Source organism: Triticum aestivum, chromosome 5A (genome assembly GCF_018294505.1).
Source record: "Triticum aestivum cultivar Chinese Spring chromosome 5A, IWGSC CS RefSeq v2.1, whole genome shotgun sequence".
Classification (NCBI taxonomy): domain Eukaryota; kingdom Viridiplantae; phylum Streptophyta; class Magnoliopsida; order Poales; family Poaceae; genus Triticum; species Triticum aestivum.
Genome location: NC_057806.1, coordinates 269,938,357 through 270,010,445, shown reverse-complemented (window position 1 = coordinate 270,010,445; position 72,089 = coordinate 269,938,357).

Below are 72,089 nucleotides of genomic sequence, written 5' to 3'. Positions count from 1 at the left end.
TATTATTATGTTTCTTTGTTCATGATAATTGTCTTTATTCATGCTATAACTGTATTATCCGGAAATCGTAATACACGTGTGAATAATAGACACCAACATGTCCCTAGTAAGCCTCTAGTTGACTAGCTCGTTGATCAACAGATAGTCATGGTTTCCTGACTATGGACATTGGATGTCATTGATAACGAGATCACATCATTAGGAGAATGATGTGATGGACAAGACCCAATCCTAAACATAGCACAAGATCGTATAGTTCGTTTGCTAGAGTTTTCCAATGTCAAGTATCTTTTCCTTTGACCATGAGATCATTTAACTCCCGGATACCGTAGGAGTGCTTTGGGTGTACCAGACGTCACAACGTAACTGGGTGACTATAAAGGTGCACTACAGGTATCTCCGAAAGTGTCTGTTGGGTTGACACGGATCAAGACTGGGATTTGTCACTCCGTGAGACGGAGAGGTATCACTGGGCCCACTCGGTAATGCATCATCATAATGAGCTCAAAGTGACCAAGTGTCTGGTCACGGGATCATGCATTACGGTACGAGTAAAGTGACTTGCCGGTAACGAGATTGAACGAGGTATTGGGATACCGACGATCGAATCTCGGGCAAGTAACATACCGATTGACAAAGGGAATTGCATACGGGGTTGCTTGAATCCTTGACATCATGGTTCATCCGATGAGATCATCATGGAGCATGTGGGAGCCAACATGGGTATCCAGATCCCGCTGTTGGTTATTGACCGGAGAGTCGTCTCGGTCATGTCTGCATGTCTCCCGAACTCGTAGGGTCTACACACTTAAGGTTCGGTGATGCTAGGGTTGTAAAGATATGTATATGCAGTAACCCGAATGTTGTTCGGAGTCCCGGATGAGATCCTGGACGTCACGAGGAGTTTCGGAATGGTCCGGAGGTAAAGATTTATATATGGGAAGTCCTGTTTCGGCCATCAGGACAAGTTTCGGGGTCATCGGTATTGTACCGGGACCACCGGAAGGGTCCCGGGGGTCCACCGGGTGGGCCACCCATCCCGGGGGGCCACATGGGCTGTAGGGCGTGCGCCTTGGCCTACATGGCCAAGGGCACCAGCCCCAAGAGGCCCATGCGCCTAGGGTTTCAAAGGGGAAGAGTCCTAGGAGGGGAAGGCACCTCCTAGGTGCCTTGGGGGGGGAGGGAAACCTCCCTTGGCCGCTGTCCCACCCTAGGAGATTGGATCTCCTAGGGCCGGCGCCCCCCCTTGGCCCTCCTATATATAGTGGGGGAAGGAGGGCTTTTGATCCACGCCTTTGGTTGCCTCCTTCTCCCTCTCCAACACCTCCTCTTCCTCCATAGCGCTTGGCGAAGCCCTGACGGAGTACTGCAGCTCCATCACCGCCACGCCGTCGTGCTACTGCCGGAGCCATCTTCCTCAACCTCTCCTTCCCTCTTGCTGGATCAAGAAGAAGGAGACGTTACGCCAACCGTACGTGTGTTGAACGCGGAGGTGCCGTCCGTTCGGTGCTAGGATCTTTGGTGATTCGAATCACGTCGAGTACGACTTCCTCATCCCCGTTCTTTGAACGCTTCCGCTCACGATCTACAAGGTACGTAGATGCATCTAATCACTCGTTGCTGGATGAACTCCTAGATGGATCTTGGTGAAACCGTAGGAAAATTTTTGTTTTCTGCTACGTTCCCCAACAGAGATCCCTCCAAAGGATGGATCGAAAGACCAGAAGATCTAAAAACCTCATCGGGAAAAGCCACACCACGAGAAAAATCCAGATCCAGAGTTGCACCACCATCAGAACCCATAGAGGATGGGATCCCAAGAGAGAGGAGATAAATCCAAATCCAAAGCGCAGAAGAGATCCAGATGTTACCGGAGGAAACGGGGAGATCACCAGGGAGAGTCGCCGGTGGGTGGGTGGGTCAGTGGGAGCGCCATCTATATAATGAATTTTTACCGACCAAAATACGTAACGCGCAAGAACACAAAGTCCGAAAAGCACACGAGGTGCTCACGAGGTAGGGGGGCGCGCCCATGGGGGTAGGGCGCACCCACCACCATCGTGGGGCCCTTGTGTCCTTCCCGGACTGCTGCTTATTTTTCTATTTTTCTAAATATTCCAAAATGGAGAAATATTGCCTTAAAAATTGTTTTGGAGTCGGTTTACTTACTGTACCACATACCTATTCCTTTTCGGAGTCTGAAACGTTCCGGAAAGTGTCCCTTATGTATTTCTCCGGGGTTACGGTTTCAATAATATTGGTTTCAACATTTATGGGATTACCTGAGATATAATGTTTAATTCTTTGACCATTTACCACCTTCGGATTTGTGCCTTCGAAGTTGTTGATTTTTATGGCACCGGAATGATAGACCTCCTCGATAACGTAAGGGCCTTCCCATTTAGAGAGAAGTTTTCCTGCAAAAAATCTTAAACGAGAGTTGTATAGAAATACATAATCACCTACATTAAACTCACGCTTTTGTATCCTTTTGTCATGCCATCTTTTAACTTTTTCTTTAAACAACTTGGCATTTTCATAAGCTTGGGTTCTCCATTCGTCAAGTGAGCTAATATCAAATAACCTCTTCTCACCGGCAAGTTTAAAATCATAGTTGAGTTCTTTAATAGCCCAATATGCCTTATGTTCTAGTTCGAGAGGTAAGTGACATGCTTTTCCATAAACCATTTTACACGGAGACATTCCCATAGGATTTTTATATGCAGTTCTATATGCCCATAATGCATCACCAAGTTTCTTAGACCAATTCTTTCTAGACCTATTAACAGTCTTTTGCAAAATTAATTTGAGCTCTCTATTGCTCAACTCTACTTGACCACTAGACTGTGGGTGATAAGGAGATGCAATTCTATGATTAACATCATATTTAGCAAGCATTTTACGGAAGGCACCATGAATAAAGTGTGAACCACCATCAGTCATTAAATATCTAGGGACTCCAAACCTCGGAAAAATAACTTCTTTAAGCATTTTAATAGAAGTGTTATGATCATCACTACTAGTTGGAATAGCTTCTACCCACTTAGTAACATAATCAACAGCAACTAGAATATGTGTGTATCCATTAGAGGCAGGAAAAGGTCCCATATAATCAAAGCCCCAAACATCAAATGGTTCAATAACAAGTGAATAATTCATAGGCATTTCTTGACGTCTACTAATATTACCAATTCTTTGACATTCATCACAAGACAAGACAAACTTACGGGTATCCTTGAAGAGAGTAGGCCAATAAAAACCAGATTGCAGTACCTTATGTGCAGTTCTATCTCCAGCGTGGTGTCCTCCATAAGACTCGGAATGACACTTGCGTAGGATCTGTTCGTGTTCATGCTCAGGTACACAACGTCTAATAACACCATCTACTCCTTCTTTATAAAGATGTGGGTCATCCCAAAAGTAATGTCTCAAATCATAGAAGAACTTTTTCTTTTGCTGGCATGTGAAGCTAGGTGGTATAAACTTGGCAACAATATAATTAGCATAATCAGCATACCATGGAGTACTACGAGAAGTACTTATAACATTTAATTGTTCATCAGGAAAGTCATCATTAATAGGTAGTGGGTCATCAAGAATATTTTCTAACCTAGACAAGTTGTCTGCAACGGGGTTCTCAGCTCCCTTTCTATCAACAATATGCAAATCAAATTCTTGTAGCAAGAGAACCCATTTAATTAGTCTAGGTTTAGCATCTTTCTTTTCCATAAGGTATTTAACAGCAGCATGATCAGTGTGAATAGTTACTTTAGAATCAACAATATAAGGTCTGAACTTATCACAAGCAAATACAACTGCTAAAAGCTCTTTTTCAGTTGTAGCATAATTTCTTTGAGCATTGTCTAGAGTCTTACTAGCATAATGAATAACATTTAATTTCTTATTAACTCTTTGCCCTAGAACAGCACCTATAGCATAATCACTAGCATCACACATAATTTCAAAGGGTAAATTCCAATCAGGTGGCTGAACAATAGGTGCAGAGACTAATGCTTTCTTAAGTATTTCAAATGCTTCTACACAATCATCATCAAAGACAAATGGTATATCTTTTTGCAATAAATTAGTCAGAGGCCGAGAAATTTTTGAGAAGTCCTTAATGAACCTCCTATAAAATCCAGCGTGACCAAGGAAACTTCTTATACCTTTGATGTCCTTGGGACATGGCATCTTTTCAATAGCATCAACCTTGGCTTTATCAACTTCAATACCTCTTTCAGAAACTTTGTGCCCTAAGACAATACCTTCATTAACCATAAAGTGGCACTTTTCCCAATTCAAGACAAGATTAGTTTCTTCACATCTCTGGAAAACTCGATCAAGATTGCTCAAGCAATCATCAAAAGAGGAACCATAGACGGAAAAGTCGTCCATGAAAACCTCACAAATCTTTTCACAAAAGTCAGAGAATATAGCCATCATGCATCTTTGAAAGGTAGCAGGTGCATTACATAAACCAAAAGGCATATGTCTATAAGCAAAAGTACCAAAAGGGCATGTAAAATTAGTCTTTGATTGATCTCTAGCCGACACAGGTATTTGAGAGAAACCAGAATAACCATCTAGAAAGCAATAGTGTGTGTGTTTACATAATCTTTCTAGCATTTGATCAATAGAAGGTAAGGGGTAATGATCTTTCTTAGTAGCTTTATTTAATTTGGGGAAATCAATTACCATCCTATAACCTGTGATAATTCTTTGTGGAATCAATTCATCTTTATCATTAGGAACAACAATAATACCTCCCTTCTTAGGGACACAATGGACATGACTTACCCACTCACTATCAGCAACGGGATAGATTATACCTGCCTCCAGAAGCTTTAGTATTTCTTTTCTTACCACTTCTTTGATTTTAGGATTCAAATGTCGTTGAGGATCACGAACTGGTTTGGCATTTGCTTCCAAATTTATTCTATGTTGACATAGAGTGGGACTAATGCCCTTAAGATCATCAAGAGTATATCCAATAGCAGCACGATGCTTCTTCAGAGTTTTCAATAATCTTTCTTCTTCATGCTCTGAAAGGTTAGCACTAATAATAACAGGATATATCTTCTTTTCATCAAGATAAGCATATTTAAGATTATCAGGCAGAGGTTTAAGCTCAAACACGGGATCACCCTTGGGTGGAGGAGGATCCCCTAAAATTTCAGCAGGCAAATTGTGATGCAGAATAGGTTCCTGTTTAAAGAATACTTCATCTATTTCCCTTCTTTCATTCATGAACATATCATTTTCATGGTCTAGCAAATAGTGTTCTAAAGGATCACTAGGAGGTACGGCAATAGAAGCAAGACCAATAATTTCATCCTTACTAGGTAATTCTTCCTCACGATGTTGTTTACTAAATTTAGAGAAATTAAACTCATGAACCATATCATCCAAGCCAATAGTAACAACATTCTTTTCGCAGTCTATCTTAGCATTAACAGTGTTCAAGAAGGGTCTACCAAATATAATGGGACAAAAGCTATCTTGCGGAGAAGTAAGAACAAGAAAATCAGCAGGATATTTAGTTTTCCCACACAAGACTTCAACATCTCTAACAATTCCAATTGGTGAAATAGTATCTCTATTAGCAAGTTTAATTGTGACATCAATATCTTCTAACTCAACAGGTGCAATATCATGCATAATTTCTTTGTATAAGTCATGAGGTATAACACTAGCACTGGCACCCATATCACATAAGCCATGATAACAATGATCTCCTATTTTAATGGAAATAACAGGCACGCCTACCACAGGTCTATGTTTATCTTTATCACAAGGTTTAGCAACTCTAGCAGTTTCACCTTCGAACTGAATAACATGCCCATCAATATTATCAGACAAGAGATCTTTAACAATAGCAATTTTAGGTTCTACTTTAACTTGCTCAGGAGGTGTATAAGTTCTAATATTGATTTTACGAACAACAGTTGAAGCTTTAGCATGATCCTTTACTCTAACAGGGAAAGGTGGTTTCTCAACATAAGAAGTAGGAATAATAGGATCATTATAAGTGGCAGTCTTTTATTCAACTTTAATAGGTGCAGCTACTTTTACTTCTATGGGAGGATGATATTTAAACCACTTCTCCTTAGGGAGATCAACATAAGTAGCAAAGGATTCACAAAAAGAAGGTACTATCTCAGAATCAAGTCCATATTTAGTGCTAAACTTACGGAAAATATCGGTATCCATAAAAGATTTAACACAATCAAACTTAGGTGTCATACCTGACTCTTTACCTTCGTCGAAGTCCCAATCTTCAGAGTTACGTTTAATTCTATCCAATAAATTCCATCTGAATTCAATAGTTTTCATCATAAAAGAGCCAGCACAAGAAGTATCGAGCATGGTGCGATTGTTTTCAGAAAGCCGAGCATAAAAACTTTGCATAATTATTTTTCTCGGGAGCTCATGATTGGGCATGAATATAACATTGATTTAAGCCTCCCCCAAGCTTGAGCGATGCTTTCTCCTTCGCGAGGCCAAAAATTATATATATAATTGCGATCACGATGAACAAGATGCATAGGGTAATACTTTTGATGAAATTCCAACTTCAATCTTTTATAGTCCCATGATCTCATATCATCACATAGCCTATACCATACCAATGCGTCTCCCTTCAAAGATAAAGGGAAGACCTTCTTCTTAGCAACATCATCGGGTATACCTGCAAGCTTAAATAATCCACAAACTTCATCCACATATATTAAGTGCTCATCAGGATGCTTTGTTCCATATCCTGTAAAAGGGTTAGCTAGCAGTTTTTCCATCATAGCCGAAGGAAATTCAAAAGGAGTTTCATTTTCAATAGGTTTAGTAGGTTGAGGAGCAACTCTTTGCTCTACTGGACGGGGTGAAGATACCCCGAACAAGCCCCTCAGAGAATTACTTTCCATAGTAACAAGTGACAGTAAATTTTAGCACACTATATAAATTTTTCCTTACCAAATTCCACCTACCAAAGGCGCTACACTCCCCAGCAACGGCGCCAGAAAAGAGTCTTGATGACCCACAAGTATAGGGGATCTATCGTAGTCCTTTCGATAAGTAAGAGTGTCGAACCCAACGAGGAGCAGAAGGAAATGATAAGCGGTTTTCAGCAAGGTATTCTCTGCAAGTACTGAAATAAGTGGTAACAGATAGTTTTGTGTTAGGATAAATTGTAACGAGCAACAAGTAACAAAAGTAAATAAAGTGCAGCAGGGTGGCCCAATCCTTTTGTAGCAAAGGACAAGCCGGAACAAACTCTTATAATAGGAAAAGCGCCCCCGAGGACACATGGGAATATCGTCAAGCTAGTTTTCATCATGTTCATATGATTCGCGTTCGATACTTTGATAATTTGATATGTGAGTGGACCGGTGCTTGGGTGCTGTTCTTACTTGAACAAGCATCCCGCTTATGATTAACCTCTATTGCAAGCATCCGCAACTACAATAAAAGTATTAAGGTAAACCTAACCATAGCATGAAACATATGGATCCAAATCAGCCCCTTACGAAGCAACGCATAAACTAGGGTTTAAGCTTCTGTCACTCTAGCAACCCATCATCTACTTATTACTTCCCAATGCCTTCCTCTAGGCCCAAATAATGGTGAAGTGTTATGTAGTCGACGTTCACATAACACCACTAGAGGCTAGACAACATACATCTTATCAAAATATCAAACGAATACCAAATTCACATGACTACTCATAGCAAGACTTCTCCCTTGTCCTCAGGAACGAACGTAATTACTCACAAAGCATATTCATGTTCATAATCAGAGGGGTAATAATATGCATATAGGATCTGAACATATGATCTTCCACCAATTAAACCAACTAGCATCAACTACAAGGAGTAATCAACACTACTAGCAACCTACTAGCACCAATTCCGGACTTTGAGACAAGAATTGGATACAAGAGATGAACTAGGGTTTGGAGATGAGATGGTGCTGGTGAAGATGTTGATGGAGATTGCCCTCTCCCGATGAGAGGAGCGTTGGTGATGACGATGGTGATGATTTCCCCCTCCGGGAGGGAAGTTTCCCCGGCAGAACAGCTCTGCCGGAGCTCTAGATTGGATCCACCAAGGTTCCGCTTCGTGGCGGCGGAGTCTCGTCCCGAAAAGTTCCTTCCTATTTTTTTCTCATTGAAAGACCTCATATAGGAGAAGATGGACGTTGGAGAGCCACCAGGGGGCCCACGAGGTAGGGGGCGCGCCCTAGGGGGGCGCCCCCACCCTCATGAGAAGGGTGTGGGCCCCCTGGCCTTCATCTTTTGCGAGGATTTTTCTTTATTTATTTTAAGATGTTCCGTGGAGTTTCAGGACTTTTGGAGTTGCACAGAATAGGTCTCTAATATTTGCTCCTTTTCCAACCCAGAATTCCAGCTGCCGGCATTCTCCCTCTTTATGTAAACCTTGTAAAATAAGAGAGAATAGCCATAAGTATTGTGACATAAAGTGAAATAACAGTCCATAATGCAATAAATATCGATATAAAAGCATGATGCAAAATGGACGTATCACGAAGCACAAACAGTGAGGTGTCCGAAAGAGCCGAAGTGAACCCAAGGCGCCGAAGAAAATCACCGATGTGCGTGTACCAAGCGCGAGGAGCCTGTTTGAGCCGATAAAGTGATTTGGACAGTAGGCAAACATGCTTAGGGTTGGCGGCATTAATGAGCCCCATAGGTTGAGCATGGTAGACACACTCATGTAGAACTCCATGAAGAAAAGCATAGGATTCGTCCAACTGATGTACCGACCAGTGGCGAGAAGCGGCAATATGCAAGACTGAGCGAACTATATCAGGTTTAACAACGGGACTAAAAGTCTCACCGGGGTCTATGACAGCACGCTGTGTGAATCATTGAACAACCCAACGTGCTTTGTAGCGATACAGGGAGCCATCGGGTTTGAGTTTATGCGAAAATACCCATTTGTAGATGAAGATGTTAACACCACGAGGTCGAGGCACAAGAGTCCAGGTGCGGTTGGCCTGCAAAGCATCATACTCGTCTTGCATGGCAGAATGCCATGCAGGATCACGGAGAGATGCACGAGTCGATGTGGGAAGCGACGATGGCACGACAGTGGCGGCATGAGCATCCTCAAGGCGACGACTAGGCTATAGTAGACCATGACGGGCACGAGTGGTTGTTGTCAGTGTCAAAACCGGCGGATCTTGGGTAGGGGGTTCCAAACTATGGACCTTGGATCGATGGGGAACAATAGATGTAGGACACGATGTTTACCCAGGTTCGCCCCCTCTCTAAGAGGCAAAACCCTACGTCCTGCTTGATTATATTGCTTGTGTATGAGGGGGTTACATAGTAGATCCACCACGAGATCAGACGAACTAAAACCTAACTAGTAGGATGGTGATTGTTCCTCTAGCCTCTACGAACTAAGCCCCCTAGTTTATATAGACACCAGGGGTGCTAGGGTTTACAGGTAGTCGGTTATATCAAGGAAACTCCGGGTCTTCTATCTTAACTTGGGGGCACACCAGGGCACAAAAGGCCTTCGGTCCGGATACGGTGCGGCCCAAATGTCCGGCCCACGTGAGATGAGCCGGCACCCCGAGGACCCCCGTAATTCAGGACTCCCTTAGTAGCCCCAGAACTAGCCTTCAATATCGGCTTCTCGTGACTTCCAAGACCATAGGCTCTGGCTTGTAGGTGAGTTCATTTTTCTTCGAATGGTACTTGATTCAGTTCGTCCATACACCGAACCGCATCCGGACTCCAAACTATCTGCTTTACTTAGCCTTGAAGGCTAATCGTCTGAATGCGAATAGTGTCTTTGACCGATAACTTTAGGTGAAGGGTCGCGTCTAGTCATAAACACGAAGACTCGATAGGCGCCTCGAGGCCACCCTTTTGATGACATGTCCCTTCAAGGCGGAGATCGTGCCCCCATTTTAAGGGATTTGATCAATGAGTCACAATATCCCACTCACGCATAATGCTAGGAGTATATCGAGAAGAGGCGAGGTGGGTGGCCCATTTACAGGACTCCTGATATTACAACTGCTTATAAAGAGGGGCAGCCACGGCTATCCCCGCATGCCTTCTTCCCCTTCTTGCCACAACTTTCCCAATCTATAGAGCTCAAGCACTCCCATCCATCTTTCTGCCAAATCGAGTTCGGCAATGGCTGGATCTGGAGCGAAGGGCAGGTGGGAGGCCTCATGCGTCACCGACAGCGACCGGGCTTCCTTTCCCCCAATGTTGCCCATCGAGCCCCGGAAGAAGGCCAGATCATGCCAACGCCTCGCGCAGGTGAACGGGTAGTGTTCGTCCGCCACTTTATCCGGGAACTAGGTTTCCCCCTCCATCCTTTCGTTCGACGGTTGATGTTCTACTATGGCCTTGACTTCCATGACATGTCTCCGAATTCATTCCTCCATATTTCGGCCTTCGTCATCATTTGTGAGGCCTTCCTTTGGGTCCAGCCGCACTTTGGCCTATGGCTCAAGGTTTATAACGTTAAGCCAAAAATCATTGACGGCCAGCACCCAGATTGTGGGGGCACCATGGTCAGCAGGCTTTCCCAACTCGGCTAGCCGGAGGGTGTGTTTATTGACATGGTTAAGGTCTGGCAAAAGAAATGGTTCTATATCACCGAGCCCCGCGATGTGGCCTGGGCTACCGCTCGAGAATTCATATCTGGGCCCCCAACGAGGTTAATGATACGTCTCCAACGTATCTACTTTTCCAAACACTTTTGCCCTTGTTTTGGACTGTAATTTGCGTGATTTGAATGGAACTAACCTGGACTGACGCTATTTTCAGTAGAATTGCCATGGTGTTATTTTTGTGCAGAAATAAAAGTTCTCGGAATGACCTAAAAATCAACAGAGATTATTTTTGGAATATATAAAAAATACTGGCGAAAGAATCTACGTCAGGGGGCCCACACCCTGTCCACAGGGTGGGGGCGCGCCTGCCCCCCTAGGTGTGCCCCCTGCCTCGTGGGCCCCCTGACGCTCCATCGACCTCAACTCCAACTCCATATATTCACTTTCGGGGAGAAAAAATCAAAGAGAAGGATTCATCATGTTTTACAATACGGAGCCACCGCCAAGCCCTAAACTCTCTCGGGAGGGCTGATCTGGAGTCCGTTCGGGGCTCCGAAGAGGGGAATCCGTCGCCATCATCATCATTAACCTTCCTCCATCACCAATTTCATGATACTCACCGTCGTGCGTGAGTAATTCCATCGTAGGCTTGCTGGACGGTGATGGGTTGGATGAGATTTATCATGTAATCGAGTTAGTTCTGTTAGGGTTTGATCCCTAGTATCCACTATGTTCTGAGATTGATGTTGCTATGACTTTGCTATGCTCAATGCTTGTCACTAGGGCCTGAGTGCCATGATTTCAGCTCTGAACCTATTATGTTTTCATGAATATATGTGAGTTCTTGATCCTATCTTGCGAGTCTATAGTCACCTATTATGTGTTAAGATCCGTTAACCCCGAAGTGACAATAATCGGGATACTTACCGGTGATGACCGTAGTTTGAGGAGTTCATGTATTCACTAAGTGTTAATGGTTTGGTCCGATACTCTATTAAAAGGAGGCCTTAATATCCCTTAGTTTCCAATAGGACCCCGCTGCCACGGGAGTCTAGGACAAAAGATGTCATGCAAGTTCTTTTTCCATAAGCACGTATGACTATATTCGGAATACATGCCTACATTACATTGATTGAACTGGAGCTAGTTCTGTGTCACCCTATATTATAACTATTGCATGAGGAATCGCATCCGACATAATTATCCATCACTGGTCCATTGCCTACGAGCTTTTCATATATTGATCTTCGCTTATTTACTTTTTCATTGTTACTGTTACAATCACTATAAAACTAAAACTGCCACCGTTACTTTTGCCACCGTTACCACTACTATCATATTACTTTGCTACTAAATACTTTGTTGCAGATATTAAGTTTCCATGTGTGGTTGAATTGACAACTCAGCTACTAATACTCGAGAACATTCTTTGGCTCCCCTTGTGTCGAATCAATAAATTTGGGTTGAATACTCTACCCTCAAAAACTGTTGCGATCCCCTATACTTGTGGGTTATCAAGACTATTTTCTGGCGCCGTTGCCGGGGAGCATAGCTCTATTCTTTGAGTCACTTGGGATTTATATCTACTGCTCACTATGAAGAACTTGAAAGATAAAAGAACCAAGATTTTTTCCTCAACTACGAGGGGAGGTAAGGAACTACCATCTAGCTCCGCACTTGATTCACCTACTGTTTTGAGTAAACTTGCGACACCTACACCTGCTATTCATTCTGAAATGTCGCATGTTATTGATGATGCCACTTTTGCTTTGCATGATACTTATGATGAAACTACTTCTACGCTTGATAGTACTGTGCCACTAGGTGAATTTCTGATGAACAACTTGCTAGGGTTAGAGAGAATGAAATTACTGAAACTGATAATATTGATGAAAGTGATGATGAAGATTCTCCCCTAGATATGAATTACCTGTTGTGACTGAGGTTTATGTTATGGATGAAGAAGCTGCTAGAGACTTCTTAGCTTGCAATGATAGATCAGATCTTAAGAAACTATTAGCTAAGCTTAAAGAAAAATCTTTAAATGCTAGAATGAAATATGACCCTACTTTTGCTACTTCACCTATCTTTATTTCCGATAAGGATTATGATTTCTCTGTCGATCCTGAGTTAATTACTTTGGTTGAATCTGATCCTTTTTATGGCTATGAATCTGAAACTGTTGTTGATGAGGACATGACTACCTTGGATACAACCAAAAATATTGCATACATGCATATTTTTCAGGTGATTTCTAGGGGAAACTATTCAATAATCTATTTATGTTATCCAGAACAAAAATACTTTACACACTTTTGTGTTTTGTCTAATTGCAGGTGTATGGGACATTTGTACAATCCACATATGAAGATAAGGGAAAAGGAGAAGTTTATGTTCTGTTCAAAAAGTCCTCTCACGTCACTTTTGGGCCAGGAGAAGATAGAGTCCAATTCTCTCACGTTTTGGATTCAGATTCGGACTGCACTGACATACCTGACTCGAAATGCCAACAACTTTTTCATACGGACTCCAAATTGGGTGATTCTTTTTTTGTTGGAAAGTAGATTTCGTGCTCTTTCCAACCCAATTGGAATCACCTTCAAATTCGTCCGGAGCATTGAGATATCGATGAAACAATCTGACACTGCAGCAGAATCCGATTCAAACAACAAGTCCAAAGGTGTTGCACCACCTCCACTTGGGCCCATGAGCCTTGTACGACCTAGGGTTAGTTTTAGGCTGCCTTGGGACGTCCTTCCACCTCCTTGGCAGCCAACCCTTGCTCATATATAAGTATATCCATCTAGTAGCTTTTTCCTTGGGATTTGTTTAGTTAAAAGTTAGCCATTGCAACTTCGTGTACTTCGTTTGTGTCCAACGACCAGACCAAGACCGCTTACGGATCCCCGCCATTATCAATACTTCATATATATTTGCAATATTCAGATTGCTTTATCATATTCTTGCTCGTTCTTCGATTGCTTGCAGGAATAGACCTTCCTGGTCAGGGTGACCGTGCTTCCGGCATTGTCAGTAACCTCAGGAGACTGGTTTAGCGATTGCTAAGGCGCAACGTCTTGCACGTTTGTAGTTGGATCGTCAAAGTCGAATCCATCAAATTGATAGTTATCATCTCACCGAAAGATCGGGACACCCTCGCCTCTATCATGTATACATGTGTCATATGTGCAAAAATTAGGGGAAGTAAAAATGGATGACATATACATATACAACATGCACACCTTGTCTCTTTTGTTAGCCACATTTCAGATTAAGCAACGCCTAGGACAACTTTGTTTTCAAGAAGGGGAGAATGATGAGGACATGACTACCTTGAATACGACCAAAAATATTGCATACATGCATATTTGTCAGGTGATTTCTAGTGCAAACTATTCAATAATCTATTTATGTTATTCAGAACAAAAATACTTCACACACTTTTGTGTTTTGTCTAATTGCAGGTGTATGGGACATTTGTACAATCCACATATGAAGATAAGGGAAAAGGAGAAGTTTAGGTTCTGTTCAAAAAGTCCTCTCACATCACCTTTGGGCCAAGAGAAGATAGAGTCCAAGTCTCTCACGTTTTGGATTCAGATTCGGACTGCACTGACATACCTGACTCAAAACGCCAACAACTTTTTTATACGGACTCCAAATTGGGTGATTATTTTTTTGTTGGAAAGTAGATTTCATGCTCTTTCCAACCCAATTGGAATCACCTTCAAATTCGTCCGGAGCTTGAGATATCGACGAAACAATCTGACGCTATTCAAACAACAAGTCCAAAGGTGTTGCACCACCTCCACTTGGGCCCATGAGCCTTGTACGACCTAGGGTTAGTTTTAGGCTGCCTTGGGACGTCCTTCCACCTCCTTGGCCGCCACCCCTTGCTCCTATATAAGTATATCCATCTAGTAGCTTTTTTGTTGGGATTTTTTTAGTTAAAAGTTAGCCATTGCAACTTCGTTTGTGTCCAACGACCAAACCAAGACCGCTTACGGATCCCCGCCATTATCAATACTTCATATATATTTGCAATATTCAGATTGCTTTATCATATTCTTGCTCGTTCTTCGATTGCTTGCAGGAATAGACCTTCGTGGTCAGGCTGACCGTGCTTCCGGCATCGTCAGTAACCTCAGGAGATTGGTTTAGCGATTGTTAAGGCGCAACAGCTTGCACGTTTGTAGTCGAATCGTCAAAGTCGACTCCATCAAATTGATAGTTATCATCTCATTGAAAAATCGGGACACCCTCGCCTCTATCAGTTGTGGCACATCTTACTAAATTAAATGATATAGCCACCCTGTTTACTCATGATGAGAAAACTCGCTATTACTTTATCCTTAAGTTGTTTCTGCTCTCATTAAAGGGTGATGCTAAAACATGGTTTAATTCTCTTGATCCTGGTTGTGTGCATAGTCCCCAGGATATGATTTATTACTTCTCTGCTAAATATTTCCCTGCTCATAAGAAACAAGCCGCCTTAAGGGAAATATATAATTTTGTGCAAATTGAAGAAGAGAGTCTCCCACAAGCTTGGGGGAGGCTTCTGCGATTACTTAATGCTTTTCCTGATCATCCTCTCAAGAAAATGAAATGCTTGATATCTTTTATAATGGACTAACTGATGCTTCCAGAGACCACCTGGATAGTTGTGTTGGTTGTGTTTTCAGGGAAAGAACTATTGATCAAGCTGAATTGCTATTGAATAATATGTTGAGTAATGAAAATGATTGGACACTTCCTGAACCAACTCCTAAGCCAACTCCGAAGAAAAGGGGTATTCTATTTCTCAGTCATGAAGATATGCAAGAGGCAAAGAAAACTATGAAAGAAAAAGGTATTAAAGCTGAAGATGTTAAGAATTTACCACCTATTGAAGAGATACATGGTCTTGATAACCCGACACATGTAGTAAAGGTAAATTCTCTCTATAGATTTGATGAAGGTGATATTCCTCATTATAAGTCTGCTAGCCAATGCTTAGATGAGTTTGATAATTTTATTGTTAAACAAGGAAACTTCAATGCTTATGTTGGTAGACAATTGAAACGCAATGCTGATATGCTTGAACACTTGAGTGATTATATGTCTAGAGTTAAAGGTGAACTTAAACTTATTAGTAAACATGCTTCTATGGTTACCACTCAAGTAGAACAAGTACTTAAGACTCAGAATGATTTGCTCAATGAATTAAACGATAAGAAAAATGATAATGCTGTTAGAGTTATGACTAGAGGGGGTAAAATGACTCAGGAACCTTTGTATCCTGAGGGCCATCCTAAGAGAATTGAGCAAGATTCTTAGAGAACTAATGTTGATGCACCTAGTTCTTCTAAGAAGAAGAAGAAGAAAAATGATAGGACTTTGCATGCTCCTAGTGAACCTGTTGTTGACACACCTGAGAATCCCAATGATATTTCTATTTCTGATGCTGAAACACAATCTGGTAATGAACATGAACCTAGTGATAATGTTAATGATGATGTTCATGTTGATGCTCAACCTAGCAATGATAATGATGTGGAGATTGAACCCGTTGTTGATCTTGATAACCCACAGTCAAAAAATCAATGTTATGATAAGAGAGACTTTGTTGCTAGGAAGCATGGTAAAGAAAGAGAACCATGGGTTCAGAAACCCATGCCTTTTCCTCCTAAACCATCCAAGAAAAAGGAGGATGAGGATTTTGAGCGCTTTGCTGAAATGATTAGACCTATCTTTTTGCGTATGCGTTTGATTGATATGCTTAAAATGAATCCTTATGCTAAGTACATGAAGGATATTGTTACTAATAAAATAAAGATACCTGAAGCTGAAATTTCCACCATGCTTGCTAATTACACTTTTAAGGGTGCAATACCAAAGAAACTTGGAGATCTAGGAGTACCAACTATACCATGCTCCATTAAAAGAAACTATGTTAAAACTGCTTTATGTGATCTTGGAGCCGGTGTTAGTGTTATGCCTCCCTCTTTATATCGTAGACTTGATTTGAATAAGTTGACACCTACTGAAATATCTTTGCAAATGGCTGATAAATCAACTCTTGTACCTGTCGGTATTTGTGAGGATGTGCCTGTTGTGGTTGCAAACGTTACTATTTTAACAGACTTTGTTATTATTGATATTCCCGAGGACGATAGTATGTCAATTATCCTTGGTAGACCCTTTTTGAATACTGCAGGGGCCGTTATTGATTGAAACAAATGCAATGTCACTTTTCATGTTAATGGTAATGAGCATACGGTACACTTTCCGAGGAAACAACCTCAAGTCCACAGTATCAATCATATTGGAAAATTTTCAATGATTATTATTGGAGGTTTTGAATTTCCTCTTCCTACTGTCAAGAAGAAATATGATATTCTTATTGTTGGGGATGTGCATATCCCTGTTGAGGTAACCTACTGTTATTCAAAATTTCTCTGGTTTCATGCAATTCGGAATGAGTTTGTTAACAAGACTTGATCAACCTTGTTAGCGGATTCCTTTTGATGAGCATGAGATGGATGAAGTTAGAAAGCACAACTTTCTGTACCCTCCTTTTTGCTTTCTGTTATTTATCTTAAATAAAGTAAAAATAGTATTTTATGTATATTTTCTAAATTATCCTTGCAATAAAAAATACCCCGAAAATAAAAGTTCTCCAAATGCCCTGAAAATGAAATATGATTTTTTCCAGAATATTTAAGAATTATTGGCACTGAGAACACACCAGGGGGACCTTCCACGTGCCCACGAGGGTGGAGGGCACGCCCACTGTCGGTGTCAAAATCGGCGGATCTCGGGTAGGGGGTCCCGAACTATGTGTCTAGGCCGGATGGTAACAGGAGGCAAGGGACACGAAGTTTTACCCAGGTTCGGGCCCTCTCGATGGAGGTAAAACCCTACGTCCTGCTTGATTAGTATTGATGATATGGGCAGTACAAGAGTAGATCTACCACGATCGGAGAGGCTAAACCCTAGAAGCTAGCCTATGGTATGATTATGGTTGTGTATGTTGTCCTATGGACTAAAACCCTCCGGTTTATATAGACACCGGAGAGGCTTAGGGTTACACAAAGTCGGTTACAATGGTAGGAGATCTACATATCCGTATCGCCAAGCTTGCCTTCCACGCCAAGGAAAGTCCCTTCCGGACACGGGACGGAGTCTTCAATCTTGTATCTTCATAGTCCAGGAGTCCGGCTGAAGGTATAGTCCGGCCATCCGGACACCCCCTAATCCAGGACTCCCTCAGTAGCCCCCAAACCAGGCTTTAATGACGATGAGTCCGACGCGCAGATTGTCTTCGGCATTGCAAGGCGGGTTCTCCTCCAAATTCGGTGTACCTGTTGAATAAAGTCCGGTTTCTTGTAGATGTTGCGCTCCTTGGCTTCTACGCCCAATAATGGCCGCTGCCCACGTGTCAAACGAATATGAAAAGTCTAAGTGTTTTTACATTCACACCCCTAGCCGCGTAAATGAGCTGACCTATTTAAGGGGACGAGGATTTAGATCCAAACCACATCTTCCCCCCTTCGCGAGTGTTCATCAGAGCGCATCCGACAAAGGTCCATTCCACCATGGCCAGCCATCGCGACTCCTCCCCTCGCCCTTCCAGCCCTCAGCCTGGATATTGGGAGAGATGCTCCATCCCGCATAGCGAGCTAGTGACGCTCCAGACCATGGGATTTCTCCCCCCGGCCTATATGGTCCCGGTTCGAGCCGGCCTTGCCATCTATAATGGCAGAGAGCAAGCGGAGAGTGCCCCTTATCCCTCCAAAGGAGAGCGTTTGTGCCTCGTCCCTTATTTAATAAGGGGGCTCATATTTCCAATCCATCCATTTCTCTGGGGGCTCCTAGAGTTCTATGGCCTCCAGCTACACAATCTCACGCCTGCCTCCGTATTGCATATCGCGGGCTTCGTAGCCCTCTGCGAGCTGTTTTTAGGTATCGAGGCTCATTTCGGGCTATGGAAAAGGCTATTCTGCCTTGTGCCCCACTCTAAGGAGGGGTCAATGTATCAAGTGGGCAGATCCGAAGTGTGGCGCATCGCCGGGACCGGATATCTGTCCGGAACCCCAAAGAAGGCGTCCGAAGACTGGCCCTCGGAATGGTTCTATATAGAAGACGTCCCACTGCCGGATCCTGTCCGGATCGGCCTCCCTGAATTCGACAATGCTCCCTTAAAGAAACGCCTGAGCTGGCGTCCACGAAGCCCTCAGAGGGAAAGTGATAGGGACATCATTTACCTAATGGGCCGAATAAGATTGTTAGTCCATTCCAGACTAACCATGACCGGGGTTATGGCCGAATGCATTATGCGGGGGGTGCAACCGCTTCAGTATAGAAGCCACCCCATGTGGGACTTCAACGGGGAGGACGACGCCACCCGCTACGGCCGTAAGGGGCCGGATTCAGCTGTCGCTCTACTAAAGATCTTGTCCACTTTGTATAAGGGAGAAGAGGAGGAATTTCTCCGCGTCAACCCACAGGGTGGATTCTCTATGCACAATCCCCCAAGCTGGGTAAGCGGTCGTATTTACTTGCCCATCCGTTTTGTATTCCCATTGTTAAATATTCAGTCTGACGACTTCAATGCAGGAACTGCGCCGGGCTGTAAGGAAATAAGCAGCCCTCCTCCACAACCCGAGGACCCAGGACGGTCCCTCGACCCGGCCTCTCAAGAGGATCCGGACATATCTGTGGAGCTGATTGATGGAGTGTTCCATCAATTGAGCAAGGCCAACGCCTTGGTGGCCATTACGGCCGATTACCCAGGGCTAATCCCGGCCTCCCAGGTAACTGAGATCGAAGTCCCAGTACCTCGAATAGGTGTCCGCCCTCTCGTGTTTTCAGTTTCCTGATTACAACCAGACTTTGCAGGGGAGGTTTTTAAGGCGGAAGGCCGAACCTGCGGCGACAAGCCAACGAGGGGCCGCAGGGCCCCGTGGGCAGAAAAGAAGTGCAGTCCGGACCGAGGCGTCAGCGCAAAGGTATGGCGCGCCCCCTTATCCCAGGTGTTATACCTTCGAGGCACATTGACACCCATGCTCTCTTCATGACAAAGAGACCTCGCCGGACTATATCCGGAGAGGCTGCCAATTGCGCCTCCACCAGCCAGGCTCCAAAGCCTGGTCCAGAGGCGGAGGCGAACGCAAGGCGCGCGCCAGACGCTCCTCCGACGGAGGATGTGGACGGGTTGTCTGCCACCAACTCTGAGGTGGAGAGTGCCATGAACCACAGGCGTCGCCGGACAATTCTTCGCGACGCTTGTTTCTCCTAAGGGGCGTTAGATGCCTTCAACTTGGGAGATGCGTACCTCCGTGCCGCTCAAAATGGTCTAGCCAGATCCACGAAGCAATATGTAAAAGACATACGGGTAAGAAAATTTTGGTAATTATATATATATATATATATATATATATATATATACCAGTAGCCCCCGAGACTTGAAACAGTTAGAATAACTGATTTAAGGATCATTTGTTTATGCAGGTTCTTATAGAAAAGAATTCCCTACTGTCCAAGGAGCTGGAAGAGTGCAAAGCCCAACTTGAGGCCGCACTAGCCGCGACAGGGGAGCCCAAGGAGACCCCCTCTGGTAATATACACTTCGAAAGATAAGTATTTTGCGAAGCACGACATGGGTTTGAATCTGACAAATGAAATTGCAGATGGCGTCGGATTGAATCCGAAAAGGCAACACCTCCTACGCCAGCTAAAGGCTGGTGAGAAGGTGCTGACAAAGGTGAGGCGGGAGAAGAACGATCTCCAAGATGCCAACACCAAGCTGGGCGTCGAGCTGAAAGATGTTCGTGCCCAGCTGTCTGACTCCGTGAAGGAGAATCAGCGGCTTCGGCGCGACATATTTGGTAAGTGCTTGAACGAACCTTTGAAAGAAAGTTCGCAGCGAAGTCGACTAACAGAGCAATGTCTGTAGGTGTGCTAACAGGTCGTCCTGCAGAGGAGATGTCCGGTTCTACGGGTGACCTTCTTCCCGAGCTCTCGCAACTGCTCGATCGAGTTCGGCAAGTGATGCAAGGCGTCGCCCAGGCCCTGTGGCCATCCATCTCCATGCCCGAAGGTCTTGGAGAGCTTGCGGAGAAGCTAAAGGGAGCACGGCGGCGCTTCCGATTGTGGAAGATATCGGCCTGCCGTCAAGGCGCTAGGGAGGCCTGGGCCATGGTGAAGATGCGGTACGCAAAGGCTGGCCCCAACCACATGGCCGAGGTCGGTCCTGTAGGGCCCGATGGGAAGGAGATCCCTGTAAGCTTAGTATATGGCCAAGTAGAGTTGACCGCAAAGTATTCCCAGCAGGACTGTAAATTAGACAACCTGTTAGATGGTATTGAAGAGGAATACAATCAGTCAAAATGACTATGTAATTTAATTGACATTTATAATGCCTTCTAGCCGGATTGTAGATCATTTATCATGGCCGACCTTTTCGCTTCAGCCTCAGGACCTGACGGTCCGGAGTGTGTCCGAATTCCCATGCGGTTATATAGGAACCGGGGAATGCATGTAGACCGGGCGTAGGGGTCATTAGTGCGTGAACAGACAAGTGCCCGACTAGTTACGTTATATTACATGGTTAGTAAGAAACATCTTCCATGGAGAATAGTTCCGTTAGGGGTTCCTTTCCCTGGGAGGCATGCCCTAAGGTGCATGTCCATGCTGCGAAAAGAAACGCAGGAAAAACATCTGGGGGCGTATAGATAAAAATAAAAAAAGATCATCTTTAGTTCACCGACCGAATATTCCCTTAAGAACGCTAGCTTTCGGCTTCACCCAGTCTGAGGTACACGTCCGGCTGACCCGGCAATAACAATCGTAGAGGTGCTCCCTTTACCACCTAGCCGAACAATCAGGAATGTAGGGGTAAGCACAGGAGCCAGGCAACCCAGCTTGGCCAAAACTTAAGTCATATCGATGCATATAATGGTGAATAAAAGGTACATGCGGAAGTGTGACACATGTGTTGGGCATGAAGCCCGTATGAATAAGCTTCTATTTAAAGAAGCCCCCAGGTTTAATGAGCGCGGATAGCGCGTCACTTTATGAGCCTTTAAAGGCTATAAGAGAGAGAGAGAGAGAAGAAGAGAAATGTAAGACAGAAAATATATAAACAATGGACAGAGGAAGGAGACGAACACAGAGTCCGGCGCTAGGCATAGAATCTTCAGAGACGGGCTGCGTTCCATGGGTTCGGCTCGAGTCGGTTATCCGATGCACCCCGCAGGCGGTACGCTCCATCAGTCAGGACTTGGTCAATTATGAAGGGACCTTCCCACTTGGGCTTGAGTTTGTCCTTTTTCTTGTCCGGTAGTCGTAGAACTAATTCGCCAATGTTGTAATTTTTGGCCCGTACTTCTTTGCTTTGGTATCTTCGAGCCTGTTGTTGATAGAATGTGGAACGGGCTTTTGCCACGTCACGCTCCTCCTCCAATGCGTCTGAGCTGTCCTGCCGATCGAGCTCGGCTTCTCTTTCTTCGTACATGCGTACTCGAGGTGAGTCATGAATTATGTCGCAAGGCAAAACTGCCTCTGCGTCGTACACCATAAAGAATGGTGTGTATCCGGTGGTGCGATTCGGCGTGGTCCGCAGCCCCCAGAGTACGGAGTCGAGCTCCTCTACCCAGTGCATGTTAGATTCCTTGAGGGACCGCACTAATCTGGGTTTGATGCCGCTCATGATAAGACCATTTGCACGTTCGACCTGGCCGTTAGTATGTGGGTGATAGACGAAAGCATAATCGAGCTTGATGCCCATGTTTTTGCACCAGAGTTTTACCTCGTCCGCCATGAAGTTCGTGCCGTTATCAGTGATGATGCTGTGGGGGACGCTGTAACGGTGTACAACCCCGGATATAAAGTGTATCACCGGTCCGGATTCGGCCGTCTTAACAGGCTTGGCTTCTATCCATTTGGTGAACTTATCCACCATGACCAGTAAGTATTTTTGCTTGTGGGCTCCGCCTTTAAGGGGTCCAACCATGTCAAGCCCCCAGACCGCGAAGGGCCAAGTAATGGGGATAGTTTGGAGGGCGGTGGGTGGCATATGACTTTGGTTTGCAAAGAGCTGGCAACCGGTGCATCGTTGGACTAAGTCCTGAGCGTCTGCCCGGGCCGTCGGCCAATAAAAACCCGTATGGAAGGCCTTGCTTACAAGGGACCGAGCTGCAGCGTGATGACTGCCGAGTCCGGCATGAATTTCAGCCAGGAGGTTCCGCCCCTCCTCTTCGAAGATGCACCTTTGAAGGACTCTGGTAGTGCTTTTCTTATAAAGCTCTCCCTCGTGGACTCTATAGGCTTTGGATCGCCACACTATGCAGCGTGCCTCATTTTGGTCCTCGGGGAGTTCCTGCCTAGTAAGGTAGGCGAGGAATGGTTCTGTCCACGGGGCGATGACGGCCATTATTACGTGGGCTGAAGGTGTTATTTCATTGGCAGAGCCTCCAATTGTGTCAGGATGTTCGGTGTCGGGCAGTGCGGTTGGGTCCAGGCTGTTATTGTTCGGCTCCCCTTCCATACTACAGATGGCTTGAACATCCTTTCCAAGAAGATGTTGGGGGGGACTACATCGCGTTTTGCACCGATGCGTGCCAGGACATCTGCCGCCTGATTATTTTCCCGGCTATATGGTGAAATTCAAGCCCCTCGAACCGAGCTGACATTTTTAGGACGGCGTTGCGGTAAGCTGCCATTTTTGGATCCTTGGCATCGAAGTCTCCATTTATTTGGGATATTGCGAGGTTCGAGTCCCCGCGCACCTCTAGGCGTTGAATGCCCATGGATACTGCCATCCGGAGACCATGTAAAAGGGCCTCATATTCGGCCGCGTTGTTGGAGTCTGTGTACATAATCTGGAGTACGTATTGAACTGTGTCTCCTGTGGGGGACATCAAAACGACGCCGGCCCCTAGTCCGGCCAACATCTTGGAGCCGTCGAAATGCATGATCCAATTTGAATATGTGTCGTACTCTTTAGGGAGTTCGGCCTCCGTCCATTCTGCGACGAAGTCGGCCAAGACTTGCAACTTGATGGCTCGCCATGGCTTATAAGTTATGTCAAACGGGAGGAGCTCAATGGCCCATTTTGCAATCCGGCCCGTTGCGTCACGGTTGTTTATAATATCATTAGGTGGTACTTCTGAGGCTACTGTTATTGAACACTCTTGAAAGTAGTGTCGTAGCTTCCGGGATGCCATGAATACCACGTACACAATCTTTTGATAATGCGGGTATGTGATTTGCAGGGAGTGAGGACAGTGGACACATAATAGACCGGCCTTTGAAGGGGGAATTTGTGTCCGTCCGCTTCTCGTTCGACGACGAGCACTGCGCTTACAACCTGATGTGTTGCTGCAATGTATAATAGCATTGGTTCGCCAATGTTTGGCGCGGCCAGGACTGGGTTTATTGCCAGTATGGATTTTATTTCGTCGAGTCCGGCCATGGCTGCATCCGTCCATTTGAAGTGTTCGGTGCGCCGAAGGAGGCGGTAAAGGGGTAGGGCCTTTTCTCCCAAGCGGGAGATAAAGCGGCTTAGAGCCGCCACGCATCCGGTTAACTTTTGTATTTGTTTGAGGTCCTTTGGGATATGTAGTTGCGACAGAGCTCAGATCTTGGCTGGATTTTCTTCAATTCCTCTACCGGATACAATGAAGCCCAAGAGCTTTCCGGCTGGAACGCCGAAAACGCATTTTTCCGGGTTGAGCTTGATGTCGTATGTTCGGAGGTTATCAAATGTGAGCCTCAAGTCGTCTACTAGAGATTCGACATGTCTTGTTTTGACGACCACATCATCTACATATGCCTCCACTATTTTGCCGATCTGGCTTGCCAGACATGTCTGAATCATGCGCTGATATGTTGCGCCGGCGTTTTTGAGCCCGAAGGGCATCGTGTTGAAGCAGAATGGCCCGTATGGTGTGATAAATGCCGTTGCGGCTTGGTCTGGTCCTGCCATCTTGATTTGATGGTAGCCGGAATATGCGTCGAGGAAACACAACGAATCGTGTCCTGCGGTGTCGTCGATAATTTGATCGATGCGGGGGAGGGGGAAGGGATCCTTTGGGCAAGCCTTGTTAAGGTCTTTAAAATCAACACACAGGCGCCAGGATTTGTCCTTCTTTGGTACCATCACCAGGTTTGCTAGCCAGTCCGGATGTTTTATATCTCTGATGAATCCGGCCTCCAATAGCTTTGCTAGCTCCTCTCCCATGGCCTGTCTCTTAGGTTCAGAAAAACGCCGAAGAGCCCGTTTGACAGGTTTGAATCCTGTTTGGATATTTAAGTTGTGCTCGGCCAGCCTGCGTGGGATTCCTGGCATGTCTGAAGGGTGCCAGGCGAAAATGTCCCAGTTCTCTCATAGGAACTCTCGCAGTGCGGCGTCTACATCAGGGTTTAACTGTGCCCCGATGGAAGCTATTTTATTGGGGTCCGTTGGATGGACTTGGAATTTGACTATTTCGTCCGCTGGTTTAAAGGAGGTGGACTTGGATCTTTTGTCGAGTACCACATCGTCCCTATTCACCGTAGAGCGCAGCGCAGTCAGTTCCTCAGCCGCTAGGGCTTCGGATAGTGCCTCGAGGGCTAGTGCAGCTGTCTTGTTTTCGGCGCGGAGTGCTATGTCCGGATCACTAGCGAGAGTGATGATCCTGTTAGGCCCGGGCATCTTAAGCTTCATGTACCCGTAATGGGGTATTGCTTGGAAGATTGTAAATGCTTCCCGCCCTAGCAGAGCGTGATAACCGCTGCTGAACAGAGCCACATGGAACGTGACCTCTTCGGACCTGTAATTATCCGGCGTGCCGAACACCACATCTAGTGTGATTTTTCCTGTACATCGCGCTTCCCGACTGGGGATTATTCCTCTAAAGGTTGTGCTGCTTCGCTTAATGCGATTCCAGTCTATTTCCATTTTCTGTAGGGTTTCCTCATAAATGAGGTTCAATCCGCTACCGCCGTCCATGAGTACCTTGGTAAGACGAAAGCCGTCCACTATTAGACTAAGGACCAATGCGGCTGGTGCTCAGGCTGTTCGGAATTTAGGTTCATCACTGGCGTTAAAGGTAATAGCCGTGTCACTCCATGGGTTTATTATTGCTACTTGGTAGACTTCGGCAAGGCTGCGGAGTGTTCTTTTTTGCATATTATTTGATGCGAAAGTCTCGAAGACTGTTAATACCGTATTGGTGTCTTTGGGGTGGCTTTCTGTGGCCTCCGGAATTAGGAGATTTTTCGCCAATTTTGGCCACCTGCCGGAGTATCCAACATGCTCTGAGGCTGTGAGTTGGTGTGGCGTCCTCTGTACTGTGAATTTTACAGGGTCCATTGAGCCATCCTTCTAGTACGGTTCCATGCCCTGTAGAGGGTTTTTGCTTTTTAGTGCTTGACCTGGGTGTCTGGTGATGATGCACCCTTTTATTTCGGACTGGGTTTGTATTCAGGGCCGGATTGTCCCAAAATTTGATTTCGGTTTTCCAGGCGCTTTCCATCACATAGTACTTTCGTACAATGGATGCCAAGTCAGCGAAGTGTGTAATATCATGGCGACTTATGGCGTTGAGTATTCCCTTGTCCGTGCAATTATTGCAGAAGATTGAGATTGCGTCTTCCTCGCGGCAGTCCCTTAGCCTATTCTTAACCAGGAGGAATCTGGCCCAGTAATGATGTACTGTTTCATCGGGCTCTTGCCCGATTTTGGATAGATCGCTTATGTTGGGGTGGGTGGGTGGAATTAAATCCGAAGCCTCACCCCATCTGAGGCTCAGAGGCCGAGGAATTTCCGAACTCGAAAATTTGGATTTTTGGATGTTGTCCAATGAATCCAGCCCGTCGCCTGACTCTAAGTTCAGGTCTTGAGTGATATCCTCCCCTCCGCGGGTATCCGGCTTGGAGGGATCGGGAATCCGGACGTAGCGAGTCCTTAAGATAGATGAAGGGTCGCCGCACTGTCCCTCTACCACGGCAACATGATGGGTGACTTGGGGAGAGTTAATCTCTCTCAGATCGGGTTTAGGCCCAATCTGGTCGTAATCCGTAGAGACTCCCAGGGCAGCGAAGCGATCCAAGAGCTCGTTTATGGAGGAGAGCTCCATTGGATCTAACTGCTCGGCGAGTTCCGAGCTGACATGAAGATTGTTTTCGATGGCTCGAGAGGTCATCGTCGACGCAGAAGCCGAACAGGTGGTCATAAGAAAACCACCTAGCCGGAGGGTTTGGCCGACAACCAAAGCTCCCTTAGCAACGGTGCCGTCTTTAAAGATGGGGCGAGGCATCCTTCCTGATGGCGACGACACAGAGGAACTCTCAATGAAAGCACCAATGTCGGTGTCAAAACCGGCGGATCTCGGGTAGGGGGTCCCGAACTGTGCGTCTAGGCCGGATGGTAACAGGAGGCAAGGGACACGAAGTTTTACCCAGGTTCGGGCCCTCTCGATGGAGGTAAAACCCTACGTCCTGCTTGATTAGTATTGATGATATGGGTAGTACAAGAGTAGATCTACCACGAGATCGGAGAGGCTAAACCCTAGAAGCTAGCCTATGGTATGATTGTGGTTGTGTATGTTGTCCTATGGACTAAAACCCTCCGGTTTATATAGACACCGGAGAGGGTTAGGGTTACACAAAGTCGGTTACAATGGTAGGAGATCTACATATCCGTATCGCCAAGCTTGCCTTCCATGCCAAGGAAAGTCCCTTCCGGACACGGGACGAAGTCTTCAATCTTGTATCTTCATAGTCCAGGAGTCCGGCTGAAGGTATAGTCCGGCCATCCGGACACCCCCTAATCCAGGACTCCCTCACCCAGCCCCCTGCCTCGTGGACCCCATGTGAGTCCCATCCACTTATCCTTGCACCCACACACTTCGTCTTCCTCCAGAAAAATCACCCACCAGCTCAAACCCGAGTTCTTGCTCATCTTGCTGCCATTTTCGATCTCCTTGCTCAAAGCTCCATTCACAAAACTGCTTTGGGGGATTGTTCTTCGGTATGTGACTCCTCCAATGGTCCAATTAGTTTTTGTTCTAGTGCTTTATTTATTGCAAATTTTTGCTGCTTAGGTGACCCTATTCTTGAGCTTGCATTCAAATTTATGTGGTCAAAAGTAGTTTTAATGCATGATATAGTCTCTAGGTACTTGTAGGAGTAGTTGCTATCAATTTTGTTGAGTTTGGTTCACTTTTATTTTAAGTTACTAAAAAAATTCAGAAATTTTTCAGGGAAGAAATATGTTTAGGAAAATGTACCAAGGTGGTTCCTCAAGGAAGCAAGGCCCAAGGCCCGCAATACGCGAGCCGGGCAATGAACTACCAGGGGAGGCTCAAGTGCGGCCTTGAGAATGGCCGTCAGAGGATTTCATGATCCAGGCAAGCATCAAGGTAGAATTTATGCATATGTGCGTAACGCTGATCTTGAGAGCTTCGAGGCAGATAAGTGCCGGCAATACCTCTATTTAACTGATTCATTTGTGAGAAGGTTTAAATTTACATCCTCGCGCAATTCTCACAATGTCCTATTTGATCTTTATGACAAATCTTATACCATGGTCTTAGAAGATTTTAATACTGCTTGTAAACTCCCGCAGTGGGGTAGTGCTAGTGAACCTTGAAAATCTGAATTTAAAGAATTTCTTGATAGTATCACTGTGGGGGAATCTAGAGAAATAACACAAGCTACCATAGGGAGCATTCATTTTCCTGCCATACATTATTTTACTCTCTTTATAGGTAGATGCATTAATGGTAAGGATGAGGCTTGTCACATGTGCATTCTAGATCTTAGTGTCCTCAAGAGTGATGTATTAGGTGATAAACAATATAACTTGGAGGCTATTGTTGCGCATAGGTTGCATCTTAATGGTTTAACTGGCGATTTGTTTGGTGGAATTTATGCAACTCGTGTAGCTAACTTTCTTGGTATACCCATACATGGGGATGATATTGAGTTGCCTCTTGCTTATCTAGATTATAATGCTATGGTTCGTCATCAGTTTGTTGAGAGCAACGATCAGTTCCACCAGTACCGACTAATCTTTGACAAATGACGCACCATCCATGTTGCTCTCCCTGCTCCTGCTTTCTTTGATTTTCAGATAAAAGGGAGATATGTTATAACCAGGAAGGAGGCGAGTGAGTACGAGAGGAGGACGGAGGCAGCTCGCCTCCAAGATGCAGCTCATGAGGCAATTGCCGCTGCATCTCAGTATGACCCCAGCTACAACTTTGATCCATGGGCATAGACCAGCTTAGGCTAAAAGCCTAAGCTTGGGGGAGTACGTATTTCTCACCGACATTACATTCATGTTCACACACTCATTCTAGTTGTCGGTGCTCATACTTTTTCATTGTATCATCCATGCTAGTTTATTTTCTTTTTAAGCATTCTTCTTGTGTGTTTGAAAAACTTTAAGAAAAACAAAAAAATTAGTTGTAGCTTTTAGTTAGTTTACTTTCCATGCCTGTAGTAGTAGTAATTAAAAAGAAAACCCAAAAAGATTTCTCGTTCTTCTTTTGCTTGTTGGGAGCTTTCCCGTGTAAATAGTTTTGTTTCTTTTCTTTTCCTCGGGGGTCGAGAGGAGAAGACCACGATGAAAATATTGAGTGGCTCTCATATGCATTATCGTTGATCTAACAAAGAGCCCATATTACCTTGTCTTCTCCCATGTATTGAATGCTTGCAGATTCCAGCTTAGTCCAATGCACATGCACTACTATTATTATCCACACCGTTCGGTCGTGCAAGTGAAAGGCAATAATGACGATATATGATGAACTGATTGAGATGAGAAAAGCTGGTATGAACTCGACCTCTCTTGTTTTTGTAAATATGATTAGTTCATCGTTCCTGATTCAGCCTATTATGAATGAAACATGTTTGCAATGACAATTAGAGTTTATAGTTGCTCATGCCATGCTTAATTTGCTAGGACTTTATAATGGTTTACCTTGCGTGCCAACATGCTATTAAAATGGTTGTGATGTGGTATGATAGGGTGGTATCCACCTTTGAATGATTCAAGTGGCTTGACTTGGCACATGTTCACGCATGTAGTTGAAACAAAATCAACATAGCCTCTACAATATTTATGTTCATGGTGAATTATATCCTACTCATGCTTGCATTCAGTGTTGATTAATTTTAATGCATGTTCATGACTGTTGTCGCTCTCTAGATGGTCACTTCCGAGTCTCTTTCTAGCCTTCACTTGTACTAAGCAGGAATACTGCTTGTGCATCCAACTCCATAAACCCCAAAGTTATTCCATATGAGTCCACAATACCTTCCTATATACGGTATCTACCTGTCGTTCCAAGTAAATTTGTATGTGCCAAACTCTAAACCTTCAAATAAAAATTATGTTTTGTATGCTCGAATAGCTCATGTATCAACTAGGGTTGTCTGTATGTTCCATGCTAGGCGGGTTATTCTCAAGAGGAGTAGACTCCGCTCCTCACTCACGAGAAAATGGCTGGTCACCGGGATGCCCAGTCCCATGCTCAAATCAAATCAAATAATTGCAAACAAAACTCCCCCAGGATTGTTGTTAGTTGGAGGCACCCATTGTTTCAGGCAAGCCATGGATTGATGCTTGTTGCTGGTGGGGGAGTATAAACTTTACCATTCTGTTTGGGAACCGCCTATAATGTGTGTAGCATGGAAGATATCGAGATCTCTCGGTTTTTATGTTGACAATGAAGGTATACCTCTCAAAATATTATTCATCTCTATTTCAAAATCGAGCTCTAGCACCTCTACAAATCCTTGCTTCCCTTTGTGAAGAGCCTATCTATTTACTTTTATGTTGAGTCATCACCCTCTTATTAAAAAGCACCAGTTGGAGAGCACCGCTCTCATTTGCATGTATTACTATTAGTCTACATTGAGTATGACTTGACCGGATCTCTTTTACCATGAATTACAATTTCCAGTCAGCCCTTGATCTTCAGGGGTGCTCTGCATTTATGTTTTGCGGTCTCAGAAAGGGCTAGCGAGATACCATCTTGTTATATCATATTATGATTGTTTTGAGAAAGTGTTGTCATCCGAGATTTATTATTATTGCTCGCTAGTTGATTATGTCATTGATATGAGTAAACATGAGACCTAAATGTTATTGTGAATATGGTTAGTTTATAATCTTTGCTGAAAACTTGAATGCTGGCTCTACATATTTATAAATACAAGAGCAAATAGATTCTGTAAAAGTTTTTCTTTATCACTTTCAGTTTGTCAACTGAATTGCTTGAGGACAAGCAAAGGTTTAAGCTTGGGGGAGTTGATACATCTCCAACGTATCTACTTTTCCAAACACTTTTGCCCTTGTTTTGGAGTCTAACTTGCGTGATTTGAATGGAACTAACCTGGACTGACGCTGTTTTCAGCAGAATTGCCATGGTGTTATTTTTGTGCAGAAATAAAAGTTCTCGGAATGAACTGAAAATCAACAGAGATTATTTTTGGAATATATAAAAATACTGGCAAAAGAATCTACGTCCGAGGGCCCACACCCTGTCCACGAGGGTGGGGGCGCGCATGCCCCCTTGGGCGCGCCCCCTGCCTCATGGCCCCCCTGACGCTCCACTGACCTCGACTCCAACTCCATATATTGACTTTTGGGGAGAAAAAAAATCAGAGAGAAGGATTCATCGCGTTTTACGATACGGAGCCACCGCCAAGCCCTAAACTCTCCCGGGAGGGCTGATCTGGAGTCCGTTCGGGGCTCCGGAGAGGGGAATCCGTCGCCATCGTCATCATTAACCTTCCTCCATCGCCAATTTCATGATGCTCACCACCGTGCGTGAGTAATTCCATCGTAGGCTTGCTGGACGGTGATGGGTTGGATGAGATTTATCATGTAATCGAGTTAGTTTTGTTAGGGTTTGATCCCTAGTATCCATTATGTTCTGAGATTGATGTTGCTATGACTTTGCTATGCTTAATGCTTGTCAGTAGGGCCCGAGTGCCATGATTTCAGATCTAAACCTATTATGTTTTCATGAATATATGTGAGTTCTTGATCCTATCTTGCAAGTCTATAGTCACATATTATGTGTTATGATCCGTTAACCCCGAAGTGACAATAATCGGGATACTTACCGGTGATGACCGTAGTTTGAGGAGTTCATGTATTCACTAAGTGTTAATGGTTTGGTCCGATACTCTATTAAAAGAAGGCCTTAATATCTCTTAGTTTCCAATAGGACCTCGCTGCCACGGGAGGGTAGGACAAAAGATGTCATGTAAGTTCTTTTCCATAAGCTCGTATGACTATATTCGGAATACATGCCTACATTACATTGATGAATTAGAGCTAGATCCGTGTCACCCTATGTTATAACTATTGCATGAGGAATCGGATCCGACATAATTATCCATCACTGGTCCATTGCCTACAATCTTTTCATATATTGATCTTTGCTTATTTACTTTTCCGTTATTACTGTTACAATCATTATAAAACCAAAACTGCTACCGTTACTTTTGCCACCGTTACCACTGCTATCATATTACTTTGCTACTAAATACTTTGCTGCAGATATTAAGTTTCCAGGTGTGGTTAAATTGACAACTCAGGTGCTAATACTTGAGAATATTCTTTGGATCCCCTTGTGTCAAATCAATAAATTTGGGTTGAATACTCTACCCTCGAAAACTGTTGCGATCCCCTATACTTGTGGGTTATCAGTTAACCCCATGGACCAGAAAAGGCCTTGACTGGGGTTCTACCACCGAAGTGGAGGCGCTGCAAACACGCGTCTCTAATATGATAAAGGAGGGTGTCGGCGTTCTGGGAACGGGGGTCCCCAGACTTGGCGTGGCTAAGCCAGCAGGCCGTACGACCCATCTTCATCAACAAGGCATCCAAGACCCTCGCGAGGGTCCAAGCCTCGCGAGGTGGACGACGCATGACCTCCTCTGGAGTGTCCTAGCCGGGCAGGCTCACAAGGAGCGGAGATATCAAGGCGAGGCAAACCTCATGAGACCCTCGTGACGTGAGCCATGACGCACGACACCAGGCGGGCGCCAGCGCGCGCAGCATCCCTGTTTCCTCTTTGGTGCTAAGGAGGCCAACGCAGGCGAAGAATACCAAGGCATCAGGCAAAGGTTGCCATATTGGTGCAACGAGACCAAGACCAGGAGGACGACAAGACGGAGGTCATCGTGGAGCCCAAGACAGCGTCACCATAGAGCTTTTCGTAGGCAAAGACCACTTTTGTCAGGATAGCTTGTACTAGTTGTCCCCCTTCGAATTAGCCCGCCATTGTTGGCTCCCTTCTCGCTCGACATTTGGGAAGAGGACCAGGGCCAATATAAATAGGACTAGCCACCACCCTAGCAAGGGGGAGATCACTCAGAAGAGAGAGGGATCATTCAAGGGACGGATCATTCAGACCACCCACACACACCCAAGCTCACCGAGCTCAAGAACACCTCAACCTCAGGAGGATGTTCTTCCCTTGTATTGCTCATCATTAGACCTAGAGGCAATCCAGCACCACCACACTGGAGTAGGGTATTACACCACAACGGTGGCTCGAACCAGTATAAACCTCGTGTCTTCCTGTGTTGCAAGTTCGTCGAGTTCGTCCGCGAGATCTTAGTGAGCTAGGGCATAGATCGGTGGAAGGAAAAGACTTCGCGCACACCCCAGTGTTTGAACCTTAAGGGTTTGCCGGAACCCCACATCCGACATTTGGCGCGCCAGGTAGGGGTGCGCCGTAGCCTCCCTTCCATCAGTTGGTCGCTCCGTCGTCTCCGTGGCGGACGCTCGCCGTGCTCGAGCTGAGCGTCGAGCTGCCCTCACCGCCCGCGTCGCTCAAATGGATCCCGTCGGCGGGTCACATCACCGTTCTTTGTCCCCCACCGCCAATGCTGCCACCGGTCCGGTGGGGAACGAGCAGCAGGCGTCATCACTGCATCCTTCGGTGCGGCAGGACGGCCGCACCGCCAATCCATCGCCGACCCCTGCCGGTTCTTCGTCTCACGCGCACCGCGCTCCCATGGAGGCACGGGCTGCACTCCTCACAGTGAACAAGCTCCTACGCTACCGCCCCATCGACGACCTCTACGAGGAGTGGCTCGAACGCGTCGCCGAGCTCATCCGCGCCGCGGGGGGCTCTCCGGCGCCGTCCCACTCTCTGCCACCCCCTCAACCAGCCGCGGGCGACGGGGCTCATGGCGCGCCTCCACCACCTCAACCCCAAGACGTCACCTTGGCACCAAGGCACACGGCTCCGCGACGTGATCCACTGCGCCCGGCGCCCACGCGCGAAGAGAGAAGCTGCCAAGAAATTCTGCGGCCGCGAGAAGCTGCACCTACGCTCCCCGTGCCACCTCGTCAAGACCGCGTACCACCCGCAGCGGCGCAACGCGCACCTTGTCAAGACCAAGCTCCACCTCTGAAGCGGGCCCCGGCTGGCTGCCGCGCCTTCACTCCCGAGCTGCGTAGCGTCGCCTGGCCGGGCAAGTTCAAGCCGGATCTGCCTCCTCGCTACGGCGGTACCGCCGACCCCGCGTAGTTCCTGCAGGTCTATGAGCTGAGCATCAAAGCGGCCAACGGCGACGAAAAGGTCATGGCGAAATGGTTTCACATGGCTCTCAAGGATGGAGCTCGCTCCTGGCTCCTGAACCTGCAACACGGCTCGATCTCCTCCTGGGACGAGATGCGTGACCGCTTCGTCGCCAACTTCCAGGGCACTCGCGACCGCCCACCGGCCACGGGTGAACTACGCCGCATCAGGCGGCATCCAGGAGAGACCCTCCAGAAGTACATCCAGCGCTTCAACAACACCCGCCTCAAGATCCCCAAGGTCACGGACGAGGCCATCATCTCCGCGTTCTCCGATGGCGTCCGTGACGTCAAGATGAAGGAAGAGCTCGTCATCCACGAGGAGCTCTGCACATCTTAGGAGCTGTTCAACCTGGCGACCAGGTGCGCAAGAGTTGAGGAGGGGCGCCTCTCTCTCCTTGAGCCGCCAGTCGTGGGCGCAGAGGAGAAGAAGGCCAAGGCCAAGGACGTGAAGCGCAAGGAGGTAGCTGTACTCGTAGTGGAGCCCGACATCAAGCGGGGCAGAGATCAGCCCGAGTCATCCAAGAACGGCCGACCGTTCTGCGCCTTCCACAACCTGAACACCCACAACACCAGCGACTGTCAAGAGCTCAGAGCCATACGAGAAGGACACTACGGTCGACGCCCCGAGCGCAACGACCGGGGCTACGACCGCGGAGGAGGACATGGAGGCGGACGCTGGGACAACCGTGGCCCGCGCCAGGAGTGGCGCGACCAGCCTCGTGAGGACCGCTGGCAGGACCAGCCTCGTGAGGGCGCCTAGAGGGACCCGCCTTGTGAGGATCGCCCCCAGGGCAATGCCGGTATTCCCTCGCCGTCGTCACCAAGAAGGAACAACGACCACCACCAAGACGAGGGGGCTGGGGGCTTCCAGGAGCCGCGTATGATCGCCTGCATCTTGGGCGGCGCCCAGGCCCCAGCCTCTCAGCGCATCTTCAAACTGTTTGCTCGCGAGGTGAAAGCGGCGCTCCCCAAACTCGAGGCTACGTGCCCGCTTAGGTGGTCCCAATGCGCCATCACTTTCAACTCGGCGGATCAGCTCAACTACGCGGCCACCGCTGGCACTCTCCCTATGCTGTGTTCCCCAGTCATCAGCAATGTGCAGGTCACCAAGACCCTCATCGACGGTGGCGCAGGGCTCAACATCCTGTCCGTTGACATAACCTCCAAGTGTCATATGAGCAGCTCCAGCCCACCAAGCCTTGCTCAGGAGTGACCAACGGCTCCACCACGCCGATAGGACAGGTCCGCCTGCCTGTCACCTTTGGGGAGTGCAAGAACTACCGCACCGAGCTCATCGACTTCGACGTCGCGCACATCCGCCTGCCGTACAATGCCATCCTCGGGTATCCAGCCCTGGCCAAGTTCATGGCAGTCACTCATCACGGCTACAACGTTCTCAAGATGCCAGGAAGCGGAGGAATCATCACGGTCCCATGTGAAGAGAGGGATGCGGTGTGCTCCCTCGAGTGCACCTTTCAAGCCGCAGCAACCGACGACCCTGATAGCAGAAATGAAGGCCCTCTGGAGGCCATCCCCAAGAAGAAGCAGCCGCGCTGTGCAGGACCTTAGGAGGACGGCGTCACAGCAGAAGCCACGTCAGGACCAGCGCCCGCTCCAGGGGCGCCTCCCTCCGTCGCATAGGAAGGCGCACCCGGTGCCCTCCTCAGGCAGGGCTCGGGGGCTCTCTTCTGGAGGGCCTTAGACCTTGCCAACCTCACGAGGGAGGCGCTTGGGCACCACTTGGAAGCGTTCTTCGCGGCACGTGACCCTCAGGAGAGCACAGGGCAAGGAGTGCCCACCAGTCAGGAGTTCATCACCAAGACCATTGAGGAACTGCAAGAAGCAAGAGCCATGTGCGGCGACAGCCACCCATGGGGTGCAGCTCCGCACCCCGACGAGGATGCTAGGCTGCGTGTCTGCATCGATGTCCCAGGGCTCAACATGTCTGCATCTCAGGAGCGTTTCTGGCCTTCGCATGTGGGCCACTGCGAGGGCCTGCCGCACAGCTACGTTCGTATGCCCTTTGGCTTGCCGAGTGTGGCGTCGACCTATCAATGCAACATGCGACGTGTCCTGGCGGCTCAGGAAGCTAGGTACCACACCGTTCTGGAGGAGATGGAGACGATCTTCAGGGAACCTCCCGAACCCTCGGAGCCTCCCGAGGCTCAGGGTTCTGGCGGCTCATGAGGAGTCATTTCTTCAACGCACACCTTCAGCGGCACCAACTCTGCTTCGTCTACAGAACCAGGTGATATCTTCCAAGCTCGTTTAGCTGGGAGCGCCTCTCCGGCTGCATTATTCCCAGGTCGCGTGGGTCCATCCCTGCGGCATGTATCCCTTTTGCTTATGTCTTCAGCTTACCTTGTTGGGGGCGCCCCTCGGGTTGCATCATCCCCAAGCCGCTCGGGCCGGACCTGATGGCACGTACCTTCCTGCATTTATCCAAGTTCATCTGCTCTCCATGCTTAACCTGCCAACTACAGTCACCTGAGTCAGATGTGGGGTTCTGGCTAACCCTTAAGGTTTGAACACTGGGGTGCGCGCGAAGTCTTCCCTTCTACCAATCTACGCTCTAGCTCGCTAAGATCTTGCGGACGAACTCGACGAACTCGCAACACAGAAAGACACAGGGTTATACTAGTTCGGGCCACCGTTGTGGTCTAATACCCTACTCCAGTGTGGTGGTGGTGGATTGCCTCTTGGGCTGATGATGAACATTACAAGGGAAGAACTGCCTCCTGAGGTTGAGGTGTTCTTGTACGTATGAACTTGTAGTGCGAGGATTCGATCTCGCCCCTATGGTGGTGGCTAGTCCTATTTATAGAGGCCCTTGTCCTCTTCCCAAATATCGAGCAGGAAGGGAGCCAACAATGGCGGGCTAATTTGAAGGGGGACAGCTAGTACAAGCTATCCTGACAAAAGGTAGTATGCGCCTGTGAAAGGCTCTGGGGTGACGCCGTCTTGGGCTCCACGATGACCTCCGCCTTGCCGTCTGCCTGGTCTTGGTCTTGTTGCACCGGAATGGCAACCTTTGCCTGAGGCCTTGGTACTCTGCGGCTGCGCTTTCCCCCTTGCACCAAAGAGGAAATAAGGACGATGCGTGCGCTGGCGCCCGCCTAGTGTCGATCGTCATGGCTCACGTCACAAGAGCCTCGTGAGGTTGGCCTTGCCTTGATATCTCCGCTCCTCGCAAGCCTGCCTGACCAGGCCACTCAGGAGGAGGTCTTGCATCGTCTGCCTCACGAGGCTTGGCCCCTCGCGAGGCTCTTGGGTGCCTTGTTGGTGAAGATGGGCCGTACGGCCTGCTGGCTCCGCCACGCCATGGGCCGCAAGCAGGCAAGTCTGGGGACCCCCGTTCCCAGAACGCCGACAGTAGCCCCCGTGCCCAAGGTGCGCGCGGGCTTGGCTTCGCGGCGAAGCCAAGGGTCAGGTTCGGAGCATCGCGGGCCCCCAAAGCCTGCATCCTCGGTTGACACGTGGCGGTTGATTGGACGTGGGTGTCTCTGCTTCCCCATGTTGCCTCGACAACTGCTTGACTTGACAAAAGGCTGGCGCGGGCGGCACTTGCCTTCATTGCTTCTTCCTTGCCTCACTCCAGATCCCCTTTTTTGCTCTTCGCCGCTGCTACCTACAGATCTGCTCTGGCTTTGCTCTGCATCTGCCGCCCATGGCACCGCGCAAGGTCAAGGCTTCCTTGGCTCCGGCTTGGTACGAACCCGCTCTTGAGGCGTCCACTGTCACGGAGAATAGCCTTGCCTCCGTGCGCCTGCTGACGGTGGGAGAGAGCAGTGAGTGGGGGAAGACGGAGCTCCGGCTTGCCTCCGACGAGCCGGAGCCTGAGGGGAGCACCTTCTTTCCCTTCTTTTCGAGCAGCGTTGCCGTCGGGTTGGTCCCTCCCTTCTCTGATTTCTTCTATGAAGTCCTCGACCACTATGGGCTGCAAGCGTTGCATCTCCATCCCAACTCTGTCCTCCTCCTGTCCATCTTTGCCTACTACTGTGAGGCGTACCTGGGCGTGATGCCGTCCGTGACGCTCCTGCACCATTTCTTCTTCCTCCGTGTCAGCGAGGGTCACATCTCTGGATGCGCCAACTTCGTTGTGCCCAGCAAGGCCAACTCGATCTCGAGCACCAGGAAGAGGGCTGACAACATTAGATCCAAATGGGTCATGGTGGATGCCAAGCTCACCCATCTGCGCCTGGTGTTGCCGATGGAGGCACCCCGACAAGGTAAGGAGTGGCCCGGGGCGGAGCTTGCCGACGAGCGGGCATCGTTAGTGTTGGGGCAGATGATGACTGACCTGAAGCCGGGCAACGCGAGGGCGGCCAAAATAACGGGAGCGATGCTCCTGAGGGAGTTCTTGACGCTGCGGGTGGCCCCACTCCGGGCACGTGCGCGCCCCTTCTAGGAGCTTGAAGGAGGGGACAACAAGGCCCGCCTGAGGCCGGGGGACCTACCCGATGACGAACTGGACGCTGTCCTGCGTCTCATAGTCGGAGACAACCAGGAGTGCCTGCCTAGCGCCTTCATTCCCCTGTTCCAACGCAGGGACCGGGAGGAATTCATCGCCACCAGGCCGACTTTTGATGCGCGCGGGCTGGTGCCGCCAGTGTTTTCAGGAGCTCCTTCGGCGCAAAAACTGGTGGAGGTGTCTTCTGGCGAGTCCTGTGGAGAGGAGGAAGAGGAGGTGGACTCGGAGGAGACCCCGGAAGAGGTGGGGGAGACCTCCCCTCCGAGCAAGACCGAGATTCTCCGCGCCCTTCCTGATGATGCTGAGGCCGTCGCCTACCAAGGAGGGAAGGAGCAACCCCTCGTCCTGACGAAGGGTCGGTCGTCGCTGGTAGACCGTGGTGCCGCCTCCACCCCAACACCTCCTGGGGATGGATCCGGTTCTGCCTCCGCACCGCATGGCGCTGCCGGGGCCCAGACATCTACCCCTCAGGCCCCGATGAAGTCAGGGCTCAAGCTTCACAAGCGAAAGGTGAAGTACTTGGCGGTGGACCGGTAGGTGTCTCGAACTTTGCTTTATCCCTGCTGGTACTTGTTATTTCCTCACGCTCGCCTTTGGTTGATCAGGCCGGCATCTTCGGCGAAGAAGAGGAAGGAGGGTATGGCGGTTGTGCCTCCCTCCGCAGAGTAAGGAGGCAACATCGCCCATGTCTCCCTAGCCCGGTCGTCCTCGCGGGGCCAAGAGGAGCATCGCCGCGTGAAGCCATCCCCCATGGCCCCGCTGGCTCCGAAGGTGCCGGTGCTTGGCGCGGCTGACGAGGTCCCAGCTGCTCTGGGGCCCGCGGTCTCCCAAGCCCTGGTGACGGCGTCGCTTCCTCCTACTGCTGCACCTCCACTCCTTGGTTCTTCTGCTCCTGCTGCCGTCTTGGAGCGTGCCCGTTCAGAGATGACCCGACTGCAGGCGGATCTCCTGAGCGCTGACCCGCGCCTGGTGGCCGGGCGTGTGGAGTTGGCCTCCGGCTGGCTTCATTTTGACCTGGCGATACGCGCGGCGCTGGGCCAGGCTGTTGCTACTTCCGAGAGGGAGAAGCAAGGGGCCGTCAGTGTTGCAGCCGATCGTGAGGCGGCGCTAAAAGATGCCAAGGCCGCCCGTGACCGCTGCCAAGTGCTGGAGGGCGAGTTGCAGAGCCCGCGCGACAAGCATGCCAAAGTGGTACACCGCCGCCAAGCAGAAGAGAAGGAGATGAAGGCTTGGGAGGAAGCTGTCAAGAACCGTGATGCTGAGCTGGCGGAGCTGGGGAAGAAGCAGGATGCCGAGCGCACCCGGTTGGAAGAGTTGGAGCAGAAGATGGGGGCGAAGGAGGCCGATCTTGCCGCCAAGGCGCAAGTCCTGGCCGAAGACCATGTGGCCTTCGCCGATCTCGAGAAGAGATCTTGCAAGGCGCCGAGGACGCTCTACGAGCATGGCCTGGAGAGGCCGCCGGACACTGACGAGGATGGCCCCGCCCAGCTGCTTCCTCTCGTGGTGAAGGCGCTTGAGGAGGTTGTCAAGGGCCTCAGTCCCATGGCGGAGGCAGAAGCTCACGTTCTGTCTTCAGCTGCACTGACTCGCATCCTCAGCCATCTGCACCTCCGTGACCCCAACGCTCGCCTTGACGAGCTGCTGGAGCCTGTGGCTGAAGACCTCTGCCAAGCCGTCGCCGCAGCTGTTCAAGGTCAAGTGGAGGCTTTGCTGGGAAGTTCCGCAGCTTTGTCTTCGATCCTTTGTCTGGCGATGCCGCAGATCCCGCGGCTGGTGGTGAAGGTGAGAACATCGTCGCCCACGGGGAAGCACCTTCCGCAGGCGACGGTGACATCCAAGGGTAACCTGCGACTATTCTTCTCGTTTCATTCCTGTGACATACATCAGGCCTCGTGGAGGCGTTTAGACTTTTCATTTGGTATTGTGAGAACAATATGCTTGTAATATTTTCTTCGAGATTTTGCATTTTCCTTCCTATTTGCTTTGTTGGGCGTCGACAGAGCCCGGCCCCGTGCATACCTCAACCGCCATTGGGCCGAAGACCAGGACGGTCCAAGGAGTGAGGGGCTATGTGACTAGTTAGGCTCCTGAGTCGCGATGCTCAGAGTCCCCCTTGACGTGCGAACAACATATAGGGAGGGTTCGTGAGGATAGATTAATGTTCTATGTCGGCAGAGCCCGGCCCCGTGCATACCTCAACTGCCATTGGGCCGACCGGAGACCAGGACGGACCAAGGAGTGAGGGGCTATGTGACCAGTTAGGCTCCTGAGTCGCGATGCTCAGGAGTCCCCCTTGACATTCAAACAATTTCCATACCTGCCCTCACTGAGGCCTCGGGAGGGGTGCGCGACGCCCAGGTCCGGGGGACCTAGTTGGGTGGCGTGCACTTGGGCGTGACCCGAGCGCAGCCCCCGTGCCCAGCCCCCTCGCGCGACTCTCCCGAGGGGAGGCGTCGTGGTGAGGCTGGGCGCTGAGCTCTGGGCTCCCTGAGGTTGGTGCAACCGGGACCGCCCTCAGTTGTTTATCACCAGCGCGGAGCATAGTGCTTCTGCTTGTGCACGGGCATAGCCGCTCCTCGGTAGTGTCGACAGCCAGCGCGAAGCATGGAGCTTCCACTTGGGCATGGGATGGGGGCCCCCCTCCGGGAGGAGCCCCCGGGGCGTGTACAGCCCCGCGCTGACACGTGGCTTTCACGGCAGGGCCATGAGGTGTATCTGGGCACTCGTGAGCCAGCGCGGGACTCACGAGGCCCTACCTTAAGGCGGGTTGCGCCTGTTCTTGAGTCTTGGTGACTGTATGTTCCTGCAAGGCGGTTATATGCAAGCACTCTACATCCTCAGGTCCCGGCCCTCGAGCGAGCTCAGCCGTCGCTGGTATGCCAGGTCGTGATGTCGTGGTCAAGGCCAGGGGTGAGGGCTGGAGAGCCAGTAAGAGCTCCTGAGTCGCGATGCTCAGGAGCCCCCCTTTTAACACAAGCGGGTTGCATGGGATAAACAAACCCGTGGCGGGCGGTGATCGAGCAGGTGATAGCAGTTGGCAGGTTAAGCATGAAGAGCAGATTGACTTGGATAAATGCAGGAAGATACATGCCACTGGGTCTGGCCCGAGCGGCGTGGGGATGATGCAGCCTGAGGGGTGCCCCCAACAAGGTAAGCTAAAGATGTAGCAAAAGGGATACATACCACAGGGACGGACCCATATGGCCTGGGAATAATGCATCCCGAGAGGCGCTCCCAGCTTAAATGGACTTGGAAGATGTCACCTGGTCCTGTAGACAAAGTAGAGTTGGTGCAGCTAAAGCCACGCATTGAAGGAATGGCTCCTCATGAGCCACCGGGACCCTGAGCCTCGGGAGGCTGGGGGCTCGGGAGGTTCCATGAGGACTGTCCTCATCTCCTCCAGAATGGCGTGGAACCTGCCCTCCTGAGCCGTTAGGACCTGCCGCACGTTGTGCTGATAGGCCGACGCCACGCTCAGCAAGCCGAAAGGCATGCGAACGTAGCTGTGTGGTGGACCCTCACAGCGGCCTACACGTGATGGCCAGAAGCATTCCTGAGATGCGACCCTGTTGAGCCCTGGGATGTCGATGCAGACGCGCAGCCCGGCATCCTCGCCTGGATGGGGTGCTGCACCTTGTGAGCGGCCGTGGCCGCGCATGGCTCTCGCGTCTTGTAGCTCTTGGGTGGTCTTGGTGATGAACTCCTGGGTGGTGGGCACTCCTTGCCCCGTGCTCTCCTGAGGAAAGTGTGCCATGAAGCACGCTTCCAAGTGGTGCCCAAGTGCCTCCCCCATGAGGTTGGCAAGGTCTGAGGCTCTCCAGGAGAGAGCCCCCGAGCCTTGCCCGAGGAGGGCGCTGGGTGCGCTTTCCTACGGTGGAGGGAGGCGCCCCTGGAGCGGGCGCTGATCCTGATGAGGCTCCTGACACGATGCCATCTTCTTGGGGTCCTGCGCGGCGCGACAGCTTCTTCTTGGGGATGGTCTCCTGAGGGCCTTCACTTCTGCTGTCAGGGTTGTCGATTGCTGCAGCTTGGAAGGCGCGCTCAAGGGAGCACACCGCATCCTTTTCTTCACATGGGACCGTGATGATTCCCCCGCTTCCTGGCATCTTGAGGACGCTGTAGCCATGGTGAGTGACTGCCATGAACTTGGCCAGGGCTGGATACCCGAGGATGGCATTGTACGACAGGCGGATGTGCGCGACGTCGAAGTCGATGAGCTTGGTGCGGTAGTTCTTGCGCTCCCCGAAGGTGACAGGCAGGCGGACCTTCCCTATCGGTGTGGTGGAACCATCAGTCACTCCTGAGAAAGGCTTGGTTGGCTGGAGCTGCTCATAGGGCACTTGGAGGTTGTCGAACGTGTCGACGGATAGGACTTTGAGCCCTACGCCACCATCGATGAGAGTCTTGGTGACTTGCACGTTGCTGATGACTGGGGAGCACATCATAGGGAGTGCGCCAGTGGTGGCTGCGCACTTGAGCTGGTCGGCCGAGTTGAAGGTGATGGCGCATTGGGACCACCTGAGCGGTCGCGTGGCCTCGAGCTTGGGGAGCACCGCATTCACCTCACGAGCGAACTGTTTGAAGATGCGCTGAGAGGCTGGGGCCTGAGCACCGCCCAAGATGCAAGATTGTGTGCGGCTCCTGGAAGCCCCCAGCCCCCTTGTCCTGGTGGTGGTCGTCGTTCCTTCTTGGTGGCGGCAACGGGGGAAGACCGACATTGCCCTAGGGGCGATCCTCACGAGGCGGGTCCCTCCAAGCGCCCTTGCGAGGTTGGTCCTGCCAGCGGTCCTCACGAGGCCGGTCCCGCCACTCCTGGCGTGGGCCACGGTCGTCCCAGCGTCCGCCTTCGCGGCCGTAGCCCCGGTCGTTGCGCTCGGGGCGTCGACCAAAGCGTCCTTCCCGTATGGCTCTGAGCTCTTGGCAGTCGTTGGTGTTGTGGGTGTTCAGGTTGTGGAAGGCGCAGAACGGACGGCCGTTCTTGGATGACTCAGGCTGATCTCTGCCTCGCTTGGTGTCGGGCTCCGCTGCGAGCAACACTGCCTCTTTGCGCTTCACATCCTTGGCCTTGGCCTTCTTCTCCTCCACTCCCGCAGCTGGCAGCTCAAGGAGAGAGAGGCGCCCCTCCACAGCTCGTGCGCACTTGGTCACCAGGTTGAACATCTCCTGAGATGTGCAAAGCTCCTCGTGGATAGCCAGCTCTTCCTTCATCTTGATGTCACGGACACCGTCTGAGAACGCGGAGATGATGGCTTCGTCCATGACCTTGGGGATCTTGAGGCGTGTGTTGTTGAAGCGCTGGATGTACTTCTGGAGGGTCTCTCCTGGCTGTTGCTTGATGCGGCGTAGATCGCCCGCGGCCAGTGGGCGGTCGCGAGTGCCTTGGAAGTTGGCGACAAAACGGTCACGCATCTCGTCCCAGGAGGAGATCGAGCCGTGCTGCAGGTTTAGGAGCCAGGAGCGGGCCCCATCCTTGAGAGCCATGGGAAACCAGTTCGCCATGACTTTTTCGTCGTCGTTGGCCGCTTCGATGCTCAACTCATAGAGCTGCAGGAACTCCCCGGGGTCGGCGGTGCCGTCGTATCGAGGAGGTAGATCTGGCTTGAACTTGTGTGGCCAGGCGATGCTACATAGCTCGGGGGTGAAGGCGCGGCAGCCAGCCGTGGTCGCCGGGGCCCGCTTCTTAGGCGGAGCTTGGTCTTGGCAAGGTCCGCGCTGCGCCACTGCAGGCGGCACATGGTCTTGGTGAGGCGGCGCGGGGAGTGCCGGTGCAGCTTCTCGCGGCCGCGGGATTTCTTGGCAGCTTCTTTCTTAACGTGCGGGCACCGGGCGTGGTGGATCATGCCGTGGAGGCGCACGCCTTGGTGCCAAGGGGCCGTCTTGGGGTCGAGGCGGTGGAGGCACGCCATGAGCCCCGTCGCGTGCGGCTGGTTGAGGGGGATGCAGAGAGTGGGACGACATCGGAGAGCCCCCTACGGCATGGACGAGCTCGGCGACGCGGTCAAGCCACTCCTCATAGAGGTCGTCGACGGGGTGGTAATGCAGGAGCTCGTTCGCCGCGATGAGCGCGGCCCGTGCTTCCATGGGAGCACGGTGCGCGTGGGACGAAGAACCAGCAGGGGTGAGTGATGGAGTAGCGGTGCGGCTGTCCTGCCGCACTGAAGGATGCAACAAGGATGCCTGCTACTCGTTCCCCACTGGGCCGGTGGCAGCGTTGGCGGCAGGGGACATGGAATGACGAGGTGGCCCGCTGACGGGAGCCGTCTGAGCGACGCGGATGGCGAGTGTAGCCTGACGCTCATCTCGAGCATGGCGAGCGTCCGACATGGAGATGACGGAGCGACAGACTGACAAAAAGGAAGCTATGGTGCACCCCTACCTGGCGCGCCAAAAGTCAGATGTGGGGTTCCGGCTAACCCTTAAGGTTCGAACACTAGGGTGCGCGCGAAGTCTTTCCCTTCTACAAATCTACGCTCTAGCTCGCTAAGATCTTGCGGACGAACTCCACGAACTCGCAACACAGAAAGACACAGGGTTATACTGGCTCGGGCCACCGTTGTGGTGTAATACCCTACTGAAAGGATCGAGAAGAGGTGTCTAGGGGGGGGGGGTGATTAGACACTAAGTGCTAAAAGTTGCAGTTTTTATAACTTCTTTAAGTTGAAGTGGAGTTTTGACACAAGTTTAACAAACACGATACATATCAAGCAAGCATGCAAAGAGTATATGAGCAGCGGAAAGTAAAGCATGCAACTTGCAAGAATGTAATGGGAAGGGTTTGGAGAAATCAAACACAATTGGAGACACGGATGTTTTTGTCGTGGTTCCGATAGGTGGTGCTATCGTACATCCACGTTGATGGAGACTTCAACCCATGAAGGGTAACGGTTGCGCGAGTCCACGGAGGGCTCCACCCATGAAGGGTCCATGAAGAAGCAACCTTGTCTATCCCATCATGGCCATCGCCCACGAAGGACTTGCCTCACTAGCGGTAGATCTTCACGAAGTAGGCGATCTCCTTGCCCTTACAAACTCCTTGGTTCAACTCCACAATCTTTGTCGGAGGCTCCCAAGTGACACCTAGCCAATCTAGGAGACACCACTCTCCAAGAAGTAACAAATGGTGTGTTGATGATGAACTCTTGCTCTTGTGCTTCAAATGATAGTCTCCCCAACACTCAACTCTCTCTCACAGGATGTGGATTTGGTGGAAAGAAGATTTGAGTGGAAAGGAACTTGGGGAAGGCTAGAGATCAAGATTCATATGGTAGGAATGTAATATCTTGGCCTCAACACATGAGTAGGTGGTTCTTTCTTAGAAAATGTGTATTGGAAGTGTAGGTATGTTCTGATGGCTCTCTCCATGAATGAAGAGTGGGTGGAGGGGTATATATAGCCTCCACACAAAATCTAACCGTTACACACAATTTACCAATCTCGGTGAGACCGAATTGAAAAACTCGGTCGGACCGATTTAGCAAACCTAGTGACCGTTAGGGTTTTCGGTGGGACCGACTGGATCAACTCAGTGGAACCGATGTGCTAGGGTTAGGGTAAAACCGAAACTCGGTTTGACCGATTACTCAAACTCGGTGGGACTAATTTGGGCAATAAGCTAAACAAAGAGTTGGCCAAGCAAACTCGGTGGGGCCGATTGCATATCTCGGTGGGACCGAAAATATTGCAACAGGTAATAGAGAGTTTGTAAGCCCATCTCGGTGAGACCGAGATCCCATCGGTGAGACCGAACCGATTAGGGTTTCTGGCAGTGGCTATGTCAAGTGAACTCGGTGGCTCCGGATAGAAAGAATCGGTGGGGCCGAGTTTGACTTTTGGTTTAGGTCATATGTGGATGTGGGAAGGTAGTTGAGGGTTTTGGAGCATATCACTAAGCACTTTGAGCAAGCAAGTCATTAAGCAACACCTCATCCCTCCTTGATAGTATTGGCTTTTCCTATAGACTCAATGTGATCTTGGATCACTAAAATAGAAAATGTAGAGTCTTGATCTTGAAGCTTGAGCCAATCTTTTGTCCTTAGCATCTTGAAGGGGTTCCACATCCTTTAGTCCATGCCACCTAATTTGTTGAACTTGTCTAAAACATACTAGGCAAAAGTGTTAGTCCAACAAGAGATATGTTGTCATTAATTACCAAAACCACCTAGGGAGCACTTGTGCTTTCAATCTCCCCCTTTTTGGTAATTGATGGCAACGTACATCAAAGCTTTAGATAAAGATATAGAGAGTAGCAAGTAAAGCTTTGGAAAGACATGTAACAAGCATAGGCTCCCCTACATGTATGCAATCATGTGAATATGGTATATAGAAGCATGTGAGAGCATAACCATGACAGAGTAGCAATGTGTTACATGTATCTTGGCTATATGCATCAGAGCAAGTGATGAAAATATGAGAAATGTACCTTCATGCCCATGAGTCCTTCTTGCAAACAGTATGTACATCGGCAAGAATTTCTCATACACAAGACCATGATACATATACTTACCTTGTGGTCTTGAGTTGGCTAGGATGGGATGAACCTGCATAAACAAGGTTAGATAACACAGATGCCCCTACTAGCTAGAGCAAACAAAAGAAACCACAAGAGTACCAAGACTGGGATGACATGTAGAGTGAGTACAGAGTACCACGATAGATATTGACATGTCCCCAAAGAGAAAGATATGCAATGAATTTAATGAATTTCTTTCCCTTGGAAGTCTTGCTCCCCCTGAATCTAGCATGGGATGCTGGGAGAAGATAGGGAACAGAAAAACAAAGCTCGTAGAAACAAATGAACAGAGCTAATGCAAATAAGCACATATGAACATGCCTTTCCCCCAAGAAGACATGTGGCATCTCTCCTCTTGAACATCAAGCATCTGGGATCCTTGAAGATTACTCTTTCCTGGAGTATTCCCTCCCCTAGAGATCTCTCCCCCTAGAGATATGATTAAGCTTTGATGTGATCTCTCTCTCCCCCTTTGACATCAATTTCCAAGAAGGGTCTTCTGGAATTTGTTGTGAATAGGTTCGGTCCTTCAATCACAGTACAAAGCATTAAGGTAAATGTGATGCTTGCAGAGGACAAGATTCATTGAGTGGAGCTGGTCCAAGAACAAAGCAGGAATAGGTGGCAAAATGTTTTTCCTGTAGTGAAATCGGTGTCACCGAGTTGGATGCTCCGGTTGCCCTGAAAATCTTCGGCTAGACCGGAATCATGAAACCGGTGGAACTGAGTTCATCACAGAGAAAAACACTTGTCACCTCAGCTCACTAGACAAATAAGATCTCACAAGGATTTGCAATGAATTGGATGCAGAAAATGCGGAACAAAGAACAAAGAAAAGAAACTAAAAAGTCTAGATGAAGTTTGAAAGGGGAAACAAATATGCATGAGACAAGTGCAAGAACACAGAAAAGAACACAAGAGAACTTCATCTAGAGTTGGGCAGTGACAAAGTCACCTATGTTAGAGTACATTGACTTAGGAGTCAAGTGAGATCACTTGATCATAGGTCGTACTCATCGTTTAAGCTCAAATGGGGTTACCACTTTTCGTTTAAGTATCTTGATGTATTCACATCTTGTCGAGTTGCTTTGACTCATGACTTGGAGTAAAGCTACTCTAAGATGGAATAACATACCTTGGGTGGCGGTTTTGATCTTGATCATGTAGTTGAACTTGTGTGGGTTGCTCAAAGGTTGATGTAGCCCATCAAGAGTTGGGAGCACTCTTTGGATTTTGAGTTCATCTACCTACATGGGTTAGTTTTCGCAAGGAAGAGCACTTGTGTATCCAACATGACAATCATGAAACTCAACATAGAATTTGTCAAAGGATATGTTTGAAAGGTTTCGTGCTTCCTTGCCATCAACCACCATTGTGTAGAGACTTGGTGATGTAGAGATTGCTCAAGATGTGAGTGAGTTGCAATCTCATAGAATTAGATTCATCCAAATACCTACAAGGGTTAGATAACATGCAAGATGCAAATTTTCAAGACATAAGATAATCATCATAGGAGAAATATCAAGAGATTAGTCGTAAGCTCAAGTCTTGCATGTATCCAATGGAGTTCCTACTCCAAGTTTGAAGCATAAATGATGTTCAATTCACCCCTTAACCTGCAAAACACTTTCTCGTCAAGTGGTTTAGTGAATATATCCGCTAATTGCTTATCGGTGCGAACATGCTTAAGGTTCATGTCACCCTTAGCAACATGATCTCGAATGAAATGATGACGAACTTCAATATGCTTAGTTCGAGAGTGTTGCACGGGACTATGAGAAATCTTGATAGCACTTTCATTATCACAAAGTAATGGAACATGTTTCACATATATCCCATAATCTTTAAGAGTTTGGGTCATCCAAAGTAATTGAGCACAACATGAACCAGCGGCAATGTATTCCGCTTTGGCGGTGGATAAGGATACCGAGTTTTGTTTCTTGGAAGACCAAGACACAAGAGATCTACCAAGGAATTGGCAAGTACCCGAAGTGTACTTTCTATCAACCTTGTCACCGGCATAGTTCGAGTCAGAGTAGCCAACAAGATCAAAGGAAGCTCTCTTTGGATACCAAATGCCAAAATTTGGTGTATGTATTAAGTATCTCACTATCCTCTTCACGGCCTTAAGATGACATTCCTTAGGAGCAGCTTGATATCGTGCACACATGCACACACTTAACATGATATCGGGATGTGAAACACATAGATATAATAATGAACCAATCATAGAGCAGTAAACCTTTTGATCAACCGGTTCACCATCTTTGGTCAAATCAAGATGTCCACTAGTAGGCATGGGTGTAGTCATACCTTTGCATTCTTGCATATTGAACTTATTGAATAAGTCCTTGGTGTACTCCGTTTGAGAGACAAAGGTGCCTTCCTTAGTTTGCTTGATTTGTAAACCAAGAAAGAATTTGAGTTCACTCATCATAGACATCTCAAACTTCTCCGACATTAGCTTCCCACACTTTTCACTAAAATGAGGGTTAGTTGATCCAAATATAATATCATCAACATAAATTTGGCATACAAATAGTTCTCCATTAACCCTTTTAGTAAAAAGAGTAAAATCTATTTTTCCAATTTCAAAGCCTTTTTCAATAAGGAACTTGGTCAAGCATTTATACCATGCTCTAGGAGCTTGTTTAAGACCATAAAGGGCTTTGTGAAGTTTGTAGACATGATTAGGTTTCTTAGGATTGACAAAGCCGGGAGGTTGCTTAACATAAACTTCCTTCTCAATTTCACCATTTAGAAAAGCACTTTTAATGTCCATTTGGTACAAAGTGATATCATGGTGATTAGCATAGGCAAGTAAGATGCGAATGGACTCAAGTCTAGCAACGGGAGCACATGTCTCACCATAGTCCATACCTTCGACTCGTGTGTCGCCTTGGGCGACGAGACGTGCTTTGTTGCGAACCACTTCTCCATCTTCATCTTGCTTGTTGCGAAATACCCATTTGGTACCGATGATGTTGTGGTTGTTGTCGGGCTTCTCGACCAATGTCCACACCTGATTTCTCTCAAAGTTGTGTAGTGATACGTCTCCAACGTATCTATAATTTTTGATTGCTCCATGCTATATTATCTACCGTTTTGGACAATATTGGGCTTTATTATCCACTTTTATATTATTTTTGGGACTAACCTATTAACCGGAGGCCCAGCCCAGATTTGCTATTTTACGCCTATTTCAGTGTTCCGAAGAAAAGGAATATCAAACGGAGTCGAAACGGAACGAAATCAACTGGAGAAGTTATTCTTGGAAGGAAAGCCACCAGATAGACTTGGACTCTACGTCAGAAGATACGGGAGCTGGCCACGAGGGTGGGGGGCGCGCCCCTGCCTCGTGGGGCCCCCGAAGCTCCACCGACGTCCCCCTTGCACCCATATATACCTACGTATCGTAAAACTTCCAGAACGGAGATTAGTTCGGGAGTTCCGCCGCCGCAAGCCTCTGTAGCCACCAAAAGTCAATCGGGACCCTGTTCCGGCACCCTGCCGGAGGGGGGATCCCTCACCAGTGGCCATCTTCATCATCACGGCGCTCTCCATGACGAGGAGGGAGTAGTTCTCCCTCGGGGCTGAGGGTATATACCAGTAGCTATGTGTTTGATCTCTCTCTCTGTCGTGTTCTTGATTTGGCACTATCTTGATGTATCACGAGCTTTGCTATTATAGTTGGATCTTATGTTTCTCCTCCCCCTCTTCTCTCTTGTAATAAATTGAGTTTCCCCTTTGGAGTTATCTTATCGGATTGAGTCTTTAAAGATTTGAGAACACTTGATGTATGTCTTGCGTGGGATAACCGTGGTGACAATGGGTTATTCTATTGATCCACTTGATGTATGTTTTGGTGATCAACGTGCGGGTTTCGTGACATTGGGAACCTATGCATAGGGGTTGGCACACGTTTTCGTCGTGATTCTCCGGTAGAAACTTTGGGCACTCTTTGAGGTTCTATGTGTTGGTTGAATAGATGAATCTGAGATTGTGTGATGCATATCGTATAATCATATCCACAGATACTTGAGGTGATATTGGAGTATCTAGGTGACATTAGGGTTTTGGTTGATGTGTGTCTTAAGGTGTTATTCTAGTATGAACTCTAGGGCTGTTTGTGACACCTATAGGAATAGCCCAATGGATTGATTGGAAAGAATAACTTTGAGGTGGTTTCGTACCCTACCATAATCTCTTCGTCCGTTCTCCGCTATTAGTGACTTTGGAGTGACTCTTTGTTGCATGTTGAGGGATAGTTATGTGATCCAATCATGATATTATTGTTGAGGGAACTTACACTAGCGAAAGTATGAACCCTAGGCCTTATTTCAACGCATTGCCATACCGTTTACGCTCACTTTTATCATTAGTTACCTTGCTGTTTTTATATTTTCAGATTACAAATACCTTTATCTATTATCCATATACCACTTATTTTCAGATTACAAGTCAATCGGGACCCTGTTCCGGCACCCTGCCGGAGGGGGGATCCCTCATCGGTGGCCATCTTCATCATCCCGGCGCTCTCCATGACGAGGAGGGAGTAGTTCTCCCTCGGGGATGAGGGTATGTACCAGTAGCTATGTGTTTGATCTCTCTCTCTCTCTCTCTCTCGTGTTCTTGAGATAATACGATCTTGATGTATCGCGAGCTTTGCTATTATAGTTGGATCTTATGTTTCTCCTCCCCCTCTTCTCTCTTCTAATGAATTGAGTTTCCCCTTTGAAGTAATCTTATCGGATTGAGTCTTTAAAGACTTGAGAACACTTGATGTATGTCTTGCCGTGGATATATGTGGTGACAATGGGATACCATGTGCCACTTGATGTATGTCAAGGTGATCAACTTGCGGGTTTCATGACATTGGGAACCTATGCATAGGGGTTGGCACATGTTTTCGTCGTGATTCTCCGGTAGAACTTTGGGGCACTCTTTGAGAATCTATGTGTTGGTTGAATAGATGAATTGAGATTGTGTGATGCATATCGTATAATCATGCCCACGGATACTTGAGGTGACATTGGAGTATTTAGGTGACATTAGGGTTTTGGTTGATTTGTATCTTAAGGTGTTATTCTAGTACGAACTCTAGGGCTGTTTGTGACACTTATAGGAATAGCCCAATTGATTGATTGGAAAGAATAACTTTGAGGTGGTTTCGTACCCTACCATAATCTCTTCGTTCGTTCTCCGCTATTAGTGACTTTGGAGTGACTCTTTGTTGCATGTTGAGGGATAGTTATGTGATCCAATTATGTTAGTATTGTTGAGGGAACTTACACTAGCGAAAGTATGAACCCTAGGCCTTGTTTCAACACATTGCAATACCGTTTACGCTCACTTTTATCACTTGCTACCTTGCTGTTTTTATTATTTCAGATTACAAATACCTTTATCTACTATCCATATACCACTTTTATCACCATCTCTTCGCCGAACTAGTGCACCTATACAATTTACCATTGTATTGGGTGTGTTGGGGACACAAGAGACTCTTTGTTATTTGGTTGCAGGGTTGCTTGAGAGAGACCATCTTCATCCTACGCCTCCTACAGATTGATAAATCTTAGGTCATCCACTTGAGGGAAATTTGCTACTGTCCTACAAACCTCTGCACTTGGAGGCCCAACAACGTCTACGAGAAGAAGGTTGTGTAGTAGACATCAAGCTCTTTTCTGGTGCCGTTCCCGGGGAGGTGAGTGCTTGAAGGTATATCTTTAGATCTTGCAATCGAGTCTTTTAGTTTCTTGTTTTATTACTAGTTTAGTTTATAAAAGAAAACTATAAAAAAAATGGAATTGAGTTTGTCTCATACACTTCACCTTTTTAATATCTTTCATAAGTATGATGGAAAGGAAAATTGTGCTCAAGTGCTAGAAGAAGAAATCTATAAAATGTTTGGCACTAAATATTTGAATGATGGGCATGATTGCAATGTTGTTAGTATGAATTCCTTGAATATCTATGATGCTAATGATATGCAAAGCCACAAGCTTGGGGAAGCTAAGTTTTATGAAGATGATATTTTTAGTCCCCCAAGTTTTGATGTGCAAATTTATTATGATAAGAGCATGCCCGCTATCTATGATGATTATTGTGATGACTTGTATGCTATAAAGAATAATGATATCCATGAATCTTGTCATCATGATTTTAGTTTTCAATTGGATTATGCCTCACATGATAATTATTTTTTGAGTTTGCTCCCACTATTATTCATGAGAAGAATTTTGCTTGTGTGGAGAGTAGTAAATTTTTTATGCTTGTAGATCATGAAAAGAATTCTTTAGGTGCTGGTTATATTGTTGAATTCATTCATGATGCTACTGAAAATTATTATGAGGGAGGAACTTATGCTTGTAGGAATTGCAATAATATCAAGTTTCCTCTCTATGTGCTTAAAATTTTGAAGTTATGCTTATTTTACCTTCCTATGCAAGTTGATCCTTGTTCCCACAAGTTGTTTGCTCACAAAATCCCTATGCATAGGAAGTGGGTTATACTTAAATGTGATAGTCATATTCTTCAAGATGCTCTCTTTATGTTATAATTCTTATCTTTTATGTGAGCATCGTTGAAATCATCATGCCTAGCTAGGGGCGTTAAACGATAGCGCTTGTTGGGAGGCAACCCAATTTTATCTTTGTTCCTTGCTTTTTGTTCCTGTTTAGTAATAAATAATTCATCTAGCCTCTGTTTAGATGTGGTTTCATGCTTTTAATTAGTGTTTGTGCCAAGTAGAACCTTTGGGAAGACTTGGGTGAAGTCTTTATGATCATGCTGTAAAAAACAGAAACTTTAGCGCTCACGAGAATTGCTGCCATTTTTTATTGGAGAGTGATATTTAGTTAATTATTTTTGAAGATAATTAATATACAAATTACTCAGGTCCAGAAATTTATTTTAGAATTTTTTGGGTTCCAGAAGTTTGCGTTAGTTACACATTACTACAGACTGTTCTGTTTTTGACAGATTCTGTTTTTCGTGTGTTGTTTGCTTATTTTGATGAATCTATGGCTAGTAAAAGAGTTTATAAACCATAGAGAAGTTTGAATACAGTAGGTTTAATACCAATATAAATAAAGAATGAGTTCATTACAGTACCTTGAAGTGGTGTTTTGTTTTCTTTCGCTAACGGAGCTTACGAGTTTTTTGTTAAGTTTTGTGTTGTGAAGTTTTCAAGTTTTGGGTAAGGATTCGATGGACTATGGAATAATGAGTGGCAAGAGCCTAAGATTGGGTATGCCCAAGGCACCCCAAGGTAATATTCAAGGACAACCAAGAGCCTAAGCTTGGGGATGCCCCGGAAGGCATCCCCTCTTTCGTCTTCGTTCATCGGTAACTTTACTTGGAGCTATATTTTTATTCGCCACATGATATGTGTTTTGCTTGGAGCGTCAATTTATTTTGTTCAGATTTTCTTGCTGTTATTTAGAACAATGTTTTGCATCTTTTATTTCAATAAAAGTGGCATTAGTAGTCTTTACTATGCCTATGTTACAAGTATACATGTTGCTGTTTGAAAACAGAAAGTTTACTGCTGTTGCAATAATTCCCTAGAAAAGTAATAATGTGATAAAATGTTGAAACCTTTTGCATATTAAGCTCTGATAAATTTACTACAGTGGGAATTTTCTTTCATAATTTTTGGAGCTAGGGAAGTATGGATGTTGCAGCATTCTTTACAGGCTATCCTGTTTAGGCAGATTGCTGTTATGTTTGCATATGTTTGCTTCTTTAATGATTCTATTTGAGGATAGGACTATTAAATATGCAGAGGCATTTAGTATGCAATGTTGAATAATAATTTTAGTGATTTGCTACAGTAGAGTATGATAAGGTTTTTGCAATGGTTTATACTAACTTATCTCACGAGTCCTTGTTGAGTTTTGTGTGGATGAAGCTTTTGAGATTTAGGGAGACCTTGATATGAGAGGAATTAAGGAGACACAAAAGCTCAAGCTTGGGGATGCCCAAGGCACCCCAAGATAATATTTCAAGAAGTCTCAAGCATCTAAGCTTGGGGATGCCCCGGTTGGCATCCCACCTTTCTTCTTCAACAATTATCGGTTAGTTTCGGTTGATCCTAAGTTTTTGCTTCTTCACATGATGTTTGCCATTCTTAGAATGTCATTTTATTTTGCTTTGCTTGCTGTTTGAATAAAATACCAAGATCTGAAATTATTAAATGTTAGAGAGTCTTCACATAGTTTCATAATTATTCAACTACTCATTGATCTCCACTTATATCTTTCGGAGTAGTTTGTCATTTGCTCTAGTGCTTCACTTATACCTTTTAGAGCATGGTGGTAGTTTTATTTTGAAGAAATAGATGAACTCTCATGCTTCACTTAGATTATTTTGAGAGTCTTAAATAGCATGGTAATTTTCTTAAAATCCTAATATGCTAGGTATGCAAGAATAATAAAATTCTCTTATGAGTGTGTTGAATACTAAGAGAAGTTTGATACTTGATGATTGTTTTGAGATATGGAGGTAATAATATCAAAGTCATGCTAGTTGAGTAGTTGTGAAATTGAGAAATGCTTGTGTTGAAGTTTGCAAATCCCATAGCATGCACGTATGGTAAATGTTGTGTAACAAATTTGAAACATGAGGTGTTATTTGATTGTCCTCCTTATGAGTGGTGGTCGGGGACGAGCGATGGTCTTTTCCTACCAATCTATCCCCTAGGAGCATGCGCGTAGTGCCGAGGTTTTTGATGACTTGTAGATTTTTGCAATAAGTATATGAGTTCTTTATGACTAATGTTGAGTCCATGGATTATACGCACTCTCACCCTTCCATCATTGCTAGCCTCTACGGTACCGTGCATTGCCCTTTCTCACATCGAGAGTTGGTGCAAACTTCGCCGGTGCATCCAAACCCCGTGATATGATACGCTCTTTCACACATAAACCTCCTTATATCTTCCTCAAAATAGCCACCATACCTACCTATTATGGCATTTCCATAGCCATTCCGAGATATATTGTCATGCAACTTTCCACCATCCAGTTTATCATGACACATTCATCATTGTCATATTGCTTAGCATGATCATGTAGTCGACATAGTATTTGTGGCAAAGCCACCCTTCATAATTTTTTCATACTTGTCACTCTTGATTCATTGCATATCCCGGTACACCGCCGGAGGCATCCATATATAGTCATACCTTGTTCTAAGTATCGAGTTGTAATCATTGAGTTGTAAATAAATAGAAGTGTGATGATCATCATTCAATAGAGCATTGTCACAAAAAGAAGATAAAGGCCAAAGAAAAAAAGAAGCCCCCCCCCAAAAAAAAGGGGCAATGCTACTATTCCTTTTTTCCACACTTGTGCTTCAAAGTAGCACCATGATCTTTATGATAGAGAGTCTCTTGAGTTATCACTTTCATATACTAGTGGGAATTTTCATTATAGAACTTGGCTTGTATATTCCAACAATGGGCCTCCTCAAGTGCCCTAGGTCTTCGTGAGCAAGCAAGTTGGATGCACACCCACTAGTTTCTTTTGTTGAGCTTTCATACATTTATAGCTCTAGTGCATCTGTTGCATGGCAATCCCTACTCCTTGCATTAACATCAATCGATGGGCATCTCCATAGCCCATTGATTAGCCTCGTTGATGTGAGACTTTCTCCTTTTTTGTCTTCTCCACATAACCCCCCTCATTATATTCTATTCCACCCATAGTGCTATATCCATGGCTCGTGCTCATGTATTGCGTGAAAGTTTATGAGTTTGAGATTACTGAAGTATGAAACGATTGATTGGCTTGTCATCGGGGTTGTGCATAATGAGAGCATTCTTGTGTGATGAAAATGAAACATGACTAAACTATATGATTTTGTAGGGATGAACTTTCTTTGGCCATGTTATTCTGAGAAGACATAATTGCTTAGTTAGTATGCTTGAAGTATTATCATTTTTATGTCAATATGAACTTTTGTCTTGAATCTTATGGATCTGAATATTCATACCACAATTAAGAAGAATTACATTGAAATTATGACAAGTAGCACTCCGCATCAAAAATTCTTTTTTATCATTTACCTACTCGAGGATGAGCAGGAATTAAGCTTGGGGATGCTTGATACGTCTCCAACGTATCTATAATTTTTTGATTGCTCCATGCTATATTATCTACTGTTTTGGGAAATATTGGGCTTTATTATCCACTTTTGTATTATTTTTGGGACTAACCTATTAACCGGAGGCCCAGCCCAGATTTGCTATTTTATGCCTATTTCAATGTTTCGAAGAAAAGGAATATCAAACGGAGTCAAAACGGAACGAAATCAACTGGAGAAGTTATTTTTGGAAGGAAAGCCACTAGATAGACTTGGACTCTACGTCAGAAGATACGGGAGCTGGCCACGAGGGTGGGGGGCGCGCCCACCCCCCTAGGGCGCGCCCCCTGCCTCGTGGGGCCCTCAAAGCTCCACTGATGTACCCCTTGCGCCCATATATACATACATATCGTAAAACTTCCAGAACGGAGATTAGATCGGGAGTTCCTCCGCCGCAAGCCTCTATAGCCACCAAAAGCCAATCGGGACCCTGTTCCGGCACCCTGCCGGAGGGGGGATCCCTCACCGGTGGCCATCTTCATCATCCCGACGCTCTCCATGATGAGGAGGGAGTAGTTCTCCCTCGGGGCTGAGGGTATGTACCAGTAGCTATGTGTTTGATCTCTCTCTCTCTCTCGTGTTCTTGATTTGGCATGATATTGATGTATCGCGAGTGTCGGTGTCAAAACTGGCGGATCTCGGGTAGGGGGTCCCGAACTGTGCGCCTAGGCCGGATGGTAACAAGAGGCAGGGGACACAATGTTTTACCCAGGTTCGGGCCCTCTTGATGGAGGTAAAACCCTACGTCCTGCTTGATTTATATTGATGATATGGGTAGTACAAGAGTAGATCTACCACGAGATCGAAGAGGCTAAACCCTAGAAGCTAGCCTACGGTATGATTGTTGTCGGTGTCAAAGCCGGCGGATCTCGGGTAGGGGGTCCTGAACTGTGCGTCAAGGCCGGATGGTAACAGGAGACAAGGGACACGATGTTTTTACCCAGGTTCGGGCCCTCTCGTTGGAGGTAATACCCTACTCCTGCTTGATTAATATTGATGATATGGGTAGTACAAGAGTAGATCTACCACGAGATCAAGGAGGCTAAACCCTAGAAGCTAGCCTATGGTATGATTGTTGTATATGGAGTTGATGTCCTACGGACTACAACCCTCCGGTTTATATAGACACCAGATAGGGTTAGGGTTACACAGAGTCGGTTACAATGGTAGGAGATCTTGAATATCCGCATCACCAAGCTTGCCTTCCACGCCAAGGAAAGTCCCATCCAGACACGGGACAAAGTCTTCAATCTTGTATCTTCATAGTCCTGGAGTCCGGCTGAAGGTATAGTCCGGCTACCCGAACACCCCCTAATCTAGGACTCCCTCAGTAGCCCCTGAACCAGGCTTCAATGACGACGAGTCCGGCACGCAGATTGTCTTCGGCATTGCAAGGCAGGTTCCTCCTCCAAGTCCTTCATAGAAGATTGTAAACACCAAGAGTAGTGTGCGGCTCTGCAAAATAACTTTCCACATATTGCCATAGAGAGAATAATATTAACACAAATCAAATCTGCTGACGTATTCCGCAGTGCGTCATCACACTACGGCCAAGTCCTTTACTCGAATCGTTTTTACTTTTCCACCTCAACACGTTTTGCGAGGCGGTTTCCTTGGCACGTCTTGTCAAAGCAGAGATCGTGTACCCCTTTTACGGGATTCTCATCAATATGGACCTGGGTAACCCAACCGCGCCATTTATCATGGCGCTTGGGAGGCAAGCGAGTTTTACTAGGCTGGTGGGGACGCACAACTGCATCCGTCCATATAAGGGGATAAGGATCCACCTTTTTACCTACGCCTTCTTCCTCCTTTGCATATCCATCTCCTATGCGCTCGAGCTCCAGCGCCCAAGCCCGCACTTCCCACCTCAACCTTCTCCAACAATGTCCGGAGCGGGAGGGAAGTGGATGGTCTCCTCCGCTACGGAGGGCCAAGTCAAGAAGCTAAGGAAGGCCGGATACCTGTCTAAGGACATCGCGCATCGGCTTCCCGAAAAGGGGCAGCTTCTCCCCACCCCGAGGCCCCATGAGAGGGTAGTATTTCTTTCCCACTTCCTCCGCGGACTGGGTTTTCCGCTCCACCCATTTGTCCGGGGGCTCATGTTCTACTACGGCCTGGATTTCCACGATCTGGCCCCGAACTTCATCCTCAACATCTTGGCGTTTATCGTTGTGTGTGAGGCTTTCCTCCGCGTCCACCCTCATTTCGGCCTCTGGCTCAAGACCTTCAACGTCAAGCCCAAGGTGGTGCGCGGCAGCCAGGCGGAGTGCGGAGGCGCCATGGCGGGCAAGATGGCCAACATCCTATGGTTCGAGGGCTCTTTTGTGGAGACCCTAAAGGGGTGGAAATCCGGGTGGTTTTACATCACCGAGCCATGCGATCCGAAATGGATCGCAGCCCCCGAGTTCCGATCTGGACCCCCCACACGGCTTATGTCCTGGAAAGAGACGGGCCTGTCGTGGGGTGACGAAAAAGAGGTGACCGGATTGCAAACATGCATCCAGTCCCTGGTGAACAAGCCAATCCAGCTTGTTAATGTAATCCAGGTTATGCTCATCCGCCGGATCCTCCCGTGCCAACAACAGGATTTTAATCTGTGGGAGTTCGACCCGGTGCAGCACCAAACCCTTAGCAGGCTCTTCGACACGACGTACGAAGATGCCTGGAAGGTGCTATTCAAGGGCGCCGAGGCTCCCGCATCCGCTTCCGAGGACCGCGGATACAGCTCGCAGCGTCACACTAGCGAGGTAAGCTATCTTCACCTTTTACATGATGTTAAGCTTTTTTCATAGTTTGACTCTATGCGGGATCTAAACTCCCTTACCTTTGACAGGCTTGGCGGGCGATATCCGGACCGATTAACTGTCCGGCTCCGTTGCCCGAAGACCCAGCCCCAGCTCTACTAGTGAAGCTGCTGGTTCCGGCGCCTTATGTGGTGCCGGAGAAGAAGGCTAAGAAGAAGAAGACCACGGGGACTCGAAAGAGTGCCCGTAACATGGTGGTGTCGGACTCGTCATCCGACGAGTCCGAGATGCCCTCTTCCCGTGAAAACGAGGAGGAGGAAGAAGAAAACTCTCCCCCCAGCGGAGGGAGGAGAGAAGAGGAAGGCCGCCCCAACGGGGGAGGCCGAGGGGTCTAGGAAAAGGAAGACCCCTCCGCCGGACTACTCCCCCGACGCCGAAGAGGGCGAAGAGGAGTGGCCAAACAGGGCCAAGTGTCCGGCGAAATCGTAAGTTCGGATATCAGAGTAACTCATGATGTTCCTTTGTTGCACAGCTTTCCCTAATGTCGAACGTAATTATGCAGCCCGCCCCGGGCCGAATTCAACGAATCGTCGGGCGGCTCCCTGGACTCATCGGACGTGAACTCAGTTCCGCCCGCTGTCTCCCCCTGCACTGCAGACGATGCCGAAGTGGCGTCGCGACAAGCTCCGGGGCAGGAGGAGGTGGTCCCGGAGGAGCCGCAAGGCAACCTCCCGGACTCCAGGAGTGAAGGGGATAAGGCCCCCCAGGGCTCCAAGTTCTGCTTTGTGCCGGACATCGCGCCGGAATCTTCCACAGTTCCGGACCACGGTAGGCGAACTCCTTCCAAGAGGAGCAAGCCTTCTGAGCCGGCGGCCTCCGTCCAACCGGAGGTGCCGGACAATCTGCTGGAGGTGCTTGACGGCGCCTCCATCGACGAGGGGCACCGTACTATTATGAGTACGGTGATCCAGAAGGTTCGGTCCGCCAAGAGCGGACTGACTGAAGCTTGCGCTAGCCTTCTAACAGGCTTCGAGGTAAGTAAAAATATGTAAAAATATTACCGCATAGACAGTAGCCCCTGATGCTCTGTTTGGCGTTCGGAAAGAAAAGCCGAATAGAGGATCTATTAACTATCGCGGGAGTCTAACAAAAAAGAGTCAATATGCATATGCAGGCCTCGCTGCTATCCATCGCCGCACTGACTGCGGAGGTGGGTGTCCTGAAGCGGGACCTCGAGCGGACCGAGCAAGAACTCGGCCTTGCCAAGCGGTGGCTCGAGGAGAAAGAAGGTAAGAAATACCTTACAGAAAAAGTGCCTATAAAAAGGTGTGATTGCAAAAAAAATAACAGGATTGTACTGCTTATTGTAGGGGCCACGACTGAGGTGGCGACCCTTAAGCAGGCGCTGTTTGAGGCCGAAAAGAAAACGGCCGCGGAGCGCACCGAGCGAGACAGACTTGGGGCTCAGGTCGGCGAGGTGCAGCAAGAGCTTCAGGCTCTCATGAAAAAATATGAGAGTTTGGAGCTTGAGTCAAAGGCGCAAGCATCCGAGCTCGCGACGGCCCTTGAGACTGCCAAGTCTGCCAAGGCCGAAGCCCAAAAGGCCCTCCAAGAGTTGGAGGAGATGAGGAAGATAGCAGCGGGTAAGGCATTCTTTATGCAAAGCAAAAATATAAAAGTAAACTACTTGTTACTTACCCGAATCCGGAGCTCTCCAGGGGCATTCGCAGATCTTCCCCGTAGCGTATCCGCCGCCGCCGCATTCTACCGAGTTGAAGAGGGCAGCTCGACGGAGAAGGTGTTCTGGTCTCAGTATTCTGAGGCTGGACACCATGTGCCTTTGAGCGACCAGCTGAAATAGCTGGTCGAGCTCCACAAGGCGGCCGAATAGGCCATGAAGGGCTTCATAGTTCGGCTATGGCCCGGAGAGGCCCTGCCTGGGAGCTATTTCGGGCTGGTGCGGTGGCTGGTGGAGGCCTATCCAAGGCTCGAGGTCATCAAGCGCTCCGTCTGCATCGAAGGTGCCCGTCGGGCCCTTGCCCGTGCAAAGGTGCACTGGGGTAAGCTGGACGGTGAGAAGCTTGTGAAGGACGGGCCGCCGCCGGGGAAGGAGCATCGCAAGCCCGAGAACTACTACAAGGATGTTCTTGCAGGTGCCCACCTTGTGGCGGATGAATGTAGCAAGGATGTGATTTTTGAATGAACTCGCTCGTGTTTATCCTGTGCGCTGAAAACTTGTTCATATGCGCTAAGCAATGCTTATTGAATTTAAAATATTACTTTCTGTGCAGCCGTTTATCAAAAAATTGAGAGATGGCCAGTTGTCGGCTTCTGCCCCCATGCCACTAGTCCTGGGGTGTTCGGGATAAACCTGAGCGCTCTTTTTCCCATAGTTGGGTCCTTCGAGGGAGGCGCTCAGCACAACGAACCAGGCAATCGGACTATAATGCTTGAACACTCTCACTTAGCCATAGAACTCTATAATTTTAAATTTCGGCGAAGCCCCTAGTTTGGAAGACCGAGTTCGGGGCTCTATCCACGCCTTGGCCGGACGAAGCCAGCTCCTCGCTCGAAGCGGCATAAGTCTTTAGGGACTCGAAAAACCTCTCGAACAGCGACCGGTCTCTCACCTCATCATGACAGTCAGTTTTAGCTTTCTCCACTAAGGTGCTTAACCCAGCTGAACCGGGGCACAATCGCAGTGGTTCTCCTAGTGCTACCTTAGACAATATAGCGGAACGTAAGGCACCAAAACATAGGAGCCGGGCAAACCCAACTATTGACCCAAATCATGATTCGGAGTCGATGTAGTGCTATAAGTTCGGGGTGCCGCACTTGTGAAAGTGTACGGACTTCTCACACCATAATGAGGGGTACTGAAGCCCCTGGCATGTTTGCCGTACCATGGTGTACGGGTGCAATCATGTCATTTAATAAACATATATGTGAAAAGAGGATAATGCAAAAAATAGACAAAAAGCTATGCATAGTTTATAGAGAGGCTATTTATCAAAGCCGAACGATACAAATAGTGCGGTAAGCAAAAGATATTGGACTATTTAGTATGTCCTGACCAGGGGCAGGCCGCGGAATTGTATTCAAAACAGGTATACTGCTCGTAACAGAGACCACCTGGGAGTTCCATAATGCGGCCTGGCTTGTTTGCCTCCCTAGAGCTTGCATCGTTTGTGCGGTAGTCGAATTGCCGAATAGGTCGTCCGAAGTATGGAGTCCTGAAAGTAAGAAAAAATTAAAAAAAGAATCCGGCAGCCCCTAGTACGTTTTAAGCCGTATTTTGGGTGTGCCGTTATTGTGCCCCTTCCCTTGTGCCCATGGTATTTCAAGGGCGTAGTTATGTACGCGAGGCACTGGTTTCGCTATGTCGCGAGAGCTGGGGTTGGGGCCGCATTGCTACACTTGCTCAGAGCGTGCCAGGCAGTCCTGCTGTGGGTTACTCCGGGTGCGCTTGGCAGTGTCTGGCTTTGTAACGGCCGGACTGGAGAATTGCCTAAGAAGGCTACTTTGTACTTCCGCTGCGAGAGCCGCCGTGTGCTCCTCCGTACGAAGGGAGCGTTCGGTGTTTCCGTTGACTGTGATTACTCCTCGAGGGCCTGGCATCTTGAGCTTGAGATATGTGTAGTGCGGCACCGCATTGAACTTTGCGAATGTGGTTCATCCGAGCAGGGCGTGATAGCCACTGCGAAACGGGAAATTGTCCGGGGATCCGAAGACCACGTCAAGTGTTACTGAGCCTGTACAGTTGGCTTCTACACCTGGTATAACGCCTTTAAAGGTCGTTTTTGTGGGCTTAATCCTTGAGGGATCTATGCCCATTTTCCACACTGTATCCTGGTAAAGCAGGTTCAGGCTACTGCCACCGTCCATGAGGACTCTTGTGAGATGAAATCCGTCGATGATTGGGTCAAGAACCAATGCGGCGAAGCCGCCATGACGGATGCTAGTGGGATGGTCCCTTCGATCAAAAGTGATCGGGCAGGAGGACCATGGGTTAAACTTTGGGGCGACTGGCTCCATCGCGTATACGTCCCGTAGCGCATGCTTCCGCTCCCTCTTGGGAATGTGGGTTGCGTATATCATGTTCACCGTCCGCACTTGTGGGGGAAAGCCCTTCTGTCCATTGTTGTTCGGCGGCCTGGGCTCCTCCTCATCGTCGCTGTGCAGCCCCTTGTCTTTGTTTTCGGCTCTTGACTTGCCTGCCTGCTTGAACACCCAACAATCCCTGTTAGTGTGATTGGCTGGCCTTTCGGGGGTGCCATGTATCTGGCACAAGCGGTCGAGTATTCGGTCCAAACTGGACGGGCCCTGAGTATTCTTTTTGAATGGCTTTTTTCGCTGACTGGATTTATAGCCTCTGAATCCGGCATTGGCTGCCGTGTCTTCATTGCTGTCGCTGCTAACGCGGCGTTTTTGCTTATTCCGACGTGTCCTGCCACTTTTGTCCTTGGTATCCGAATTACCAGGGTTCTTTGATAAGTTGTTACTGCGAGCTAGCCAGCTGTCTTCTCCCGCGCAAAAGCGGGTCATGAGTGTCGTGAGGGCTGCCATAGATTTCGGCTTTTCCTGTCCTAGGTGCCGGGCAAGCCACTTGTCACGGATGTTATGCTTGAAGGCTGCTAGGGCCTTTGCGTCTGGATAGTCGACTATCTGGTTTTTCTTTGTTAGGAACCGCGTCTAGAATTGCCTGGCCGATTCCTCTGGCTGCTGAATTATGTGGCTTAAGTCGTCGGCATCCGGTGGTCGCACGTAAGTGCCCTGGAAGTTGTCGAGGAATGCGGTTTCCAGGTCCTCCCAAGAACCGATTGAGTCTGCTGGCAAGCTATTAAGCCAATGCCGGGACGGTCCTTTAAGTTTGAGCGGGAGGTATTTGATGGCGTGTAGATCATCGCCGCGTGCCATGTGGATGTGAAGGAGATAATCCTCGATCCATACCGCCGGATCTGTTGTGCCATCGTATGATTCGATGTTTACGGGTTTGAAACCCTCTAGGATTTTATGATCCATTACTTCATCCGGGAAGCATAGCGGGTGTGCGGCGCCTTTGTACTGGGCTATGTCACGGTGCAGCTCGGAAGAGCTATGTCTATTGTGTTCGGCCCGGCCGGATTTGTTGTATCCGGAGTGAAGATCATCGTCACGTGCCGTAGGGCGCCGGCGCGATCCGTAGATCGATCTTGTTTGTCTTGCCTTATCCTCCAGTATGTCTCACAGGTCTAGCGCATTTTCCCGTGCCTTAGTTGAGCGCCATCGGGGCATGGCTTGGGTGGAGGGCCGAGAGGCCTCTCTGTCGCGGCCGCAAGGTGGCCGGTCTGCCATGTCATGCGCTAGTGATGTAGGTGCTTCCTCCTCTGATCGGGGTAGCGGCCTGCGCTTTGGGTAACTCTTGGAGGGGCGTTCGAGTTCATACTCTTCGGCCGCAAGGACTTCAGTCCATCTGTCAGCTAGCAATTCTTGGTCAGCTCTAAGCTGTTGCTGCTTTTTCTTGAGGCTGCTTGCCATGGCTAAAAGCCTGCGTTCGAAACGCTCTTGTTTGGCGGGGTCTGATGGTACGACGAATTCGTCGTCATCGAGGCTTGCCTCGTCTTCAGAGGGAGGCATATAGTTATCATCCTCAACCTCTCGGTCTGCCACTCTCTCATGAGGGCTGGCTTCTCCATCTTCCTGTGCCGAATCTTGCTGGGGTGGGTGTTCTTCGGTGCTATCCGGGGTAGTATTATCTCCCGTGCCGGAATCACTGTTTTTGCTTTGGCGGGATTTAGAGCGGCGCCGCTGACGCCGGCGCTTTGGCTGTTTCTTGGAGGTGTCATCCCCCACTGTTACATCGCCATCTCCATCTTCTGGAGTATCCACCATATATATGTCATATGACGAGGTGGCCTTCCAGCACCCTACAGGTGCTGGTTCCTGTTCGTCTCCTACATCGTCGTCCATACCGTCGATGTCTTCGGAGCCGAAGTCAAGCATGTCGGTTAAATCGTCGACAGTGGCTACAAAGTGGGTGGTGGGTGGGCTTTGAACTTCTTCATCGTCCGTATCCCATCCTCGCTGACAGTAATCCGGCCAGGGCTCTCCTGATAAAGAGAGAGACTTGAGAGAATTCAGGATGTCGCCAAAAGGCGAGTGCTGAAAGATGTCCGCGGCGGTGAACTCCATTATCGGCTCCCAATCGGATTCGATTGGCAGGGGCGCGGGGGGTTCGGAGTCCGGGGAGGAGTCCGGATCCTCGGAGTCACGGGTCATGCAGAGTGCGGGGCTGGCGCTCGGCTCGATCGCCTTTGAGATCGCAGCCCCCGAGGTGACGTCCAACCGCTCATCCTCGATTGGCGCAATAGGCTCCGAGTTAGGGGTCGGAACCGGTGCGTGTGCGGCCTCCAGGACACTGTCTGGAGGCAAAGCTAGATCATGCCCCTCGAGATAGTGTGGCGCGCTTGGCCGTGGCTCAAACCCGTCGAAGATCAAGTCTCCGCGGATGTTAGCCGTGTAGTTTAAGCTTCCAAACCTGACTTGATGGCCAGGGGCGTAGCTTTCGATCTGCTCCAGGTGGCCAAGAGAATTGGCCCGCAGTGCGAAGCCGCCGAAGACGAAAATCTGTCCAGGGAGAAAAGTCTCACCCTGGACCTCATCGTTGTTGATGATCAAGGGAGCCATCGGGCCTAAAGGCGACGACACAGAGGAACTCTCAATGAAAGCACCAATGTCGGTGTCAAAACCGGCGGATCTCGGTAGGGGGTCCCGAACTGTGCGTCAAGGCCGGATGGTAACAGGAGACAAGGGAACACGATGTTTTACCCAGGTTCGGGCCCTCTCGATGGAGGTAATACCCTACTCCTGCTTGATTAATATTGATGATATGGGTAGTACAAGAGTAGATCTACCACGAGATCAAGGAGGCTAAACCCTAGAAGCTAGCCTATGGTATGATTGTTGTATATGGAGTTGATGTCCTACGGACTACAACCCTCCGGTTTATATAGACACCGGATAGGGTTAGGGTTACACAGAGTCGGTTACAATGGTAGGAGATCTTGAATATCCGCATCGCCAAGCTTGCCTTCCACGCCAAGGAAAGTCCCATCCGGACACGGGACGAAGTCTTCAATCTTGTATCTTCATAGTCCTGGAGTCCGGCTGAAGGTATAGTCCGGCTACCCGAACACCCCCTAATCCAGGACTCCCTCAATTGTATGTTGTGGTTGTTGTCCTACGGACTAAAACCCTTCGGTTTATATAGACACCGGAGAGGGTTAGGGTTACACAAGGTCGGTTACAAAGGAGGAGATATCCATATCTGTATTGCCTAGCTTGCCTTCCACGCCAAGTAGAGTCCCATCCGGACACAAGACAAAGTCTTCAATCTTGTATCTTCATAGTCTAACAGTCCGGCCAAAGGATATAGTCCGGCTGTCTGGAGACCCCTAATCCAGGACTCCCTCAGTAGCCCCTGAACCAGGCTTCAATGACGATGAGTCCGGCACGCAGTATTGTCTTCGGCATTGCAAGGCGGGTTCCTTCTCCGAATACATCACAGAAGAATTTGAATACGAGGATAGTGTCCGACCCTGCAAAATAAGTTCCACATTCCACCATAGAGAGAATAATATTTTCGCAGATCTAATTTGCCGGCTTGTTTTGGCAGCATGACGTTATGTCATGGCCCGGTGATTATTCGAACCGTTTCCTTTAACCAGCCCCGCACATAACGCGAGGCAGCTTTTCGACACATCTTGTCAAAGCAGAGATCGTGTCCCCTTATTACGGGATTCTCATCAATACGGGCGTGGGTAACCCAACCGCGTCATCAATTACGGTGCTTGGGGGATAAGCGAGTTTTACCAGGCAAGTGGGGACGCTTAGCTTCATCTGCCCATATAAAGGGATAAGGATTCACCTTTCTATCCACGCCTTCTTCCTCCTTCGCTCATCCGTTTTCGCACACTCGAACTTTAGTGCCCAAGTCCGCTCTTCCCACCTCAACCTTCTCCAACCATGTCCGGAGCGGGAGGCAGGTGGATGGTCTCCTCCGTCACGGAGGGAGACATCAAGAAGCTGCGCGGAGCCGGATACTTAGCCGCGAACATCGCGCATCGGCTGCCCGCTGCGGGGCAGATCGTCCCTTTCCCCGAAACCTCACGAGAGGGTAGTTTTCCTTCACCACTTCCTCCGCGGACTAGGGTTTCCCTCCATCCATTTTTGGGGAACGTAGCAGAATTTTAAAATTTTCTACGCATCACCAAGATCAATCTATGGAGTCATCTAGCAACGAGGGAGAGAGGAGTGCATCTACATACCCTTGTAGATCACACGCGGAAGCGTTTAAGAGAACGGGGTTGATGGAGTCGTACTCGTCGTGATCCAAATCACCGATGACCTAGCGCCGAACGGACGGCACCTCCGGGTTCAACACACGTACGGTTGGGAAGACGTCTCCTCCAACTTGATCCAGCAAGGGGGAAGGAGAGGTTGATGGAGATCCAACAGCACGACGGCATGGTGGTGGAAGCAACGGTGATCTCGGCAGGGCTTCGCCAAACACAGGGAGACAGAGGAGTGTCACGGGAGGGAGAGGGAGAGGCCAGGGGCTGGGGTGCGGCTGCCCTCCCTTCCCCCCACTATATATAGGGTCCCTAGGGGGGGCACCGGCCCTAGGAGATCCAATCTCCTAGGGGGGCGGCGGCCAAGGGGGTGGCTTGCCCCCCAAGGCAAGTGTGGCGCCCCCACCCCTAGGGTTTCCAACCCTAGGCGCAGTGGGAGGCCCATGGGGGGGGCGCACTAGCCCACTAGGGGCTGGTTCCCCTCCCACTTCAGCCCATGGGGCCCTCCGGGATAGGTGGCCCCACCCGGTGGACCCCCGGGACCCTTCCGGTGGTCCCGGTACAATACCGATTACCCCCGAAACTTTCCCGGTGGCCGAAACTTGACTTCCTATATATAAATCTTCACCTCCGGACCATTCCGGAACTCCTCATGACGTCCGGGATCTCATCCGGGACTCCGAACAACTTTCGGGTTACCATATACTAATATCTCAACAACCCTAGCGTCACCGAACCTTAAGTGTGTAGACCCTACGGGTTCGGGAGACACGCAGACATGACCGAGATGACTCTCCGGTCAATAACCAACAGCGGGATCTGGATACCCATGTTGACTCCCACATGCTCCTCGATGATCTCATCGGATGAACCACGATGTCGAGGATTCAATCAATCCGTATACAATTCCCTTTGTCAATCGATAACTTGCCCGAGACTCGATCGTCGGTATCCCAATACCTCGTTCAATCTCGTTACCGGCAAGTCACTTTACTCGTACCGTAATGCATGATCCCGTGATCAACCACTTGGTCACATTGAGCTCATTATGATGATGCATTACCGAGTGGGCCCAGAGATACCTCTCCGTCATACGAAGTGACAAATCCCAGTCTCGATTCGTGCCAACCCAACACACACTTTTGGAGATACCTGTAGTGTACCTTTATAGTCATCCAGTTACGCTGTGACGTTTGGCACACCCAAAGCACTCCTACGGTATCCGGGAGTTGCACAATCTCATGGTCTAAGGAAATGATACTTGACATTCGGAAAAGCTATAGCAAACGAACTACACGACCTTTGAGCTATGCTTAGGATTGGGTCTTGTCCATCACATCATTCTCCTAATGATGTGATCCCATTATCAATGACATCCAATGTCCATAGTCAGGAAATCATGACTATCTTTTGATCAACAAGCTAGTCAACTAGAGGCTCACTAGGGATGTGTTGTGGTTTATGTATTCACACATGTATTACGATTTTCGGATAACACAATTATAGCATGAACAATAGACAATTATCATGAACAAAGAAATATAATAATAACCATTTTATTATTGCCTCTAAGGCATATTTCCAACAGTCTCCCACTTGCACTAGAGTCAATAGTCTAGTTACATTGTGATGAATCGAACACCCATGCAGTTCTGGTGTTGATCATGTTTTGCTCTAGGGAGAGGTTTAGTCAACGGATCTGCCACATTCAGGTCCGTATGTACTTTACAAATCTCTATGTCTCCATTTTGAACACTTTCACGAATGGAGTTGAAGCGACGCTTGATATGCCTGGTCTTCCTATGAAACCTGGGCTCCTTGGCAAGGGCAATAGCTCCAGTGTTGTCACAGAAGAGAGTCATCGGGCCCGAGGCATTGGGTATGACTCCTAGGTCGGTAATGAACTCCTTCACCCAGGTTGCCTCTTGTGCTGCCTCCGAGGCTGCCATGTACTCTGGTTCACATGTAGATCCCGCCACAATGCTTTGCTTGCAACTACACCAGCTTACTGCCCCACCATTCAAAATATACACGTATCCGGTTTGTGACTTAGAGTCATCCAGATCTGTGTCAAAGCTAGCATCGACGTAACCCTTTACGACGAGCTCTTCGTCACCTCCATAAACAAGAGACATATCCTTAGTCCTTTTCAGGTACTTCAGGATATTCTTGACCGCTGTCCAGTGTTCCATGCCAGGTTTAATTTGGTACCTTCCTACCAAACTTACGGCAAGGTTTACATCAGGTCTGGTACACAACATAGCATACATGATAGACCCTATGACCGAGGCATAGGGGACGACACTCATCTTTTCTCTATCTTCTGCCGTGGTCGGGCATTGAGCCGTGCTCAATCTCGTACCTTGCAATACAGGCAAGAACCCCTTCTTTGACTGATCCATTTTGAACTTCTTCAATATCTTGTCAAGGTACATACTCTGTGAAAGACCAATGAGGCGTCTCGATCTATCTCTATAGATCTTGATGCCTAATATATAAGCAGCTTCTCCAAGATCCTTCATTGAAAAACACTTGTTCAAGTAGGCCTTTATGCTTTCCAAGAATTCTATATCATTTCCCATCAACAGGATGTCATCCACATACAATATGAGAAATGCTATAGAGCTCCCACTCACTTTCTTGTAAATGCAGGCTTCTCCATAAGTTTGCGTAAACCCAAACGCTTTGATCATCTCATCAAAACGAATGTTCCAACTCCGAGATGCTTGCACCAGCCCATAAATCGAGCATTGGAGCTTGCACACCTTGTCAGCATTCTTAGGATCGACAAGACCTTCTGGCTGCATCATATACAATTCTTCCTTAAGGAAACCATTAAGGAATGCCGTTTTGACATCCATTTGCCATATCTCATAATCATAGAATGCGGCAATTGCTAACATGATTCAGACGGACTTCAGCTTCGCTACGGGTGAGAAAGTCTCATCGTAGTCAACCCCTTGAACTTGTCGATAACCCTTAGCAACATGCCGAGCTTTATAGATGGTTACGTTACCATCCGCGTCTGTCTTCTTCTTTAAGATCCATTTATTTTCTATGGCTCGCCGATCATCCAGCAAGTCAGTCAAAGTCCATACTTCGTTTTCATACATGGATCCTATCTCGGATTTCATGGCTTCCAGCCATTTGTCGGAATCTGGGCCCGCCGTCGCTTCTTCATAGTTCGAAGGTTCACCGTTGTCCAACAACATGATTTCCAAGACAGGGTTGCCGTACCACTCTGGTGCGGAACGTGTCCTCGTGGACCTACGAAGTTCAGTAGCAACTTGATCTGAAGTTTCATGATCATCATCATTAACTTCCTCTCTAGTCGGTGCAGGCACCTCAAGAACATTTTCTTGAGCTGCGCCACTTACCGGTTCAAGAGGTAATACTTCATCAAGTTCTACTTTCCTCCCACTTATTTCTTTCGAGAGAAACTCTTTCTCTAGAAAGGACCCATTCTTGGCAACAAAGATCTTGCCTTCGGATCTGAGGTAGAAGGTATACCCAATAGTTTCTTTAGGGTATCCTATGAAGACACATTTTTCCGATTTGGGTCCGAGCTTTTCAGGTTGAAGTTTCTTGACATAAGCATCGCATCCCCAAACTTTTAGAAACAACAGCTTAGGTTTCTTCCCAAACCATAATTCATACGGTGTCGTCTCAACGGATTTCGACGGAGCCCTATTTAAAGTGAATGCGACAG